Source organism: Furipterus horrens, unplaced genomic scaffold (genome assembly GCF_987537825.1).
Source record: "Furipterus horrens unplaced genomic scaffold, mFurHor1.1.pri manual_scaffold_13, whole genome shotgun sequence".
NCBI lineage: Eukaryota > Metazoa > Chordata > Mammalia > Chiroptera > Furipteridae > Furipterus > Furipterus horrens.
Window position 1 is genome coordinate 45,609,770 of NW_028327183.1, and position 60,792 is coordinate 45,670,561.

The following is a 60,792-nucleotide window of genomic DNA, read 5'->3' on the forward strand; positions in this document are numbered from 1 at the left end:
TCTAACTGCAACCTTGACATATGGGGACGATGCTCTAACCCACTGAGCCACCCGGCCAGGCTGTGGTTTCACTGTTGTAGATGCTTTGTGCCCCTCCCCCTCCGGGCCTGACACCTCACCCCCACCCAGGGCCTTAGCTGGCACCATGCACAGCTTCTCCTCTGGCTTTTTCAATCATTTGCCATGGGGCTTCGGGACTCAGTTTCCTTGTCTGCACCAGGAGGGAATGAGGCCCTCGTATTTCATGGGCCTGCTTTATTTGAGTTCAAGGGGGAGCCCCCTTCACCTTACTCTTCCCCTCCCCCCCCCCCCCGGCAAAATGCCGACCCCCTCCCCCAGCTCCGGAAGGACTTTGTCCAGAGCCTGTTAATCAAGCGCTCAGCCTGTCCCTTGTCTCGGGCTGAAGTGCAAAATCTAACGCCTCTCAGGGCTGGGCTGCCAGCCCCGCTTCTCTCAGAAAGTGGGCAAAAGGCTCTTCGGGCGTTTTGCCAGGGACCCAGCTGGCTGCACCCGGGGAAGGGAGTGACCCTGTACTCAAGGTCCTGTAGCCGCAGGGGGCCTGAGGTAGCAATGTCCCAGACTCCCACATCCTGGTGCTCCAGGCCCACGGTGTCCTGGTCGCACAGGCCCGCGGCCTCAGAGATGACGCCCACACGGTCCCATAAACGGGCTGTGTAGTCATTTACCTTTACAAGCGGCTCCTGGCAGGGCCACGTCCCTTCGGAACCCCAAGGCGGGCCTGTGTCCCCTCCGAAGCCCCAGTGTGTTGCCTGGCTCACCTCTAACCAGGTCTCTTTAAAGGGAAAAGCCACCAATTACACTAATAAAAGCCCCTCTCAATATTCTGATCTTCGGAGATTGCCCAGACCTATGCTGAGGACCTTTGCTGTGGGATTTTGTTGAATCCTTGTCACCTCAGGGATGGATACTACTTTCATCTGGTTTCAGAGGTGAGGACATGAGTCTCAGAGGTGGCATCTGTTGCCCAAGGTCAACTAAGAAGTGGGAGGGCCCATCTCTGTCCCTGCTCACCCCCCCGCCCCCACACACCTTTGACCATTATCCTATCCTGCCTCCCTGGAAGCATCAAGTATCGCCAGTCCAGGTCACCTGAGCACTGGGACACCTGTGGGATCCCGGGGCAGAGCCTGGAAACAGCTGCTCTGAACACAGTTCCCTTGGCCTTGGCTGGATCTGCAGGGAGAGGGCAAGGCAGTGCCCGACACCCCGGACCACAGACCACAGGGCCCTGCGAGCCTGCAGCTGGCGGTGGCAGGGCAGGGCAGCCCAGACAAGCCAGCTCTTAAATAAATCATTAGAACAGTTGGAAGGGATGCTCTGGGCCTGTCTCCAGTCCCCAGGCTGCAGCTTCCCGGCCCGGGCACAACACGTAAAGCTCCGTTGCTTTTTTGTCCTGATGGACCCAAGGGTTCAACCTCCTTTTTCCCTTCCTGTTTCTAAAAGAGTCACCCCACACCCCCAGAGTCCCTACTGTATGCCTGACCTGAGCAGGGCAATGCTGGGGACACAGTGGTGGTCCAGAGCGCCCCTACCCTCAGCCCAATGGAGAGGACAGACCCATCCTCAGACAGTGTCCACGCAGAGTGGACAGGGTCCAGGATGCCCGAGGAGCCTGGGGGGACACCTGACCCAGCCTGGGGGTCTGGAGGACTCCGGGGATCCTGACTCAAAAGCCAGAGGTCTTAGTGAGTGAAGAAAGAAGTGTATGAGGAGAAGCGGGGAGGAGCTGAGCCCAGGAGGGTCAGGATGAGGTAAACCACAAAGTGTTTTTCCAACTGTTTTGAATTTGAGCCACTTGATACTCAAGGGAATGTGTGTTTTACTTGCAACACATATGTGTAGGTACAAGTGTTCAGTAAATTAAATTAGCATTTCACAAAACAATCATTACTTGTAGAATGTGCTCTGATATTTAACTTTTAAAAATTAACTGCTGGATCTTTGTTAATTTATTTCATGCCTTATTCATAGGCTGACACCGGAGGTTTGAAAATATAGATGTGTACGCTGTGCTAAGAACCCCTGGTTGCCGATCAAAGAATGGAATTCTAGAAACAGCAAGTGAGATCGTCTTTAGGGCTGTTCCCCCACCCGCCCATCCTCCTCTCCTTCTGGGTGTGCGGTAGGATTTTGCTTCCCTCCCTTGTGAAGTCAGCCTGTGGAGTCCAGGAATCTGCATTTTAACACCAAAGGGAGCTGTGAGAATCATTGTTTGATTCTTGCGTGTGCCCTGACCTCGGAGATCAGACCAGCAACCTTGGTGTGCAGGGCAACACTCTAACCAGCTGGGCTACCCGGCCAGGGCCAGGAATGCTCTTAACTTTAACCTTTTTATTTTTGTCTACCTGATATGGCTCCTGCCACTGCTCCAGCCTCGTTTCTCAGTAGTTTTCACTGCCACCAAATGAAACTATTCTTGATTTCCTAAATTGCTCACCTCCAGGTCTTTGTCCTTGCTGCGTCCTCTGCCTGTACCCTTTCTTACCTCCCTTCACTGGCCAGTCCTGATATCCTTCAAAATTCAGTTCAGATGTCCCCTCCTCCAGGAAGCCCTCCCTGATCCCACTTCCCAGGCAGGGCTTCCTTCTGGGCTCCTCCATCCCAGCCCTGCTCACTGCCTCCCCCACTGGAGTATGAGCCCAAGAGGGCAGGAGCTAGGCCTGCCTCAGCTACAGGGCTGGACACACAGTAGGTGCTCAGAAAAAGTTTGCTGAATGCTTATCTGAGGGAGGAGGAGAGGCTGAATCCTTTGAAGGTGGCTGAGGTCCTCTCAGAGAAGACACCATTTGGAGCCATACTCACTTCACTGGTGGCAAACTGAGGCCAGGAAGGGGCTCCTTGCTCTGTAAGGTCCAGATTGCCCACAGTCACCCCAGCATCCTCACGACCTCTCACTTTTTTCTTGTAGTCCCCAGCCTCTGCCCTCCCCCTCAAATGATGAAATCTGAATCTGGGTAGGAGGTTTTGCTGAGTGGAAAGAAAGCTGGTTGAGACCAGTTTGGGTAGGTTTTCCCCTCCAAGCTTAGGGAGGACAGGGGGGTGGGACACTCTTGGCCAATCCGGGACCAAGCCCTCAAGCCTTCCCCTCTTGGCCCCTGGAGGACTCACCACCACCACCCCCACTCCTGGAAGGTTCTGGGATTCTGGGGTCACTGAGTCCTGGAGCCTTCTCCCTCAATCTTGCCTCCTGTCTGGAAGCCCTGTGCTTGGGGTAGGTGGGCAGCGACTGGGCTAAGCCTCGCATACCCCCATGTTGCCCAAATGGCCTTGGTAATCAGGGCAGGTACCAGAAGGTCTTCTGCCCCCAGCCTGGCCACCTACTGCTGCAGCACCTGAAACCCAGCTGCTGGTCCTCGGTCCCTGGTCCCAGGTTCCACCAGGGGCTTCTTAGGCTGCCTTTGCCCAGTGGCCCCAGGGTCTGAACAGTCCTGGGGGCAAGCACTGGTTCGTGAGTCTGTGTCTGAAGGAACACATGAAAGCGGCCTCTAAAAAAAAGATTTCATTTATTTGTTTTTAGAGAGAGGGGAAAGACGGGAGAAGGAGAAAGAGAGAAACATCGATATGCAAGAGAAATATTGATCCATTGCCTCTCCTATGCCCTGAGCCCATACTGGGACCAAACCTGCAACCCAGGGATGTGTCCTGACTGGGAAGCGAACCTGTGACCTTTTGCTTTGTAGGAGGTCGCCCAGCTATTTTTACCTTCGATATAATGTTGATGTCAAAAGTCTGTGGCTTAGAATACCATGAGGCTGTGGTTTGCCAGACAGCAACGGAAACACTTAATACACATGAACTTGGTTCACCCCTCCATGATGTCTGAGGGAGATGCTACTGTTTTCCCCATTGCATAGTGAGTAAACTGGGGCCCACACTCTCAGCGTCTAGCTCAGAACCAAGCTCACTGGAGTTTGCTGAATGGATATGATGTTAGACTAGATGGGGAAAATGGTAGACAGGAACTTTCTGAAGTAGATGGTGTCGAGGCAGGGAGGATTTGGGAATGAAGTGTGTTTGAGAGACACGGGAAGGAGGCCCAAGAGGCCACATGTGCCTGAGTGGCGGGTCCTTTAGACCCTGGGCAAATTCTCACCTCAGCCTGGCCCCAGTGCCTCACATCCTGCAGGATGTCACCACAAGTTCTTGAAGATTCTTACCAAGCAGGTTTAAGTCTAGGGACCAACAGGGACAACTCGCCACCATGGCCCAGCAGCGTCTGGAACCGGTACTGAGCTGGTCTGGGCCCAAACCATGTTCTTCAGTCATAATGACAATAGCCCTGACCAGTGTGGTTGGGCATCGTCCCTCAAAGAGAAAGGCCACCGGTTCAATTCCTGGCCAGGGCACATGCCTAGGTGTGGGTTCGGTCCCCAGTTCTGTCTGTACCAGAGGCAAAAGATCCATGGTTTCCTTCTCACATCAATGCTTCTCTCCCTCCCTTCCCCTCTCTCTAAAAATAAATTAATTAAAACATAACAACAACAATAGTAGTATAAGGCAACTTTATTAGCGTCTCACCTGTACCCTGTCTAAATGCTTTGAACATATTATCTCATTTGATCCTCGCAGCACCCAAGGAGGTATTCTCTATTATTATTCTTCCCATTGTACAGATGTGGAGTCTGAGGCTCATGGAGGTGGTGACTGCCTGAGGCCCCATAGCTGCTGCAGGAGAAAGCTTTGAAGTTATAGCTATCTTTGAGCAAGTATGAAACCCTGAAATGTTACCGGAGAACAGGGCAGGTGGGGAAGGAGTTTGGATTTCCACATGGCCAGGAGGAGCAGGGAGCCACAGCAGGTTTGTAATCGAACAAAGGGAGGTTTCGCTGCCTGCCCCAACAAAAGCCAAACTCCTGAGGCAGGAGCTGGTGCAAAAGGAAAGGGGTTTATTCGAGTGCCACAAAACCTGGGAAAAAGGTGGACTCCCATCTCAAAGACCACCCCCTTCCTGCTCAAGCTTGCAGTTCTTATAGGGATAGGGAGGGGAGGGCTTTTTTTTTTTTCCCCCTTTCTATCCAATTATCTTGCTAGCTTTTAGCATGCTGGGGACCCTATCAATTCATCTTTCTAGCTTTCTGGGGCCCCACTGAGGCTCTACCCATTCATCCTTCCAGCTTTTGGCATGTTCAGGGTAAGAACCACCCCCCTGCCTCCATCTTGGCTAATGGCGGAGCTCACTAGCACTCCACTGACTATCTATGGTAACAGGTTCACTGGAAATCACCCAAATAACCACTAAGAAGGATTTAGAGAAGTGGCAGAGCAGGTATGGTCAGGGCCTTCAGAGGTCGGCATGCAGCTCCCAGCCTCCCCAGGTGTGGCCTCAAAGGGAGTGACTTCCTCTGGCCATAAGCCCCAGTCTTGCCCTCTGGAGAATGGGCATACGTGGGACCAACCTCACCAAGCAGTTATGAGGATTCCAGGGAAGTCAGGCATATGCGTTTGTCAAAAATCAGTGGGTGTCTTAAGATTTGTTCACGTTGTTGTATATAGATTTTACCTCAAAAGGAAAAAAAAAGGACTGTGAGAAAATATTAAACGCTCATTAATAAATGCACACTGAAGGGTGTAGAGGGAAAGTGCACTGATATCTGCAACTTACCTCGTCATGCGTCAAAAAAAAAATAAAAATAAAAAAGGAACGGAACGGACGGACGGTTAGAGAGATAGATAAATGGATAGAAATGTGATATAGAAGTAAATATAGAAATAATTGTAGACTCCAGGTGCTGGGTATATGGGATTCACTGTAAAATCCTTTAAGCTTTTTGTATGTTTTAAATGTTGATAATAAAATATGGGGGGAAATATTTGGTGAAAACGTTCGTGAAAGCATTAGCACACACAGTCATTAAATTGAAATATAATTTTTAATGGATGTATTGCAAATTATGTACCTAGGAGGAAGTGGATTACAATCCTAATATATAATAACTGCCATTAATTGATAAGCATGGACTCTGAACTTGGAACATTTATTTTTAAAATTATTCACATTATTAAATAAATAACTTCATCTCGTTAAAACCTTACGCCACCTGTGTGAGGGATCTGCATCTTACATTTGAGGAATTGACGTTCCAAGAGGTGATAAAAGACTGAATTTATGGAAGGGTAGCTCATTTGGTTAGAGCATTGTCCTGATATGCCAAGGTTGTGGGTTCAATCCCCCTATCAGGGCACATAAAAGAATCAACCAATGAATAAGTGGAACAACAAACCGATGTTTCTCTCTCGCTCCCTCGCTCTCCTTTCCCCTCTCTCTAAAATCTATAAATAAGAAATTTTTAAAGATTTTATTTACTTATTTTTAGAGAGAGGGGAAGAGAGGGAGAGAAACATTCATGTGTGAGAGATACATCAATCGGTTGCCCCTCACACCCCTCCAACTGGGGACTAGGCCCGCAACCCAGGCATGTGCGCTGACTGGGAATTGAACCGGCGACCTTTCAGTTAGTGGGCCTGCATTCAATCCACTGAGCCACACCAGCCGGGGATAAAAATAAATAAATAAAAATAAAAATCTTGTTTGTATTTTTTAAAGACCGAATTTAGGGCGAAGGAGGGGTTTCAGGCGGAGTTGATTTTCAAATGAGTGACCAGCGGATCACCCACACTTACGTATTGATTGATTGATTTTAGAGCAAGACAGGAAGGGAGAGAGAGAAAGCAGCATCGACTTGTTGTTCCACTAACTTATGCATTCATTGGTTGATTCTTATATATATGCCCTGACTGGAGATCGAAACCGCCACCTCGGCACGTTGGGACAGTGCTCTAACCAACTGGGACAGTGCTCTAACCAACTGAGCTATCCCCCCAGGGCGTTATCTGTGCTTCTTAGAGATCCTCGCTCGCGCCTGCGAACTGTTGCAGCTTAACCGCCCTCAATCCCTCAGCCCAATTCCTTGCCAGGGTAAAAAGCGTTCTCCCAACGCCCCGCCCCCTTCAGGCCCCACCCCCGGATACCGACAAAGTTACAGTATTCTGCATTCTAAAGAGAGAGCGCTACACGCTTCAGCCATAAGCGCCCTCGGGTCGGTCCCCGCCTTGCCAAGCCTCGCCCAGGCGCTTAATCCTCGCAGCTTCCGCCAAGCACGCTTAGAGACCTTCCGCGCGCCAGGAAGGATGCCTCTGTGCTGACAGCTGTTACTCCAGGAACCGGGACAGCCGCCTTCCGCGCCCAGTGGCCTGGACGTCCCCTCTCGGACACCAGAACCTAGTTCCCTTCTTCGCGGAGCTCCGTTTCTGGCCCCCAGACTCAGGCTCCCGAGTCCTCCGTTTCCAGGACGCAGGCCCTCCAGCTCCCCGCCTCCCGGATCCAGGCGTCCGGGATCTGCGCGTCCAGGACCTCGTCTCTCGAAGACCTCGGCCGCGTGGGTGCCGTCCGCTTTCCGGAGCCAAGGACCCCACGTCCCAGCCTGAGAATCTCGCGCCCGACACGACCTGGAAGAGCAGAGGGGCCCCAGCGCCCAGCTTACGGATCTCAGACACTCCCGCTTCCCAGGTCCAGGAACTTGGGCGCTGTGAAGTCGCACTCCAAGGAGCCTTCAGAGTTCCAACTTCAGGCTGTTACTCAAGGAGCCCAAGCGCTCCCAGCTTCCAGGCGTTCATCATGGTGGCCGATTCCACTAAGGGCGACCCCAAGTGGCTGGGGGTAGCGGAGCCCACTGCCAACGGTGTCCCAGCGTTGGCCCCCTTAGGGGACCCAGGCGCGGCAGGGGGCGGCTGCTGCAGCTCCCGGCACAAGGTTCGTCGCTGCCTTCGCGCCAACCTGTTGGTGCTGCTGACGGTCGTGGCTGTAGTGGCGGGCGTGGCGCTGGGCCTGGGGGTGTCTGGGGTCGGTGGCGCCAGAGCGCTGGGCCCCGCGCGTCTGGCCGCCTTCGGCTTCCCGGGAGAGCTGCTGCTACGCATGCTGAGGATGATCATCTTGCCGCTGGTGGTGTGCAGCCTGATCGGCGGCGCCTCCAGCCTGGACCCGAGCGCTCTCGGCCGCCTGGGCGCCTGGGCGATGCTCTTTTTCCTGGTCACCACATTGGTAGCATCCACGCTTGGCGTGGGCTTGGCGCTGGCTCTGCAGCCCGGCGCCGCCTTCAACACCTCGGTCGGCGTCACCGGCCCTAAGGAAAACGTCCCGAGCAAGGAGGTGCTGGATTCCTTCCTGGACCTTGTGAGGTCAGGCCCCGCCCGCCGGTGGAGGGATGGGGGGAAGAGTACTCCAGCTACAGGGGAGGGGTATGGTGTTAGGAACGGCGGGAGTGGCCACGTGGCCGGGAAGCCGGGGCTTTGGGTCCTCTAGAGCCAGGACATCCCCAGGGCCTCAGGAAAACGGTAGGGGATGGTGGGGGAAACTCTGGTCCCTCAAGGGTCAGGGTACCGAGGGTGAGGACAGACTCCTGGAGAAGGAGACTTCTAAATGGGGGGGCTTGGGACACAAGGGGGGACTCTACATAAGGGTGATAAGCAAGGAAGTCTTACAGAGAGAGGAAAAGTAATGCTTGCGGGGTTTGGGAGATGTCGTAAGAGGGACTCTCCTGTCAGAGGAGGGATCCTGGGGGTTTCCAAGGGGATCTTTGGGTCGCCAAGGGCCAAGGATGGGGCTTCTGGGTAAAGGTTTGAGCCCAGGGTCTGGTTAGAAGATTTGCGACCCAAGGAGCCCATGGAGAACCTGAGGAGGGCAGAGTGACCCCCCACCCCACCCCAGGCTCTCTTCCAAGTCCCAGGGCTGCCTGTACCATGGGTCACCCAGGCAGCCAGGTTCCTTTCTCAGCCTGCCGTCCCCTCCCAGTTCAGCTGGGCCCCCGTGGCTTCCCCATACATGTTCCTGGTAAGTACTGCCACCTCCACCACCTTCAATCCCATTTCCTCCTTCTGTGCTCCCTGCACCCAACCAGGCTGCCCAGAAAGGGGACAGATTCTTTTCCTTCTGGCTTCTGCTTCCCACCCCACCCCCTCCACAAGAATGGCTCTCCCCTCTTTTAAGGGGGACAGATTGCTTGAACCACATGGCCTTGCCTTTGGGGCCTGCTGATTAAGTGTGTCCAGGTTGGTTGGGGACTTCCTGGAAGTGGAGGGAAATGATGAGTCATAGAACTGGGTTCCCCCAGCATCTTGGGGCATCACTGCAGCCTGAATTGGTAAACTTCACCCAGAATTTGCAGTGGGTGGGCACCTCCTGGCTCAGGGAGATTAGCTAGGTCAGATGAGCTGGGTCCTGGCCCAGCCCTGGCTGGCCTGGGTGGATACAGGCCAACCTGATGCCAGGCACACCCACTCGAAGGCTGTTTATGTGTGTGTGCAGGCTTCCCCTACCCGCCCCCCCCTGCCATGTAAGGTTGTTTATGTGTGTGTGCAGGCTTCCCCTACCCGCCCCCCCCTGCCATGTAAGGTTGTTTATGTGTGTATGCAGGCTTCCCCTACCCGCTCCCCCGCCATGAGCCAAAACAGATGTAACTCACACGTGGTCGGCCACTCCCAGACTTAGCTGAAGCATCTGAGCCACACAAACTTTGCAATTAACTGACAGGCACACACTCAGCCACGGCTGTGACATTGCACACTGGCAAATGGGCTTGCACCGACTGCGACACGTGCATACCCACTGGATACTAACACCTCTTTAGCACAAGCATACATATTCACCCCTACATGGCACACAGCGACAGAATCCCACATGTCTGAACACTGACCCTCACTCCAAACAGATAACAACACTCAACAAACTGGGTATAGACCCACAGCGACAGCCGCACGCCCATGTCACTGGGGAGGAGGAGGATATTAGGACTGCAGCCAGCTTGCTAGGTTCAAATCCCAGCCCTGCCACTTCCTAGCCAGGCAAGTTTCTTCATCTTTTGTGCCCCAGTTTCCTTTTCTGTAAAGTGGGATAAGAGTGCTCATCCCTGAGGGCTGTTGGGAGTTTATTTAAAGCACTTACTACAGCACCTGTAGCTACATCAGCATTATTTTTGTGTCACCCAGAGACACAGGCTGTTGTCTGACTCACCAGCACACTCTGGGCTTCACGCACACTGCTTGCTGCACACAGTCACACTTGGACACTGTCACAGAAGTAGCCGTGCGAACACAGATGCACATTCCTGACGCACACAGCCATCTGTTGTCTTCCTCCCTCCCTCCCTCCCTCCCTCCTTCTTCCCCACCCAGCAGCCAGCCCCTGGGGGCAGCCTGCCCTTTTCTCAGCCCTCCCTGGCCCCAGCCCTCTGGGAGGAAGTGGCTGATGCAAGCTGTCCAGGCTATGAAGTTTGCTTCTGGGGGTGGAGCTGGGATTCCAGGTGCCCTGCCCCAGCCTGCCTTGGGAAGCTAGCATTCCTCACTCTCATCCGCAATCTTTTCTTTTCTGTGTTTTTAAAGATTTAATATATTTATTTTTAGAGAGAGGAGAAGGGAGGGAGGAGGACAGGGAGAGAAACATTGATGTGCAACAGATACATTCACGGTTGCCTCTCGCATGCCCCCACTGGCTGGCAACCCAGGCATGTGCCCTGACTGGGAATCTCACCAGTAATCTTTTGGTTCCCAGGCTGGTGCTCAGTCCATTGAGCCACACCAGCCAGGGCTCATCTGTAATCCTTTGGGGCCAGGATGCCAACCTACTGGGGTCCTAGGAGACCAGTTCAGACTCTCCAATGCCCCGTAAATGTGTGCAGGCCAGTCCAACTCTGCTTGACTGAACCTGGCTGAGGCATGGATGGGGGCCATATCTGGGTGCAAATTGAGCCCCCATGGTTCCCCCACCCCTGGAGACACCCCCTGACCTCCCCCTGCGGTATCTAATAACCCCCCCCCCATGTCTATCTCTGCAGAAATATCGTCCCCTCCAACCTGGTGTCTGCAACTTTCCGCTCAGTGAGTCCTCAGGAACACCCCAGGGGTGGGGGTTGGGCAGGGAGGAAGGTAGCCAATGGCGGTCCCTTGGTGCCTGATTTTGGGTGGTGCCTGAAGAGACACCTGTCCACATATTTAGGATTGTCCACAGGCAGAATTATAGGGTTGTTGGGTGACCTCTGAGACCCGGCCTCGCCCACAAATGAGAATATGGGTTCCCAGCGCCTGCTGGCTTCTAATTCTAGCTGTGTGATGCTGGGCATGTGCCTTTACTTCTCTGAACCTCGGTTTCTGCCTCTAGAAAACAGGGGCATGCATAGTCCTGCCGTAGTGGGGTTGCTGGTGGGATGAAATGAGATGTGTAAAAGGATATTTAGGGCTGGCTTTGGGCATTGTGGGTGCCAATATGGGGTGGGGGGGCCTCAGTGACCATTGACACAGACTCTTCCCAACCCCCCCCCCCCCCGCAGTACAATACCATCTATGAAGAGGAGAACGTTCCCAGTGGAGCCACGGTGGAGGTGAGAGTGGGAGAAGCATAGGAGGGACCCTAGCCCTTAGCCCATTAAAAAAAAATTTTTTTTTAAATTTATTTTTAGGGAAAGGGGAATGGAGGGAAGAGAAGGAGAGAAACATCAATGTGTGGTTGCCTGTTATGCACCCCCAACTGGGGACCTGGCTCGCAACCCAGGCATGTGCCCTGATTGGGAATCAAACTGGAGACCTTTTGGTTCTTACGTGGGAACTCAGTGCACTGAGCTACAGCAGCCAGGGCCTGCTTGTCATTGTGGCTGTTCCATTTTGTCCCCCCCTACCCCTCCAGCCTTTATTTATCCACCAGATCTTCTAACCTTTGGGGTGCAACTTGTTTGAAACTTGGAGCAGCCCCTCCCAATTTCTGTCTTTTCTGCCTTTCTGGAACTTCTGTTTTGACCCCTCTTCTTCCTCCCTGTTACCGGACAGGGGCCTGGCTCTGAGATGGAACTTTTCAATGGAACCAAGGTGAAGGTGAGAGCAGGGGGGCAGCACCCCAGTCCTTGGCCCATTGCTGTGGTGGTTCCTTTGTGTTCCCGCCCCCGCCTTTGTTTACACACGGGGTCCTCTAACCTTTGGTGTGCAACTTGGTTGAAACTCTGTGCAGCGCCTCCCCCATTTCTGTCTTTTGTGTCCTTCTGGAATCTCCGTTTTGACCCCTCTTCTCCCTCCCCACTACCCTCTCTGGTCCAGGCTCCTCTTTTCCCAACACCCTATCTTACCCTGGCCTCCTCTCTGATCTGCCCCAGGCCTGGCAGCCGGAATGGTCTTTCCAAAGCACAAACCTGACCCTGCCTCTCCCCTGCTCAAAGCCCTGGCATGCTCCATAGTGTCCTCAGAAGAAAGCCCAGGGTGCCTGCCACGGTCCACGGGATCCTGCGAGGTCGGACCCCTGCCCCGCCGCCCTCCAAGTCTCATCCTTTTTTTAAAAAAGAATTTATTTATTTGTTAGAGAGAGGGGAAAGGGAAGGAGAAAGAGACAGGGAGAAACAATGTGTGAAATACATCGATCAATTGCCTCTCCCATGCCCCCAACTGGGGACCTGGCCCATGACCCAGGCATGTGCCCTGACTGGGAATTGAACCAGCGACTTTTTGGTTCGCAGGCCAGCGCTCAATCCACTGAGCCACACCAGCCAGGGCCCAGTCTCATTTTATGATTCTGCCCCACTCATTCCACCCCAGCCTCAGTGAATTTCTTTCTGCTCTTGAAATGTCCACATTGCTGTCATTTCTAGGCTATTGCAAATTATTTCCTCTCTCTAGAACCTTCTATCACCCCTCTTACCTTGTTCACCCTTCCTGTTATCCAGGTCTCAGACCCTTCCTCCAGGAAGCCCTACCTGATTACTCATACCCCTGAGCTGGCACCCCCTCCTGGGTTCCCACACTCATCTTCAACCCTCCTACTCCAGTTTCAACCCTGCCTACTCTGGGTGGTCCCTGGCCATAGTTCTGTTTCCCCTGGCCTTGGACAGTGAGCCTTGGGAAGGAGGGGCTGGAGTTGATGGGCCCCAGTGCTGCCTAGGACAGGTCCTCGGTGACCATGCACATTGACTGAGCTTTCCCCTCCTGCTTCCAACTGTTCCTCCCAAAGGTGCCTGTGGGGAGCGAGGTGGAGAGTATGAACATCCTGGGCCTGGTCGTGTTTGCCATCGTGTTCGGCTTGGCCCTGCGGAAGCTGGGGCCAGAGGGTGAGCTGCTCATCCGCTTCTTCAACTCCTTCAATGATGCCACCATGGTGCTGGTCTCCTGGATCATGTGGTAGGTGGTGGGAGAGGGGACTAGGGGTGTGGGAGGGGCAACCCTTCGTCTGCCTCTTAGAGCCACATGGCATGGATTCAAACCCAGCATCGACCATTCCCTGGCTGTGTGACTTTGGGCAAGTGACTCACCCTCTCTGTGCCTCTATTGCCTCATCTATAAGATGAGAACAGTGCTGCATTCCATGAAAGCTTAGACTGGTACTGGCATCTTCTTGACCTTCCTGGAAGATGACAAAAAGGGCCAGGCTGTAGCCACAGCCTGGCTAACACATCTCAGTTTTAGAGATTTGAAGGTAATCCCATGTTTGCCTTTGGATCAATGAACTGAAATCATACCTGCTTTATAGGGTTATCACAAAGATGAAACAAGCAGCTGGGGAAATAGGTAAAGAAAGCACCGAGAAAGCGCTTTAAATGCCTGGCACCTACCGAGCATTCACTTAACATCAGCAATGACTATTACCATTCTGAGCTCTGTTAAGTGACCTACGTTAACGAGAAAAAAACACGTGCGGAGGCCTCTGGTTCCCATGCCTGTCACCTCTCCCATCACTGATTCTCTGGCCCCAGCCTGAATCTAGAAGATCAGAGATCAGGAGGAGGGCCAGGGTTGTTGCATTTTTAGCAAATCTAACACCCTCACCCACCCCGATTCCAATGCAGCTGGCATCTAAGAAGCTGCTATGAGGGAATCAAGTGCGTTTTTTAAAAAAAGACTTTATTTATTTATATTTAGAGAGCGGGGACGGGAGGGAGACAGAGCAGAGAAACACCCATGTCAGAGAGAAACATCAATCAGTTGCTTCTCGATGCTCCCTGACCGGGGACTTGACTCCGCAACCCAGGCATGTGCCCTGACCAGGGATTGAACCTGCGACCTTTCACCTTGAGGCGTAATTCCCAACCAACTGAGTCATACCAGTCAGGGCGAAATCAGGTGCATCTTGACTAATGAAAGTGCTTTGCCTTAGGGGTAGGTGATGTGTGGGTGAGAGCAGGCTTTGCAGTTGGGTGGCCTGGGTTCCTATCTTGGCATGGCCACTTCCTAGCTGTGCCCTACGACAGGTTACTTATCCTTCCATGCCTCAGTTTCCCCATCTGGAAAATGGGGTTGATCGGACCAGGTACAAATGAGTTAATACGTGTAAAGTGCTTGGGAGAGTGCCTGGCCGATAGCAGCTTACAGAAAACAGTATTAGCTAATATTTATCAAGTTCTTCACTTGTATAACTTCCTGGCGCACCCCAGTGGCCTGAACATGGGCATTTGGCCAAACCCAGAGGCACAAGTGGCTGGGAAACAGTGCCTTTTTTACTAAAGAGGAAAAGGGTTTGTGAGACACCTGGTCACAGCGATCAGGAGTCACGAGAGCAGTCTTGGGCGGCCTCCTGGCTGGGAGGCATAAGCACCCCGGGGGTCTTTACTCCAGGAGAGAGTGCTAAAGTTTAAAGATGAATTATTAAAAAGCTTTCAGCTCATTTCAACTGGCATCTCATTTCATCCTCCCAACATTCTTATGAGGTTGGGAGCATTATATTCCCTGCTTTACAGACTATTACATTTTGTTAATTCAACAGTAGCCGTAAGAAACTCTAAATAGGAGCTCCCTTGAGATGAAGACTCAGTCACACTCAAGGACTCAGCACATCATATACATTTTTTCAAAAAATTTTAAAGGATTTTATTTTTTATTTTTAGAGAGAGGGGAAGGGAGGGAGAGAGAGGGAGAAAACATCCATGTGAGAAGCATCCATTGGCTGTCTCTTGCATGCCCCCAACTGGGACCTGGTCCGCAATCCAGGCATGTGCCCTGACTAGGAATTGAACTGGTGACCTTTTGGTTCTCAGGCCAGTGCTCAACCCACTGAGCCACACCAGCCAGGGCCCAGCACATCATAAATGCGTCATGCCTCAGAGCTTTTATTAAGACCTGAGCCGTGTCTCTATTTTTTGTGATGTGGTGAGAGAATATATTGGTTTCAGTCATAATAGCTGCTATAACAAAGGAGCCCAGAGAACGCAAATGACACATGGGTGGTGGATGTGTCTTTCTCAGTCACGTGTTAAGTCCAAACCTAGTTGGTGACTCTACTCCAAGTGGTGATGGAAACACCCTGGCTTCTTTTATTTCTGACTTCACCATCTGCAAGGGGAGAGAGCGGGAGGAGGGCAGAGGAGGTGGTGGATTTCCACACACATTGCCCTGGTGCCTCCTGGTTTCAAGGGTGGCTGCAGGCCAGCTGTGTGCGGAGCACAGTGCCTGGCCCTGGGTGAGCACGAGGTCAGGCTGCCCTCTGTCTCCTGGGTAATTAGGTATGCCCCTGTGGGCATCTTGTTCCTGGTGGCCAGCAAGATCATGGAGATGGAGGATGTGGGGATGCTCTTCGCCAGTCTCGGCAAATACATCCTGTGCTGTCTGCTGGGCCACGCCATTCACGGGCTCCTGGTGCTGCCCCTCATCTACTTCCTCTTCACTCGCAAGAACCCCTACCGCTTCCTATGGGGCATCATGACAGCGCTGGCCACCGCCTTTGGGACCTCCTCCAGGTGTGACCTTGGGGCAGACTAAGGTGGGATTTTTAAGTTATAAGGGACCTGGAGTGGGCATCCCATGTCTGAAGACCCCTGAACTTTTGTGTTTGCGGCCATTGGATCTGGGTACAGGGCCATACTTTCCTAAGTTTCTCATAAGGCCCCAGATCTACCCCCCATCCATCACCCAGACTGCCCTAAAATTAGGAAAGCTACTACTGCCTTAGAGATTTCTTCCTCACTTCTTTGGTGCCAAAGCCTGGCCCTGGGGGACTCCAGTGCTCCACCCTGGACCCACCTTTGGGAGCTCTTCCCACCTTCTTCCTGGGTATTTCACCCATGTCTGCTGACCCTGTTCCTTCAGAACGGGACCTTCCCTGTTCCGATAGCAGGAGGTGTGGGTCAGTGAGTTCTCAGACATGGTGGGATTTAGGTATGAGTTTTTGCGTGTATTTTGAGTAGCAGGCTGTCCAGGAGCCTACACGTTGGAATGATTGCAGTCTGCTGGATCCCTAGTACCTTCTGGCTCTGGGGAGAGAAGGGCATGGATTACTGGGAGGGCCGTGGGTGAAAACCTAGGGATGTTGGTGGTGGAGTCCAAGCTGGTGGGTGGAGCTTGGGCCAGGGAGGAGGGGCTATGTGGGCAAGGAGGTATGGGCGTGGCTTGGCTGGTGGGTGGGGCCAGGCCTCGGAAAGCTGCGTGAGCTAGCTCAGATCTGGGGTCCCTTGCAGCTCTGCCACATTACCGCTGATGATGAAGTGCGTGGAGGAGAAGAACGGCGTCTCCAAGCATATCAGCCGCTTCATCTTGCCCATCGGTGCCACCGTCAACATGGACGGCGCTGCCCTCTTCCAGTGTGTGGCTGCCGTGTTCCTTGCCCAGCTCCACCAGCGGTCCTTGGACTTCGTGCAGATCATCACCATCCTGTGAGTGCCGGCTGGCTGTGGCTAGGGCCCCTGACCCAGCTGACCCCTCCCCTGGGAATGGACACAGGCTGGGGGAACAGGGCTCCTGCGGTAGCTTCTCCCACTAGGCGGCCCTTCCCTGACCTCCCCTCTCCCCCACCCAGGGTCACTGCCACGGCGTCCAGCGTCGGCGCTGCAGGCATCCCTGCTGGAGGTGTCCTCACCCTGGCCATCATTCTCGAGGCAGTCAACCTCCCGGTTGACATCTCCTTGATCCTGGCTGTGGACTGGCTTGTGTGAGTGTGACTTTGGGGCTTCAGGGGGGCTCGGGGGCACTTTGGGGAAAGGGGATGAGCAAGAGGGTCACTGAGAGTCTCTGGGGAGGAGCGGAGAGGAGAGGAAGGCAGGCATTCTGGAGATAAGGGAATGGGACCTTGAGCGTTCCAGTGAAAGGTATGGAAGGAATCTGGAGGCTTCTAAGAAGAACCCCAGGGAGGTCGTGTGCCACAGTGGGGAAAAGAGTGGACTCTTCGGTCAGGCTGCTTGTGTGCAAACCCGGTGCACCATTGCTAGCTAGTGTGACCTTGGGCAAGTATTTCCTCTCTCTGTCTCAGTTTCTCCATCTGTAAAATGGACAGAATAGTCTCCTTGACATTAAATGACTTAATACATGCAACTCCTTCTAAGAGCCTCTGGTAAGTAGTACATGCTGCATACATAATTGTTAGCTATCATGATTAAGCTATTAAGATCATGAAAGATTGGAAACAGTTTGGTTTCAAGTTGAATATAGAATGACCATATGTCTTAGGGTGAGGACTTCTGGCCAAGATGGAGGCGTAGGTAGACACGCTTTGCCTCCTTGCACAACCATAAGAAGGACCACATCTACCTCAAAACAAAAATAACCAGAAGTACCAGAAAATCAAACTGCATGAAAGTCCAACAAACAAAGATATAAAGAAGTAACACTCATCCAGACAGGTGTGACAGCTCTACCTAAGACACAGAGGCAAACACAGGAGCCTGTCAAGTTGAGGAGACAGAGAAGTATGGCCCAAAAGAGGGAGCAGATCAAGGCTCCAGTGGGAGAACAAAGTGAGGAGGAGCTAGCCAACCTAACAGATGCAGAGTTCAAAACACTGGTGATAACAATGTTCACAGAAATGACTGAGTATGGCAAACACATAAGGGAAGCAGTGAAGGCTATTCTAAGTGAAATGAAGAAAAATGTACATGAACCCTTGACCCCTCCCCTCCCACTTATTTCCCCATCACTTCTTCCCTCTTCAGGGACCGGTCCTGTACCGTCCTCAATGTGGAAGGTGATGCCTTTGGGGCAGGGCTCCTCCAGCATTACGTGGATCGGACAGAGTCTCCAAGCTCAGTGCCTGAGTTGATCCAGGTGAAGAGCGAGACGCCCCTGGCCCCGCTGCCGATCCCCACTGAGGAGGGGAACCCCCTCCTCAAACGTTACCCAGGACCTGCTGGGGATGCTGACAACTTCGAGAAGGAATCAGTCATGTAAGCCCCAGTGAGGCTCTTCCCTGCCCTGATGGGGCACTTTGGACATCAGGATCACGAGGATGGATGAACGGACAAGCTGGGGCTCTGAGGGCCCTGCCCACACACTCCGGGGAGTCAGAGACTCCCCAGCTCCAGATCTGGGAAGCTTCGCTGCTGGAATGTATGTGTATATAGGTGTGAATGTCTCCCCAAATCTCCCCTGCCCCCACCCAAGGCTAGGAAACAGCAAGAATGGAGAAGTAGCGTCCCCCACATCTCATCCTGGGAGCCTGCCTGGCCTCCCTGTCTCAGGTCACCATATGGAATTCTGCCCTTTTTGAGAGAAAGGACGTTCTGACATGTGCTGCCTCCTTTGCTGGTTATTTTGTGGCAGTAGCTCTGTGTGTGTGTGTGTGTGTGTGTGTGTACTGTGACTCCATGGTACATCCCACCCTGTCCCGGGACCTCTGTGTAGGAGGAAGCTGAGGACAAACACAGCTGTCACCCCAGAGGACATTTTTTAGCGATAAAATTGTCAAAGATAGTGAATCAGGTGTGTGTAAGAATTTGACTAAGAGCCCCAGCTACACAGAAATAAACAAAAAACAAACCGGATAAATTAGATTTCAGGGAAATGTCTGTCCATCAACACCGTGGGCAGTCGCCACGGGATGCCACTGCCCCACCTACTAGAATGGTGACAAAAACAATACCACACGCTGACGGGGATGTGGAGCAGCTGGACAGAGCCCGTGCCTTCCTGGTGGCAAGGCAGCACGGTCCAGTCACTCTGGAGTCTGGCTAGGCAAGGCCCTGGCTGGGTGGCTCAGTTGGTTAGAGCATCATCCCTATATACCAAGGTCGTGGGTTCGATCCCCACATCAGGACAGATACAAGAATCAACCAGTGAGTGCATAAGTGAAATGAAAAAGCGAAGTTCCTCTCTCTCTCAAGTGAAAGAATCACCAGGTAGTCATATCACATTAAAATACACACTTTACACACCATATAGCTTAGGAGCTCCACTCGTAGGATTTATCCAAGAGAGATGAAAACTTCTGTTCACACAAAAAGCAGTACACAAATGTTTATAGCTGCTGTCTTATCTACTTGCCAAAATTCAGAAGTCCCTTGGATAAACTAGTACAATGATCATTCATGCAATCGAAGGCTACTCAGCAAGAAGAAACAAGTACTGATGTACCGTGGACCCTTGAACACTACGGGTTTGAACTGCGACGGTCCAGTTATATGTGGATGGTTTTCAAAAAGTACCTGCACTGTTTTGATCCGGCTGGGAGTCTGGAGGGTCCTGTGCATGCGCTGATCTATGCCATGTTGTCATGTATAGGGGACCTGAGCATCTGGGGTTTGAGTAGCCACAGGGGGTCCTGGAACCAGTCCACCGTGAATACTGAGAGACAAGTTTTGGGGAGGTCAAAAGTCATACATGGATTTTTGACTGTGTGTGTGTATGGGGGGGGGCGGTGTCAGGATCCCTAACTCCCTACCCCGTGTTATTCAAGGGTCAACTGTACTCAGCGTGGAGGCGTCTCACAGGTAATATTTTGAGTGAAAGAAGCCAGAAACATACTGTATAGTTAATTCCATTCATATGAAGGCCTACGTGAGGCTCGCCTGGTCTATGGTGAGAGAAATTAGAACAGGGGGTAGCCTATCAGGGTGCCTATGTCCGGTGGGGGAGGGCACGAGGGAGCCTGTGATACAGCAGGTGTTCTGTGTCTTCTTATGGGTGATGCTTACATAGATGTCAACATTTGGAAAAATTAGGTAACCCATACACTTAAGCTGTGTGCAGTTTACCCTACACATATTCCAGTTAAAAATGTATAACTTGTAGCCCTAACTGGTGCGACTCAGTGGGCTGGGCGCTGGCCTGTGATCTGAAAAGTCACTGGTTCGATTCCCGGTCAGGGCACATGCCAGGGTTGTGGGCCAGGTCCCCAGCTGGGGGCGCACGAGAGGCAACCACTCAATGTGTCTCTCACACATTGGTGCTTCTCTCCCTCTCTTCCTCCCTCCCTTCTTCTCTCTAAAAAATAAAGATAAGTAAATTCTTTAACAAAAATGTACAACTCATAGCAAGAAATCCCACTGTAACCACCTACCTAAGAATGCAGGTATCCCTTGGCTACCTGAACTCTCACTGCAAATAGTCCCCACAGCGACTTGCTGTTTTTTCCCCTTGAACCCAAAATGGGCTGTTTGAATCAGGAACCTGCTGTGCAACTATTTTAAGTCCTGTGAGAGTTCAGGATGTGGACGCGACCAGTGGCAGCTCACACGTTCTGATAGGATCCTGTCTCGTGCGTGACAGGAGTGTGTTCTACATTCCTGATGTTATCTCCCTAGGTCCCTGCGTAGATGTCTGCCAGGCGCCGGGAGGCACCTCCAGTCTGGGTGCAATAGAGAGTATTTTGATTACCTTTAGCCTCGTTTCTTTTCTGTTGTTTAGTTACTCTCATGACTATTGTACTGTGGATATATAAGTCCTATCTGATTCTGTGCAAACTTGCACATTGCATACAAACAGTCAACCGATGGGATCATTAAGTGTTGAACAGTTAAGTAATTGTTTTTATTCAATGCTTTCTATTATGCCAGAATCCTTGGTGGGTTGTTACAGGAGTGTTTTAATGATATTTGGAGAAATCGGTGGAGTTTTTGTAGGGAGCTGGGAGTGAATGCATTATTATCTCTGCTTAAAATCATTGTTTATCCACAAATTTTCTAATGAATGCTTTTTGGGGGGTGGATTAAATTTATTTACTAGATTAGATTTATCCATTTTACGAGGGATACCTGTTTAAAGAGGTACATACCTGCCCTGGCTGGTGTGGCTCAGTGGATTGAGCACTCGCCTGTGAACTAAAGAGTCTCTGCCAGTTCAATTCCCAGGCAGGGCACATGCCTGGGTTGTGGGCCAGGTCCCCAGTTGGGGGCGCGTGAGAAGCAAGCACACATTGATGTTTCTCTCCCTCTCTTTCTCCGTCCCTTCTCCTCTAAAAATAAATAAATAAAATCTTTTAAAAAATCAAATAAAGAGGTACATACCTGCATATGTAATATATTGAATATACTACCTTCATAGGTGTACACAAAGAGAATACGGAACTGAGCCACGTTCCACCAAACAGCACTTTAGCCACTTTTTTCTGTCCCTTTTTTTTTTTTTTTTTTTTTTTTTTTATCACTGATTTGCCTAAAACACAGATCTAGGTCATATAGAAAGACTGGAACCATCTCAAGCCTACATGGTGTGGACACGGTCTTAGGTGACCCCCAGACCTGGTCGCCACTAGGGCGTGTGCTGCGCGAGGGAGCAGCCTCAGTCCCCTTCACTGCCATATGCCCAGAGCACAACACAGGACCTGGCACATAGTAGGCACTCAATGCATTGCACGCCAGCCTACAGAGCTGCCGGGTTGTAACAGACTGGTTCAGACCCCTCTTCTGCTACTTGCCAGCTCTGTGACCTTGGACAAGCGCTGCTGAGTTTCACCCTCCGGGAACAAGCGCTGTTCCGCCTCACCCAGAGGAGAAGGTTACATAAGAAAAGAAAAAGCACCCGGATGGCCACTCCCTGGGCCAGGCTCCCATTTCCCTCTCCTTTTCGCCATTGCCCTACCCTCTCATTATTGGGACAGCCCCCCGGTTCCTTCCAAGGAACCTGGCTTTGGAGGGAGGGCTCAGGCTGGCCCTGGATTGAGCTTGGGCCTGGGTTCTAGGCTCGGAGTGGCAGTTCGGGGCGGGGGGCAAGCAAGCACAGGGAAATGACTCAGCTTTGTCTCTCCTGGTGACAGTGAATGTTTCTAGGCCTGTTGGGCTCCCCCAGCACCTGCTTTTTGCAGGTCAACCTTATTGAGGTATACATTACAATAAACAGCATCCATTAAAGTAGACGGTTGGGTGTGTTTTGACAGATGCATACACACATGAAAATCCACCACCACCAAGATACACGATATCCCCATGGCCCCTAATTTCCTGGGGCTCCTTTGCAGGCTTTCCTCCCTCCACCCACAGGCCCAGGCAACCACTGCTCTGTTCTAGCTCACTAAGGATTGCGATTTCACATTAGTGGAATCGTAGTATGTAGCCTTTTGCATCTGTCTTCTCAGCGTGATGCGTTTGGGAGTTAGTTGTTTTTGCATGGGATCAGCAGTTCCTTCCTTTTTTTCCCCTTTGATTGCTGAGGCATGTTCCATGGGCTGGATGTACCCAGCTGTTCATGGTGGTTTCCAGTTGGGGGCTGCTGTGCATGAGGTGCATTTGAACACGGGTCTTTGTGCGCCACTGACTCTATTGTGTAATGCCCCGGGGGTAATGCACACCATATTTACCACTTGGTAAATGCACTGTCCCATCCAGCGGCATCTGGGACATGGGCCCCCATCCCTCCCACTGTGTCCAGTGTTAATCCTGCAGCTACTGGGTCAGGGGAAGGTCCAGGGGCTCCAGGGAGAGCCAGGGGGGCAGCAATAGGGGGCCTGTGGCAGTGACCATCTGCCGATGGGTTAATTATCCACACTTCAGTGTTTTGGAGTTTAAACCACCTGCACGGCCATACCAGTGCATGTACTGGCTTGAATGTCAGCTCTGGGAAAGTCCTCTGGGCTCTCCTGAAATAAACTTCATAGATAATATAACCTAACAATTGCTACATTGTTCTAACTGTAATAAGGAGAAGTAAAAGGACAGTAGTTTGTAATGTGCATTTCATATGGGGATGCATGGAGCCATCTCCCCAGACCCGGAGGAGGTAGCCAATGTTTATACCTGTAACACAGGCAGTTCCCAACACGGCCGGGAACACGCGGTGTGGGTGTCTAATTACCAAGAGCCGTGTGGAACGTGATTTTCTGAACTTGTTGACAATCTTTGGCCAAGTTTGGAACATGGCACGATACAAGCTTCCCTCACTTTACATGGAAATTTCACTTCCTGGAAAATTCAGAACCTATTAAAACCTTACAAAAAGGACTTTGTGTTTGCACGAAAACAGAGGGAGGTTCTGGCCTTAGATAATTCTTAACCAGGTTTTTCCAAGTAAGACTAAAATGTACTTAGTATGTGCTGGTTAAAATATTGAAATACTTATGTTCTGCCTGATTCATAGTATGAGAACAATTGAGAAAGCAGTAAAACTTAATAACACAAATTGTAATATAAACTTGTTAGTTCAAGTCCATCGTTGTGATGGATTTTCTATCACATCTTTACTTAGTTGATAATAAAGATATTGACGACAAAACTATCAGATGATACAAGGGCTAGGAAAGTTTTTCTTTATTTTTGGTTTTTATTTTTAGGGCTAGAAAAGTTTTTAATGTAATTGCTGTTAGGTCAGAAACAGTGAAGAGAGGAGGAAACACCAAAATGCTATGGTTGATTCTAAGAAATTCTTTATCTACTGAAATCTTAAGTCACCTAATAATTCACAATTTTATGGGAAGCTGCTAGAAGCATTTGATGTAGTTCCCTTATCAAATCACAGCTAAGGCAAGATATATATATATGAAATGTTATTTTATGTGTATAGATATATACAGCTGTGTCAATTAAGAAATCACACCAATTTCTAAATGAAATAATTAAATAATTTAATGAGTTGAGCTTCAACTGACATTCTTGGCAAATAACTTAAATATGAATCTATAGATAGATAATTTTGATTATTCTGAGAATTAAAAAGAAACATTAAAATTTTTTGATACAGATATTGATTTATATATTACTTCACATTACCATACCAGTTGCAAATGTTTGGAACATCACCTGTACTTCATTAATGACCTAGGGGACATTTGAAAATGGTATGTGACAAGGGACACTCTTTGTGCATAATGCCCTGTATATATTATGACATGCTCCATCCATGGGCCGTGCCTTCCAAGAACCAAGAGCACCGCCCAACCACAAGTGATGGCCCAGATCATCACCATGTTTCCAGAATGCTCCATGGATGGGACCCCAACAGCCTCTTTGCGAGGTGTTTGTGCATTCTGAGATTAAAACCATAGGCTGCATTATAAGAAGTCAGGCCTCGGGAGATGGGGCCAAATTTGCATTTGTCTTTGCTTGCTGGCCCTTCTGTAAGGGCTTCACACATCAATTCCCCATCTAATCTATAGGGTCAGAGGGGCAGGGACTTGCCTGAGGTCACAAATAAAGTAGATGGCCAGCCCTGGCTGGTGTGGCTCAGTGGATTGAGCACCAGCCTGTGAACCAAAAGGTTCCTGGTTTGATTCCAGGCAGGACACGTGCCTGGGTTGTGGACCAGGTACCCAGGTGGGGGCACACAGGAGGCAACCAATTGATGTATCTCATACATCGATGTTTCTCTCTCTCTCTCTACCTTCCCTTCTCTCTCAAAATAAATAAAATCTTAAAAAAAAAACCAAAAAAACAAAGTAGGTGGCCAAGCCAGGATCCAAACGCCGCGCCAGTTCCCACCTTTCACCACTGCAGTGCCTCCCAGCACGCCCTGGGGTGAGCACTCCCACTGCCCCTATTTCCCAGGTGCTGAGCAGAGCTACAGAGAGGCAGTGACCATGGCTTGGTTCACTGTGGGAGGAAGGGGCAGCACTGGGATGTGAACCTGGGTCTCCTACTTCAGAGCCTGTGGTTTGAAAAACCATGTGCATGCTCCCAGAGGGTGTGCGTGACAAGTTGTTGGGATAAGGCAAGTACACAAAAGCTTCTATATTGATTTTTAATTTAAAAATGAAATAATTTAAGCCTTATTACTGATATACAGAATTTTAGTAGTACACATATTGGGGTACTGTCCAAACAGTGTTTACTCTTAGGTGCATGATCACAAAAAAAAAAGAAAAAGAAAAACAAAGGCAGCCATCGCTTCCCCTGTGGTGACAACAGGCCCTCTTGGGCACTAGAAAGGCACCCTGGACCTTGCCAGGGTGGGCTCCAGACTGACAGCCTGGGTTCAAGTCCCCACTCTGCCACTTCCTAAGCCGTCTGGCCTTGGGCAAGCAGCTTTACCATTGTGGCCTCATTTTCCTCATCTGTAAAATGGAAATAATAGCAGCTCTCACCTGGGAGGGTTGAGGAGAGGGATGAATCAGTTCATCTGCATGAAACACTGGGAACAAGGCCTGGTACAGAGTAAGTGCTCAGTAAACGTGAGCTGTGATTATTGCTGACCCCACCGCGCAAGGAGGGAAACAGGTGCAGAGGGCTAAAACAATGCGGTGACAGTGAAAAGGGAGCGGGGCCTGGGTCCAGAGCCCCACTCCTAACCGCAGCGGCACCGCGGAGCTCAGAGCCTGCTTCCTCCTCTGCAAGATGGGGCCAAGAGCAGCATGCACCTCACAGGGCTCTCCCAGGAGGGAAGGAAGTCGCGTTCTGGAAGAAGGGAAGATAGTTATCCTGTCCCACCAGGAACAGGGCCTTAAAGAGAACACCAAAGGCTCAAGAGATACCCCCCCCACCACCACCACCCCCCAAAAAAGCTGTGGAACAGAAGTCCTGGGCTTACTGTCCCCTTGGCCCCATAGTAGAGCAAATGCACCCTCTAGTGGTAGAAGCAACCCCAGCAGCCAAGTGTCCTGGGGGCTCTTGCTGTCCAGAAACGAGGGTACCCACGGAGTCCTGGAGGGAACTGAGGAACAGAGAAACTGGGGCACTCGCCCAGGGCCACTTAACTAGCTAAGCGGTAGAGCCGGGGTTTGAATCATGACAGTTTGGCCTCAGAACATACACTCTTTCTCCCTCTCTTTCCAAAACTCCGCCCCAGCCCTGGAGCCCAGGGTTCCTGGGAATCTTGGGCAGGGCATGACTTGGGTGTCCTGGACTGTACTGGGCCCTGCGGGGCAGCTTGGCATCCCTGGCCTGTTTGCCAGACGCCAATGACACCAAATCAAAGGACAGTTCCCCTGATCCCAGGCGCAGGAGTCAGGGCTTCAGCCACTTCCTGCCAAACTCAGGAGAGCCGGGTTGGGGTACTCGGGGTTCTCGATGACCCCTGGGCCAAACTTGAGCTCCAGAAAGCGGCGGTAGTTGTTAGGCGCCTGTGCCATGAAGCCGGCAAAGGGCAGGGGCACGAGAGGCTGCAGGAAGTGTTCCGGGAACTCAACATCCTGCCGGTGGTCCAGCCACGTGTCCTTGGTCATGACCCCGTTGCGGGGGTAGAAGGGCCACAGGTCCACGTGCAGGTGGTTGTGCTCGCTGTACTGCACACGGAAGAAGTCGCCCTCGATGGCCTTCTCCCACATGAAGCCGCGCTCGTCCACCACTGAGCCGGCCTCGGCCCCCCGCAGCTGCTCACAATTGCCCACGTCCTCCAGGTAGATGCCGAGATCCACGTCGTAGTCCCACGGGATGATGTCCCCGTGGCGGGCAGCCCCCAGCAGGGAGCCGCCCTCCAGCCAGTAGCGCACTCCGGCTGCCTCCAGCACGCCCACCACATAGCGGGCCGTCTCCCGCAGGGCACGCAGGCAGCACGGGGGTGTCCAGCGCCCCTCGTACAGGTAGGCGGGTGTGTCACCCACCACAGTCCCGAAGCAGCGCGGTGTCTCTTTGTTGCAACCAAACCACTCGAGGTGTCCGCCTTCCCTGCTCACCAGGCGGATGCCCAGTGCCCGCAGCAGCGCAGCCTGCCGCGCGCGCCCCTCGCGCTCCGCCTTCCAGCGCGCGTGGGCCGTGGTCAGTGGGGGCTGGCGTGCCGCGGGAAAGGTCAAGTCCAGAAGTTGCACTGTCCAGCCACGCAGGGCCGTCTGCAGGAAGAGGCTGGTGCCCACCGGACGGGCCAGGGGAGCTGAGAGGTTGAAGAGGTCTCTCGCGCGCAGAAGCACCACAGCGTCCCCTTCCAAGGCATCGCAGCGAGGTGCGGAGGGGGCCGGGCCATAGTGCGCTGTCCACTCCCGCAGGCTGACGTTCAGGGCCAGGCACCGTGCAGGGCTGGCTGAGGCAACCCGAGCGGCCACCAGGCGTGCGCCTCCTGTCCGGAGCACGTCCACCATGCGCTCCAGCTGGCCTGGTGTCTCAGCCCTCGCCCCGTCGGGCACCAGGGCCACGTACTCGGTGGCTACGTAGGTTTCGGGCCGCGAGGCCGCAGCGGGCTGGTCCAGGGCGGGCTGGAGCAGTGCCAGGCGAACATTGGGGACGTGGGGCAGGGCCAGGGGAGGGTAGGGGAGTGTGTCGGCTGCCACTACCACCGGCTGGGCTGGGTCTTGCTGCAGGAAAGAATCCACCAACTCTGGTACCGCGTTGTCAAAGACCTCAAACTCCCGCACCAGGATGGTGACATGAGGGCCAGCGGCAGATCCGCGGCGGGAACCCCGGGCCCGGGAGTTCTTGGGCTGTTGCTGCAGCCACGAGACATAGAAGAAGACCAGGAGGTTGACGATAATGGCGGCCGCCAGGGCAGCTTGGCAGCGGGTGAGCCGCATGTGGCCGAGGTCTGGCCCTAGCTGGGCTTCCGGGACATCCTGGTGAGGTGGGAATGAAAGGTGAGGGAGGCTGGAAGGGTTGTCAGCAACCCCTCCAACCCATCCTCAGCCTTGCCCTTTTCTCCCAGCCTTTTCCCTATTTGGTTTCAGCCTGACTTTCCCTCCTTCAGGAAGCCCTCCCTGATATCCCAGCCTGGGTCATGTACCTCATTCGGGACTCCTCCAGTGCCCCCATTTCCCCACCCTAGCCCCACCATCCAAAGTTATTACTGTGTAGGGATCTGTCTTGTCTTTCCATTTGTGAGACTCACGAGAAACCTATCTTGGTCACTGCTGGGTCCCCAAGGCCACTCAGCAGTCAGGTACACAGGAGGTACTCAGTAAATTTTTATCAGATAAGTCACCTTCCCTTCTTCCTTGTTCAATCCTGTCCTTCTATTCATTGTCAACATCTTATTCAGTTATAAACGCCCTGGAACCCATTCCAAGCCCAACTCGCACCTTCTGCTCTACGGTGCCTTCCTCCAGGAAGCCACCCCTGATCTTTCTCTCCCATCCCTTCCACACCTACCTGACTTGGCCCCCAAACCCTTCCCCTGCTGCTCCCTCCTCACTTCCTCATACCCTGTGCCATCTGGTCATCTCTCTCCTGATGGTCAGCCAGACTGGTTTGATTTTACAAGTTAGAAATGTTTTCTTAAGTCAGAATAATCCCAATGTTTGTGTTGGCCCCTAGTTTTTGTTTTGTTTTGTTTTGTAAATAGAAACAGGAAGTAGAATGGTGGCTGCCAGGGGCTGCGAGGAGGGGGAAACGGGGAGTTGTTTCGTGGGTCTAGAGTTGCAATTTTTTGAGATGAAAAAGTTCTGGAGACTGTTTGCATAAAATGTGAATAATTCTTAATACTACTAAATTATGCACTTAAACTTGTTAAGATGATCAATTTTGTTACATGTTTTATCACAATACAAAATTTCAAAATTTTGTTGGTGTTGTTTTAAATGGAAGGGGCTGCATTGAAAGAGGCTGCTAGCCCTGGCTGGTGCGGCTCAGTGAACTGAGTGCCGGAAGGTCGCTCGTTCAGTTCCCAGAGGGGGCACATGCCTGGGTTGTGTGAGAGTCAACTGATTGTTTCTCTCCCTCTCTTTCTCCTTCCTTTCCCCTCCCTCTAAAAATAAATAAGTAAAATCTTTCAAAAAAGAAAAGAAACAAAGAAAGAGGCTATCTTTGGACTCCCTCCCCGGATTCGTTGGCTACACTCCTAAGCAACCACCAGCAACCTCCAGATGGCGCTGTCTCCCTGTCCCCAGTACAGCTTGAAGCTTTGGCTGGTCTCCAGCCCAGGAGGTGTAACTAACTGTCTGGGTTCTTAGCAGAAACTCAAAAGTTCCCCATGGATTTTCATAGGTTTCTGCTCCTCCCAGGGAGCGGGACATCAGAGACCCAGCTAATCTTCCTAGCTCCTAAATACTTCTGACCCTTCCTCCCCTTTCCCACAGCTCCCCCCTCCCACGTGGGTCCATCCAGATTGCCACCCAGCCTCCCCTAGTCCCCTAATCAAGTCCCCTCCTCGAGGCAGCCAGAGGGACCTTCATAAAGCACAGATATGACCGCTCCGTCCCTGCTCAGAGGCTCCTCAGTGCCCTGGGGAGAAAGTTCAAGTTTCTTACAACATCCCACGAGGCCTTGTCTGCCCTGTGCTTGGCCCACCCACCATTCCAGCCCCACCTCTGGCCATGCCACCTCAAAACCTATGCCTGAGCCACCTTGGGCTTTTCTTCAACTAGATCTTATTTCTAATCCTTTTTCATATCCTATTCCTTCTGCCTAAAAGTGTCTCGTCTCAAATACCTCTTTCCTCATGCCTGTTTTGTGCTGGAGAACTCCTATTTATGCTTCAGGGCACAGCTCAGATGGCCATTTCCTCCAGGAAGCCCTCCCTAATCCCCAGCCTGGGTTAGTGGTCCCTTCTGGGCTCCCCCATCTCAGCCCTGCCCATTCTGTTTCATCACTGTCTAGGGATGGGTCTGTCTGCCCCACTGAACCCAGGAAGGTAGAGCCAGGGTTGTCTCCATTAGCACCGTGTTCTAGCACACAGCTAGGCACTGAAAACACACTTGGGGAAAAAATGATGGCCATGTTCAGGGTTTCTGTGTGCTCCCGGAGCCAAACTCTGCACTGTGGCCCGGTGCCTGCGGCCCTGCGCTGGTCTGTCTGTCTCCCCTCTCTTCTACCAGGAACACCTTCCCACCCCTCTCCACCTGGCCCAGTCCTGCTTGCCCTCCTTTTTGACCCAGCTTGGACATCACTTAAGATGCTGAGTTACACTTTAAGAATTTCTCAATCTTTACAATCTTGGAATTACCTCTGGACTTTAGGGGATCCCTCCCTCCTTCAATTCTTCAACATCTACTTGCTGAACTCCTGTAACATGTCAGGAACTGTTTTAAGTACTGGGGACACAGCAGCAGACACACAGCACACAAAGACACACAACACCTATGATCTCATGGAACTATATTATTGTGGGTGGAGGAAACCTTTGGAACCACAGAATCTTTGGAGTCTTAAACATCTTAGAATCTTAAAGCTTAGAGACACAGAAGCAAAGGAGATGCTTTTAGAATCTTCTAAAGAGGTCATCCTCACTCCACCTGTGTCCCCTACCATATGTTCCCTACTCAGAGCCCAGAGGGATCCTGTTAGAACTTGAATTAGATCCTGTCCTGCATCTGCTCAAACGCTTCTGTGGTGCCATGTCTGGTGTGGCTCAGTAGGCTGAATGCCAGCCTGTGAACCAAAAGGTCACTGGCTTGATTCCCGGTCAGGGCACATGCCTGAGTTGTGGGCCAGGTCCCCCAAGTGGGGGTGTGGGAGAGGCAACCAACTGATGTTTCTCTCACACATGGATGTTCTTCTCCCACCCTCCTCCTCTCTCTGAAAATAAATAAAATAAAATCTTAAAAACAAAACAAAACCCTTCCATGGCTTGAAATCACTCAAAGGAAAGGCCTTCGCTGTGGCCCATAAAGCCCCATGGGATCTCCTGCCCTCTTCCACTTGCTCACTCAGCTCCAGCCACACCGGCCACCAAGTGCCACTCTTCAAATAAACGCTGGCCACTCCTGCCCCAGCACTGGCTGTTCCCTCTGCCCGGATGCTCGCCCCGCCGCATATCCCCATGGCCTTTAGGTCTTTGCTCAGATGTCGCCTCTCCAGTGAGCCCTTCCTTTGGCCACCTTATTGAAAAATGCATCTCCCTATCACCCACATACTTCTTCTGCCCTATCCCTGAGTTATTTTTCTTCCCTGGTAGTTATCACATAGATTTTACTTACCTTGTTCATTGTTTTGTCTGTTTCCTGGCACATAGCAAGTGTGAATAAACATGTGTGAATGAAAAGGCGACTCCAAATGTTCAGATAAGGAACCCGTGGCTCAGAGGCTTAAAAGGACGTGGGGACCAGAACCCAGGTCTCCATCCTCTGGACCCTGGCTGTTACCACGCTCTGTCTGGCTGTTTTTCGGCCAGGAGGTACCCAACAGGACAGAGGACAGAAACTGGGTCCTCAGAGACCAGAGGGTATGATGGCTCAATGAGGAGATGCCACCTACTGACTGAGGGGACCAAAGAAGAAGGAGAAAGGAATCATCTATGACCCTGACAAAGTCAGTCTTGGCTTCCTTAACTGTAAGGGTTCAAAACCCCTTCAGTGAGGCAAGGTGCAGGACATAATGATTTTTTAAGTTCTGAATATTCTATCTGCTCACGATGTGCCAGACCCTGTTCTAAGCACTTTACACGTATTAACTTGTTTAATCTTCAAGCTAGGATTACATTTAAAGATGAAAAAACTGAGGCACAGAGAGGTGAAGTCTCTTGCTCAATGTCACACAGTTGGAAAGGGATGGACCCTGGATTTGACCCAAGAAGCTATCTGCAGAGCTCTGTTCTGATCCAATCTACCACTTTCTGCTGTCTGTCTTGGGCCTACTTCCCATGAGCCTTCCGGGCTCTAATCCGACCGGTGTTTCAAAGCTGAATATGACACATTAATGAATTCAACTCACTAACTCAGCAAAGCTATTTATTGAATGTCCTCTGTGCCAGGCCTGTGTTCCAGGGACGGGGATGAACCAGGCAGTCCCCGAGCAGGACCTCCAGGGGCAGGAAAACAATATACAGATGGGAAGAAACAGCAGCATGGGCGTGGCAGACAGAAACAAGGACTTGCTTTAGAAAAGGTGGTCAGGGAAGGAGAAGACAGGACGGGACTTTGTCTCTCCATTCCCCACAGAAAAGTGTGAGTGGATGCAGACTCACGTCAGGCCTGGCTCACCTGGTCTGAGCTCTGATCAGGCCTGAGCCTCAGTTGCTGCATCCGTAGAATAGGAATGTGATGGGTAGAGAAAATGAGACATGTGGGAAAGCCTTTAGGGACAAGGAAAGGGCAGTGTGTCCACATGAATGCTGGTGACACTGAGAGACTTCTTACCTCCTATGTTGCAGGCTCGGGGAGCACCAGGGGGGCGGTTTCTGTCCAGCTCAGCTGCACTGCTGAGGAAAGGAGAATGAAAACACCCCAAATCAGCTAATTTTGCATAGTAGAACATTTCATCTTACCTACAGAAGTGGCAATGGGGCCAAGGAGTCATTTCTCTCGATGTCCCATAAGTTCAGACACTACCTGGAGCATCTCAGGAATGGGTGGGAAGGATGTCAGTTATCATAGCAACCTATAACTATCCCTCTCTCATGACTGTGTCCAGAAAGGTAGGGCTAGAAGTGACAAGCTATTACCATGACAACCACTTCCCTAGACACACTCCATTCTGAGGGATGATAATCCTAAACCGTCCCCTACCTTTATGGATCTCTTTCCTAGGGTCACTGGAAGGGGGACTGCTGCTGTTACCACAGTAACCAGGGACTGGCCTTGCCTGTGTCTCTTTCCTGGGGAGGGTCAGGTCCTGTAACCATAGCAACTACTCCTTAGCAGAGCATCTTTTCCTCTAAAGAAAAATACCTGGTTGGTTTGGTCCATGGACCTCCCAACCATTGGAATGGAGGGGAGATGGTTACCATGGTAATGCCAACTGGGTGGCTGGGGGGATGGGTTGAGAAGGAGATGTTTCCCTCAATAATCAGTGTCCTTGGGGCTGGGGTCCCTTCTACCTGAGTGCTAGGTGGGGTTGCCATAGTAATCAATGAGGGTAGGGGCAGAAGGACTACCAGGGACTTAGGTTGCCTTAGTAACCTCCTCCTGGTGCAGGGACAGAGGGGGTTTGGAGCTCCATAACCATAGAAGTGGAGGGGAGGGGAGCCTGGGGGTGTTGCTGGCCCGGGAGGGGTTACCATGACAACCGACATGGGCCAGGAATCAGTGAGGATGGGGCCACGGCTGAAACCACCCCTGGTGGTCGCCCTTTATCTCAAGAGTGACAGTAATGATTGAGGTCAGTGGTATTGGGTCTAGAGAGGGTTAGAATCTTTCTTTCCGGGGCAAACTGGGAGGAGAGCAGAAAGCAGCCCCTCTCCAAAGTCCCGCTCTCCCTCTTCGGGGAGCGCGCCCCCTTCCCGCCCCTTCCCACCCCTTCCCACCAGCCCGCGCGCGCGCCTCCGGGGTCGACTCGGGTGGGCGAGGCGCGCGCCCGATCCCGTTCCCGTCACCACCGCCCCCTGCCCCCCCCACGGGCCCCCGCCGAGCGCGCGCGCGGGGGGGGGCGTTGGCGCGGCCGCGCAGGCGCGCGAGGCACAGCGGGCGCGCGGGCCGGCCCGGGGCCTCCATGATGGAGGAGCGAGCGGCCGCCGCCGTCGCCGCCGCCGCCTCCTCCTGCCGCCCGCTCGGCTCGGGCGCGGGCCCGGGCCCGACGGGGGCGGTCCCTGTCTCTGCCCCCGCCCCCGGGCCCGGCCCGGCTGCTAAGGGAGGCGGTGGCGGCGGGGGCAGCCCCGGGCCCACAGCGGGGCCAGAGCCCCTGAGCCTGCCCGGGATCCTGCATTTTATCCAGCACGAGTGGGCGCGCTTCGAGGCGGAGAAGGCCCGCTGGGAGGCCGAGCGCGCCGAGTTGCAGGTGAGCGCCGCCTCGAACCCCTGACCCCCCACCCGGCCCGACCCGGCCTCACCCGCCGCCGCCGCCGCCGCCGCCGCCATCTTGGAGCAATGGCCGCCGGGACGGCCGGGGGGGCGGGAGGGAGCCGCGACCGGTCCGGAGCTAGAGTAAGGGGTCGTTCGAGGAGGGTTTTGCGGACACCGGGGCGCCTCGAGGCGGGCGGGGGGCCCAGGGGAGGGAGGTCCGCCCGCGGCCGGCCGAGAGAAGGGGCGCAGGGGACCAGAACCCGTTGGAAGTGGCAAGAGTGAGCGGACTGGAATGGGGGTCCCTGAGAGTGGGCTCGGGGTCTGCAGGGGGCCCAGGAGGACTCAGCCAAGGGCGCTGAGAGAAGTTGTTGGAGGGGCTCGTGTGGGACTGAGCAAAGGCTCGGCGGGTGCGAGTGACGCGCACCCCCGTCCGACCGGGCGCGCGTGGGAGGTGGAGGCCGACGGGCTGCGGGGGCTTGGGACCCCCGACGGCGGAGCGTTCCGGCCGGGACCGGACCTGAGTTCGGGGAGGAAGTCACGGCGCCTGGGGCACGGGGTGTGCTTCGCAGTGTTTGGACTGAGGGAACGGAAAGATGGGTCTGTGAGGACTCCGGGGGTAACGGGAGGGTCTCCAGGGGTTCCGGGGTGCTGGTGTGTGCCCTCTCCGCTAAGGAGGAAACTTTGGGGAGCCCTGCTATGTGCGGCTACCAAGTTGCAGGGGAGGGGTCCCAAGGACGTGCCCTAGGAGCCTGTGTGGAAGAACTTGAGAGCAAAAACTCCAGTCTGGGGGTGTGGAGAAGAGGAGCGATGGCCCTGAGGAGGGGGATATGTGCAGGGAAGCAGGTGGAGACCCCTGAACTGGAGTGGGCGGGGGGGGCGGGTCCAAGGAGGAGACCAGGGGACCTAGGGTGGGGACAGTGAGGAGGAATCCGGGGGCACCTGGGGCATGGCAGGGAGAGCATTTTGTGGAACAGGAAGGCGTCGGGAGGACGCATCTTAGAAGGACGTCGAGGGGAGGCGTGTGTGTGCGAGTTTCTGGGATGGAAGGACCCCGCGGTTCGTGGAGCAGCGTGGGAGAGGGGTGTGCCCTGCGGTGACGTTTGGAAGAGCATGTGGAGCCGGGCTGGGCTTTGTGACCTGGCGAAGTGTGCGTCCGTTTGCAGAGTGGCCCGAGGGGCCAGGACGTCAGAGCTGCGAGGGCTTGGAGGGCCCTGGGGGTGGGGGCCGGTATTCTTAGCAGAAGTCCGTGTCCGCTTCTGTGGGCCCATCTCTGTCCTTCTGACGTGCTGTTTCCTACCGAGCTGAGGTGGGGACCCGAATGAATGACTGATGAGAACTTTGTCCGTGGGAGGAATCAGGACAGCAGCCCGCCATACTTCCACCCCAGTAGGGATCTTAGCTGCTCGGTAGCTGAGGCTTGGGGTTGGGTGGGAGGGAAGCCTTACGTAAGTGCCCCGGCATACAGCTCATTAGGTTTTCTCAGTACCCCCATTACGTAGGCAGAGCCAGTGTTGCTGCCTCACTCAGCAGTGATACGGCAGCTGCCCTTCATTGAGCGCATGTTATGTACCAGGCCCTGTATTAAGCACTCTGGATACAGGGCATCATTTAAACCCTACAACATTCTGGGAGAGTAAGTAATATTATTTCCTCCGCCCCTTTAAAAAAATAAAAGGAAACAGAGGCTTTGAGAGGGTCAGTGGTTGATCTAGGATCGCAGCCCGGGGGTGGCCGGCCTGGTCTGGTCTGTGGACGTTCAAGCCCATGTCCTGTTCCTCTCTGCCATCCAGTACCAATGAGAGAACTGTCCGAGGGAGCTCCGTGGCCTCCCAGGGCCATCCAAGCGGTCCTGGCAGAGCCGGGACTGACTGAGCCTCGGCCTCCGGGACTTCATGCCGGTGCGCCTTCCGCACCACCGTCTCGTCTCTGAGACTCGAGGAAAGGTGTGTGTGTTCCCTTAGTCGGGGGCCTTCCTGGGGCCTTCGAGGAGCCTGTGGGTAGCACCCAGCTTGGCTGTCCTTGTCTTGGCTCCAGCATCACTTGCTTTGTACTTTTATTCTGTTCCATTAGTAAAAATTCAAAGATCTTAGAAGTGTATGAACATATATGGGTAAGTGAAAGGGGCAAGTCCCCCCGGTCCCTCTTCTACTCTCCTCCCCAACTGTTACTGCTATAAAAGGAGTTCAGCTCTATGTGTGCAGGACACGGGATCATATTATCTGTGTCATTTTGTGACTTTTTTCCACATACTCCTGTGTCTTGGTGTTCCTTTCATACCAACACAGAGAGCTCTTTATTATTTGTGATAACTGCGGTCCATTGGATGTGTCATCAGAGCTCATTTAGTTTGACCCCTGTTGACGGACTTTGGCTTGTTTCCGGTTTTTCTCCATCAGAAATGGCTGCAGTGAATGTCCATATAGTTCTGTGCGACTCCAAGCACAATAGACCGGTGGAATAGTGGAAGGGATTTGTTTATAAAATGGTGGTGGGTTCTGCCAAGTTGCCCCACGATTCCACTCCCATCAGCAGCACCTCTTTTTATACCTCTGGCTGGGGCACGTGTCACTTACAGAGGTGTGACTTTGTGAGATCCTCTAAGGCCCAGACTGTGTCTGATTCTTATGGTGAACTGAATACCTTTTCTCCAAATAACAGCACAGCTGCTCTAGTCCGGGCTCAGTAAGCGTGCGTGGAAAGGCAGAAGAGGCAGACCATCGTGAGGTCCTACCAGAAGGCACCCAAAGACTGGAACGGGGAGGTGGTGGAGATGTGGTCTGATATTAAGCAGGACTGTGCCAGGTGGGGGGATTCCAAGAAGTAGGTGGATTCCAGGCTAACAGAGGCTGGTTTGCACAGGAGGCCACAGAACTCTGCGCGCTGTGGTTGCACCCATGATCATGGCACTTCAGGAAGGGGAGCTTCATGAGGACGGGGGACCCTCCTGGGGGGATCTGACTTGGACACTCACGTAGGAGCAGCGATAGAGATACGGTGAGAGCGGTGGCAGCAAAGGAGGCGGAGGCGTGAGGTTGACCCGCCCCACTTCCGGCCTCATGGGGGGCTGGGAGGGGTCCAGCGGGACTCATCCCGGAGCTTGGGAAAGAGGAGCGTCGGAGATGTGGGGCCAGATGGGCCATCCGGGAAACCTGCCTGTGGGCTGGGACAGAAAGGTCGGCAGCGGGCCACGGGGAGGCACCAGCTCCTGGGAGGACAGGGCTCCTTGGGAAGCCTTGCGGATGCTGCCGGCTGGAGAGGGAACAGCCGGAGGGGGGCGGCAGCCATGGCTCCGCGGTTCTGGGCTCCGTGTGTTCTAACCGTCCGGCCAGAGGACGTGGCAGTGGGTGGATCTGGTGAGGAGAGAACTTCCAGATCCCAGACGTACCTGCCGGCCGCCGCGGCGGGCGCTCGCAGATCGGGCAGTGGTGGCTGCTGGCCTCTTGATGCGTAGGAGGGACAGGCCACCCACACTTCCCCTTTGTATGGGTTCCACCGCCTTGGGACACTTCAGCCACATGCTTCTGGTTCTCTTCTCCCTTCTTTGCCAGAGGAACTGGGGAGGGGACAACAGAGCAGAGTGGGCCACTGGGGCTCCCTTTCTTCCCCCACAGACAAAAGTGACGGGGTGTTATCAGTCCCTCCTCATTGCCTCAGATTCCCTCATGCCCTCCCTGCCCGGCCGATCCTGGTCTGGCCACTGGGATTTCTGGGACGGCCTCCTGGGACTGCATCCTACCCACCCACCCACCCCCTGCCCCAGCCACCAGGTCTCCACATTAGAGCTGAAATTATGATATTTTTGTAACATTCTGATGTGGCCATACTGGCCTTTTCATTTTTTAGTTTTCTTTATGTTTTATTCTATGTGCCCTTAAAAAAATTTTTTTTTAAATTTATTGGAGTGACATTGGTTAATAAAATGATAAAGGTTGTGTGCTCACCACCCCAAGTCCAGTCTCCCTCCATCACCATTTATCCCTCTTTATCTTCTACCTCTCCACCCCCTTTCCCTTTGGTAATCACCACACTGTCCTCTGTGCCCATGAGTTTCTTTACTTTTGCTTAATCCTTTCACCATTTTCACCCGACCCCACACCCCCTCCCTCTGACAGCTGTCAGTCTGATCTCTGCCTAGGAGTCTGTTTCTGTTTTGTTTGTGAGTTTGTTTTGTTCATTAGATTCTGTATGTAAGTGACATCAGATGGTATTTGTCTTTCTCTGACTGGCTTATTTCACTTCGCGTAATGTTCTCCAGGTCCATTCGTGCTGTCGCAAAAGGTAAGGTTCCCTCTTTTTTATGGCCAAGTAGTACCCCATTGCGGAAATGTACCACAGCTTTTTTATCCACCCATCTACGGACGGGCCCTCGGCAGCTGTAAAGAGCGCTGCAGCGAACACAGGGGCACACGCACTGGCCTTTCGGGACTTCCTGGAGCCCGCTGTGCTGCTCTGTCTGTCCTCCACCAGCAGCCCCCCACCCCTGGCTAACTTCTCATCAGCCTTCAAGTCTCAGCCCAACTGTCGCATCTCAAGTCCAACACTGGGTTAGGTGTCCCTCTTCCCATAACACCTTTTGCTCCCTCACGGTGGCCCTGGTCACGTGGTGTGTTGGTTGTCGCTGCTTGTGCCTGTCTCCCACGTTGCACAGAGAGCTCTGTGGGGACAGGAACCACTGGGCTCCTCCGTCACTCCTCCAGTGCTGCACTCAGCCCGGGCCTGGCACGGGCAGGCCCTGGTGCCGGGCAGCAGAGGGCTCCCTCACAAGCCCAGGGGAGCAGGAGGATGGTGAGGAGGTACCTTGGGGCATTTTCTTCCTCACATCGTGCCACCCCCCTTCTAAAATGACTCGTGGACAGGGTAGACTTGGGTGACTGAGAACATACACAATGGACAGAAATTCAAACTTGGGAGATGTTGGTCACAGTGAGTCCACCTGTCTGGCCTTAGATCTTTACATATGTGCGTGTTGGTTTGAAGTGCAGAGAGGAAAGTGTTAGGGAGGGGGAAAGAAGTCCCATTCTCTCAGTGGACAGATGTGGCTGCTTTTCGCTGGTGCACCTGGTAACATGTATTAATTTGTTCATTGTTTGTCCCACACCCCCCTCTAGAATGTCAGCCACGTCTCTTTCAGTGCTGTATCTTCTATCACAGCTGTACGTGATGCATAGCTGGGGCTCAGTAAACATTTGGGGGTGAATGAATGAATGAAGGATGCTTTTTTCATGCATTACTGCATGTGCATGTATCCCTTTTTATTTTTTCAAATGGAAGCCTACCATTGCCATTATGCCTGCAGGAGAAATTTCTACGAGTAGGATAAATTCCCATAATTCCTAGAGGTAGAACTGCTAGGACAAAAGGAACGTGTGTTTAGTATTTTTATAGATCTGGCCAGATTGCCCTCCAGCAAGAGTGCATTGATTTATGACCCCAGCAAAGGCGTACGTATGAGTGTGCCTGGCTCCCAGTCAGAGCCCGGCAGCACTTAGCGTGTGCTTGGTTCTCTGCTAATCCGAGGGAGAGACCTGGGAGACGCCTGTCCTGGAGCAGGACAGAGGTGATGGCAGGGCTGGGCTGCACTCTCCGTGCACGGGGCACATAGGCCAGATCTCTCCGAGCCCAAGGGAGAGGGAGAGCTGTGGTGGGCTTTGAGAGGCTGCCTAGAACCGGCAGTCCTAGCTAGAGCCAGGCTTTGGAAACGGGCAACGCCTGGCAAAGGTGTCTGTGGCCAGACTGGGGGTTCCTGGTGGCGCCGCTGCAGCCCTTTTCGGTGAGCACGTCATGTGCGGGGACTGGCTCCCTCAGATGCGGCTGCCCACAGCGGCAGGAGGCCTGTAAGCCGCCCGCAGGCGTCCCTGCTGGTGGGGCTGGGGTCTCAGGGACCCTGGCTTCCGCAAGGAACGGCCCACGCAACACTGTGGAAGGACAGACAGGGAGAATATAGGTAATAAGAGGCAGGAGCCGGCATTTATTAGCCCTTCTTCTGTGCTAGGTCTTGGACCGAGAAGAACTTAACACATGAGGGGCAGGCACTCTTGTGAGCCCCATTTTCTAGAAGGGGAAATGGAGGCTCAGAGAAGGCCGATGACCTGCCTAAGATCATGCCGCAAGTGAGTGGCCGAGCCAGGCCTGGGGCTCAGGCTGTCGCAGCCTAGAACAGTGGAGCACTTGGGGCGAAGCCAGGGACGGGCCCACACTCGGGGCTTTGGCACCGGGCTTCCAGAACGTGGTCGGGGGCCAGGATCCTGCCTCGCAGGCTGTTGGCCCGGTGTCTGCAGAAGACGTGTTGACAGACCAGAGCAGACTGGGGCAGCGCATGCCAGCAGACGGTGTGAAGTGGTTGGCAGGGGCCCTGGGTCATGTCTGTGGCACGTCTCCTTCATTCTGGGCGGACTCCAGTGGGACGGTTGGTCCCTGTGGTGGGAGTCAGGTGGTGAAGCTTCTGCACTGGAGCGGGAGCTGAGCCGAGTCGCCCACTCCTGTCCCTAGACTCCAGAAGTAACTTCCTCCTCCTCCCGGAGACAGATGCCCTGGTGGGAATAGCGAGGCGCCATACCCACCAGCAGCCCAAGGGACACCTGCTCGGCGGGGGAGGAAGAGGCCCGGCTGTTAATGCCTGCCTCCCGCCTTCATTCCCCAGCCGGCTTCTCCCCGGAAGGCACGGGAGGTTAGGCCCAAGCTGGCCCCCTTTTCATTTTAGGGCTGAAGGACTCCTCCCGGCTCTCCCGTTGTGGGTACCATGGCAGGGACTCTGGGGGCAGACCCAGCATGCCCTCTCATGCTCCATTGAGCCCTGGCTCAGGGTCTTCACGCCCGAAGAAGTGGCTGCTGCATGTCATGTCGGGGAAGGGGCTGGCGCTGATTGTCCCTGAATGAGTGGGGGACACACAGTCATCCTAAGCCCTGCTGTCTTCTGTTCCCTGTGCCCCAGGCTCAGGTGGCTTTCCTCCAGGGAGAACGGAAAGGGCAGGAGAATCTCAAGACAGACCTGGTGCGGCGGATCAAGATGTTAGAGTACGCGCTGAAGCAGGAGAGGTGAGCCTGCGGGCCCTGGTCCTGCCTCCCAAGAAGCCGTCCCCAGCGGGGGCGTCGGGCGGGTCAGGACGCCGGCTGCTCCCCTCCACCGAGGGAGATCTGGGGCCAGGGGCCCTCCCGGCATCAGTACTCTGCAGTTCTAGGAGAGGGAACAGAATAAGACATAGGAGATGGATTCGGGTCAGACACTGGTGACAGTATTCGTAATCACGGTGGCCCATTGTGTGCCAGGCGCTGTATTTTCACATTGTCTCACCCTTTCCAATAGCCTTCTAGGTACAGTGGGCTCCCAGGGGGTGAGGGCTTCTTTAAGGACTCCTGTGCTGGGATAACGACCCAGTCTGCCGGGCTACAAAGAGTGGGTTCTCCACAGCGCCACATGTGGTGCCCGCCCCCCCCAGAAGGCCACTTCATAATGTGGGAAGGTGCGGGGGGCTCCACTTCAGAGGTAGGAGAGTTGGGGGCTGGGAATTGGGGATCCCTGAGGTGAGTGCTCTCCTGTCTAGTTTTCTTGTCTCATTTGTTACACGTTTACTCTTTTAGGGCCAAATATCATAAATTGAAGTTTGGGACAGACCCGAGCCAGGGGGAGAAGAAACCAGAACTGTCAGAACAAGGTACCCACCGTCTATTCCTCTCCACTTGCCTCTCCCAACAAAACTGAATGTGGTGGAGGCTGCCTCTTGCTTTCTTTGCTCCATAGAACGCAGAGTTGGCCAGGGCCCGGGGAGGGGCAGCTCCCTCCCCACAGGCTGCTCTGCCGGGTGCTGGGCACTGTGCTGGACTCCTGAGGGAAGAGAGTGGGGCGGACAGTGGTGAGGAAGGCCAGTCCCGCCTGCTGTCTCTCTGTGGGACGGAGACAGGCGCACAAGATCCCTTACAGTGCAGACTCCTTCAAAGAGGGACCAGTTCACCAGCAGAGCAGTAGGAAGGTGCTCCAGGTGGACGGCAGAGTGTGGGATGATAGAGAACAAGGAGTTACTGGTTGTGGCTGGAAGCAATGGGGTGGGGCTGCGGGGTGGGAGGTTGGGGGGGTGACCTGTCAAGGCCTTCGCTGCTATGCTAATAGTGTGGCTGTTCCTCATGTCAGACTCCTTCTACCAGAATGTGAGTTTCACAAGGGCAGTGGGCTTTGTTTACTGATGTAGCTCAGGCATCTAGCCAGGCACATGGTAGATGTGCAGTACATATTTGATGAATAAAATAAACATGATCTCACTTAATCCACACAACAATCTCAAGAGGTGTGTGTGCTGCTGTCATTAACTTAATTTCTCAGAAGAGGAAACTGAGGCTCAGATAGATAAACTAACCAGCTCAAGGTCAAAGCTGGGAAGAGGCAGAGCCAGACTCGAACCCAGTTGAGTGGCTGTTCTCAGAACTGAGCAAGCTTCCTGCGTAGGAAAAGAACGTAACTAGAGCTGAGTCTGGAGATAGTTTGGGGAATGGCCAGTCAGGGGACTAGAGATGAGGAGGAAGTCAATGAATTTGGGTTTGAAGGTGAGGAAGATGGGGGAGGTGATGGGTATGTGGCAGTGCCCTGGCGAAGACAGCCTGCCACCTTTCTCTCTGCCATCCAGTCTCCAATGGCCCTGTGGAGTCGGTCACCCTGGAGAACAGCCCACTGGTGTGGAAGGAGGGGCGACAGCTTCTTCGACAGTGAGTGTGCCAAGGGATGCCCAGAGGGGTGAGGGGGGCAAGGGACATGCCTGTCTTGGGAGATAAGCCTGAAGACTCCACAGCCCTTCCTGCCCCCACTGGGGACACCCAAACTATCAGGATCCCTGCTGGCCACAACTGAAATGGGCTGTCACCATGTGGGTGGAGACCCCCCACTTTTAGAAAGCAACCCCAGATGCCTGTTGGTTTTCTTTTTCAAGAGTAATGTTAAATTATTTTTTTACTATCAAAGAGATTTGTGTGTGTTAGAAAATTTGGGAATATAGGAAAACATACACAAAATAGAATAGAAATCAGCCCTTGCTGGTGTGGCCCAGTGGACTGAGTGCTGGCCTGCAAACTGAAAGGTTGCAAATTTGAGTCCTGGTCAGGGCACATTCCTGGGTTGCAGGCCAGGTCAGCCTTCTCTCATACATTGTTGTTTTTCTTCCTCTCTTTCTGCCCTCCTTCCCTCCTCTCTAAAAAAATAAATAAAATTCTAAAGGAAAAAAAAAAGAATAGAAATAATTCATAATTCTACGTGGCAGTCTGTCCCCAGAGCCCAACTTTTTCATCCCCACGCTTCCCTCTCCCTCCTCTGGTGGGGAAGGGGAGCCTCAGACACATGCAGCCCACGAGACGAGGCAGCAGTGAAGGCAAGTCCTGCCTAATGTGCAAGGGGCAGGGGCCCCAAAGGGCCAGGTCAGGGTAAATGGGAAGCTTTCAAGGAGCCTCCTGAGGACCAGCAGGGGACTCTTGTCTCCAGTGTTTTGAAGCCACTGATACCCATACTTGATTCCCCTCCATTTTTTTTGCTTTTAGACCAGTCCCAGTGGGCTTCAACTTCTTACTTGTTTTTATCTTATTTTATTTTATTAAGGTTTTATTTATTTACTTTTAGAGAGGGAAAGGAAGGGAGAAGGAGAGGGAGAGAAACATCAATGTGCGAGAGATACATAGATCTCTTCAGTGCCCCTAGCTGGGGACCTGGCCCGCAACCCAGGCCTGTGCCCTGACTGGTGACCTTTTGGCTCTCAGGCAGGTGCTTAATCCACTGAGCCACACTAGCCAGGGCTAGCTTCAATTTTTTAAATTGCAGTAGTAATAAATGCTCATTTGTAGAAGTGAATAGAGTAAGTTGCAAAAGTTCTTAGCCTGGCCAGGTAGCTCAGTTGGTTGGAGTGTCGTCCCCATAGGCCAAGGTTGTGGCTTGATCCCCAGTCAGGGCACATGCAAGTATCAAGCAAGGGACGCACCAGTGAGTGGACAACAAATCGATGTTTCTCTCTCTCCTTTCTCTCTCTCTCTCTTTTTCCCCTTCCTTTTCCTCTCTCAAATCAATCAATAATTATTTTTTAAGAAACAGTTTCTCTTTAGTTCCTAATTCTGTTCTCCAGATATCACTAACTGATCATAAGTTTAGTGTGTATCTGTCTCGGCCTTGGGGGGGCATTCTACAGGGGGGTGTGTGTGTGTGCGCGCACGCACGCATTCTATACTTACATACTCGTTAACACTTTTTAAACACTTGAATTGTACTTAACACGTAACTTGCAGTCTTTGTGAAGCCATTTATCGTGGCCATCTTTCCTGGGCGGTCTCCCTCATGTAGCGTCTGCCTAGTGTCCCCATGAGGACCCTGCTTCCCATCCTTGTCAGTGGACGTGTAGGGTGGCCCCTCACGGCATGGCGGCAAGCATCTGCCATGGCGCTGTGTGAGCCGCCTGCCGCTTAGAAGGAAAGCAGTGGGGTCAGGGGCGTGTACGGCCTTCAGCTGCTCCTCCAAGGAGGCAGTCCAACGTGCTGTGCTTTATATAAGCCCGCAGTATATAAAGAAGCCCCGCACACCTGACCCTCGCTGGCTCCGCCTCCCTGCAGGTACCTAGAAGAGGTGGGCTACACGGACACCATCCTGGACATGCGGTCCAAACGCGTGCGATCCCTCCTGGGGCGCTCGTTGGAGCTCAATGGGGCCACGGAGCCCAGCGAAGGGGGCCCCAGGGCCACGCTGGGCCCCGGCGGGCTCAGCGGTGGGGAGTCGCTGCTGGTGAAACAGATCGAGGAGCAGATCAAGAGGTGAGCCTTGGGCCTGGCGCGCCCGCCCCTCTGTGCCTCCTCCCGGCCGACTAAGGGCCGTGTCGGGACAGGCAGCAGTGCTTTGGGGCTCTGCTGGCCGCTTCCTTCCCAGAGCATGTCGTGGGCTCATCTGTCCAGAACCTTCTGTGCCTTCGTGGCAGGATCCCTGATTCTGTTCCTGGTCCTCTGTACACACTCTCCCGTGGCCTTGCCTTGGTGCCGGTAACGCACCACAGTTCGTCTCCCGCCAGGCCCCTCCTGAGGCTCAGCCTGTACCCCCTCAGCAGACATGGGGCACCTGCTGGAAGCAGACCCCGGGCCACGTGCCAGGACCCAGCGGGAGCAAAACACACGCTCACCGCGCTTGGGGAGCTCTTGCTTGTTCATTCTCTCATCAGCAACTGTTATCCATCAGAATGAGTCATGTGGTGTTTGGTGGTGGTGGGAGGAAGAGGTGGGCAGGCGGGACCCCTGGTGGTGGTGGGGGGCGGTTGGGCAGAGCAGTGTGGAAAATGGACGGTGAGCCACACAGTAGCTGGAGAGTGAATGTTCTGGGCGGAGGGAACAGCAAGGGTAAAGGTTCTGAGGCAGCGGAAAGGCCAGCGAGGCTGCCGTGGGCGGGGCACATGGGGCCTGTGGTCTGTGGTGAGGCCGAAATTTCAGGGGTCAGATCAAACCGGGCTTCACGGGCTGTGATAAGGAGTTTGGGATTCTCCTCTAGGGTTGTGGGAAGCCCGTGGTTTCCAGCAGGGCTGCGATGTAATCTGACCCCCGAGGTCTGCTTGGAGAAGGCAGTTGGGAGGCGAGAGGGAGGGGTGAGAAGTGGTCAGCTTCTCCATGGGTTTTGGGGTCAGTGGGCACGATTTAAAGGATTGGATGGGGACGGAGAGGAAAGAAACTAGGGCTGACCCCAGGGCTGGTCTGCGGAGCTGGGAGCAGCATTGACTGGGATGGGGAGAATGAGGTGCGGGCACATCAAGGAGCTGTTTAGGGGGCATGGGGCTCGAGGTGCCTGGTGACCCCCAGAGCAGGTGCTGAGCAGCCAGCCTGGAGCTGGGCCTGGGGCACTTGATTCCCAAACTTACCTCTAGTTCAGCAGCACATGGGTGGTTTTTGAGTCACAGGATTGGGCAGTTTCTGAGGGGACAGTGTGGGAAGGCAGGCACCGAGGTCTGAGGACCAAGCCCTGGGGCCCCGCCCTGTCTAGAGGCTGGAAAGGGAAGCGGAGGGAGGCAGCAGCCAGTGTCCTGGGCGGAAACCCCGAAGCCTGAGCACAGAGGTGCAGAGACCAGGGGAGCGAGCAGTGGACTTGGCTGCCTGGAAGAAACTCACTCCCAGGCAGTAACCATATACTGGGCAGTTGACAGGAACTCTCTAGAGCATCAGTCTAGTGGCAAAAAAGGCGGATGTTTGCATTTATCTGAATTGCACCCGCTTTCTACTCTGGAGTCAAGTTTGGCAAATCCCTCCTTTGTTACAGCTTGGCACTCAGTTGGAGGCACTACCAGAAGGTGGAGCCGGGAGCGCCACCTGTGCGCGAGGACAGGGCCCCGCTGGCTGAGGGGCCTGAGCCTTGGTAGTGGCCAGTTCTTCTCTCCCCTGGGGGCACCTCTGTCGCCCACCTGACCTGCCCGGGCAGTGGGAACAGGGCTGCTGAGTCAGTGGCATTTTCTCATCCAGCTCTTGTGACGCAGCTCCCGGGGATACGTGGTCAGGATTAGGGTCTAGTCCTCTGGAGCTCAGGACGAGAGCTCAGTGAGAAGCTGAGCGCAGTCTGGGGCCCATGTAGGGCTTCGAGCTGGGGTCAGCATCTGCGAGGCACACGCTGGGACAGAAGCCTGTGTGTGATCACAGGCCAGACTCCTCTGGGGTCAGGGTGGGCTCAGCCGCTGGCCTCGATGCCCTTCCATCAGGGCTTTGTCACGCGGTGGGACTAACACCCCCTTCGCTCCCGGCTGCGGGCAGGAATGCAGCAGGCAAAGATGGGAAGGAGCGGCTGGGCGGCGCGGTGCTGGAGCAGATCCCCTTCCTGCAGAGCTGCGAGGATGAAGACAGCGACGAGGACGACGAGCTGGACAGCGTGCAGCACAAGAAGCAGCGTGTGAAGGTGAGCGTGTGAGCCACGGGGAGCGTTACCCCCCCCCAGGAGGGCCCCTGGTCTGTGTGTGGCCTGAGCACATCCCAGAGTCCCTGTGTCCTTGCCTCAGTGACCTTGAGAGGTGCCAGGTCTTTATCATCAGGGCCCACCCCGCCCCACCCGCGCACCTATGGGTCTGTCTCTTCTTCCTCTTTCAGCTTGGGTGCCCAGGAGGTCTTCCTGAGCTCTCCGGGCTGGGCTGGCCCAGGGCCCCGGGGCCCCTGCCGGTGCCCCCTGCATCGGGCTCGCTTGGTCGCAGTCATGCTCAGACACTTCTTTGCTACGACGGCATCCGTCTGTCTCCCCCAGTAGGCTGCGGGCTCCATGAGTCAGGGGCTCTGGGCCTTTTCACTGTTCTCTCCCCAGTACCCTGAGTGAATGTGGCTGGGCCCAGGGTTCAGCCTGGAGCCAGGTCGGGATGCTCTGTGGGGCGCTTTGGAGGATTTCACCCTGGCGACAGCGCTGTCTGTAAGGCGTGGCATAGTCTCACCTGTCAGTTCCGCTGCGAGGAGATGGGCACGGGGAGGCGCAAGACCCCCGCGCAGTGAGCCGCCCTACGTGGGGGAAGGCGTCCGTGTGCCGCCGCCTGGTCCTCTCGCACAGGCCAGAGGCTGGCCCCTCAGGGTGCCTGAAAGGTGTTGCCTCCGTGCTTGCACCCTCCAAGCCCAGCTTGGGGTGCCAAGCCTGGGGGGGGTGTCAGCCACGCCCCTGAGGAGTTCCCAGGCTGAGTGAGGCTGGCCCTGTGGGTGCCCAGGACACCATCCAGGCAGGGACCACTTAGGAGGGAGAAGGGTCCCTGGAAGAGGTGGCGATGGAGTCCGGTGGTTGCCAGAATCCCTGTGCTGGGTGGGGTGTGTTCTTAAGGCAGCACTTGGAGCAGAGCTCAGCTCCCAGAACTGCCTCTGAGAACTCTGAGGCTGCCCTCAAGCCTTAGGTGCAGTGTTGGAGGTTCTTGTGCCCAGGCCTTGCGATGAGAGGGTAGAGGATCCCATGCAAGATGTCATTTTTTAAAACTACGTTTTATTGATTATGCTATTATAGTTGTTCTGATTTTTCCCCCTTTGTTCCCCTCTGCCCAGCATCACCCACTCCATCAGGCAATCCCCCACCATTGTTCATGTCCATGGGTCATGCATATAAGCTCTTTGGCTACTCTATTTCCTATATACACTTTATGTCCCCATGGCTATTCCATAACTACCTATTTGTACTTCTTTTTTCTTTTTTTTAAAGGAAATTTAGTTTCAGAGAAGGGAGAGAAACATCAGTGTGTGGTTGCCTTTCACATGCCCCCGGCTGGGGACCTGGCCCACAACCCAGGCATGTGCCCTGGCATGGAATCGAACCAGCGACCTTTGGGTCACAGGCCAGCGCTGAGGTCACTGAACCCCACCAGCCAGGGCCCTGTTTGTACTACCTAATCCCCTCACTTCTTCACCCATTCTTCCACACCCACTTCTTGTCTGTCAACGATTAAAACTCTGTATCCATGACTCTGTCTCTGTTCTTCTTGTTTGCTTCATTTGTTTTAGATTCAGTTATTGATAGATTTGTATTTTTTGCCATTGTTCATAATTTTGACCTTCTTTTTCTTAAATAAGTCACTTTAACATTTCATATAATAATGGCTTGGTGGTGATGAACTCCTTTAGCTCTACCTTGTCTGGGAAGCATTTCATCTGCCCTTCCATTCTAAATGATAGCTTTGCTGAATAGAGTAATCGTGGTTGTAGGTCCTTGCTTTTCATCACATTGAATACTTCTTGCCAGTCCCTTCTTGCCTGCAAAGGTTCTTTTGAGAAATCAGCTGATAATCTTATAGGCACCCCTTTGTAGGTAACTCTGCTTTTCTCTTGCTGCTTTTAAGATTCTCTCTTTATCTTTAACCTTTGGTATTTTAATTATGATGTGTCTTGGTGTGGTCCTCTTTGCATCCATCTTGCTTGGGACTCTCTGTGCTTCCTGGACTTGCATGTCCATTTCTCTCACCAAATTAGGGAAATTTTCTTCCATTATTTTTTCAAATAGATTTCCAATTTCTTGGTCTTTCTGTTCTCCTTCTGGCACCCCTATGATGTGAATGTTGGACTGCTTGAAGTTGTCCCAGAGGCTGCTTTTACTGTCCTCCTTTTTTTGGATTCTTTATTCTTGTTGTTCTGATTGGTTGTTTTTTGGTTCCTATCTTCCAAATCATTGATTTGATTCTCAGCTTCATGCACTCTACTGTTGTTTCCCTATAAATAGTTCTTTATTTTAATTAGTGTATTTTTCATTTCTGGCTGGATCTTTTTTACGCTGTTGAAGTCCTTGCTAAGTTCCTTGAGCATCCTATACCCAGTTGCTTTGAACTCTGCATCTGATAGATTGCTTATCTCCATTTCTTTTAGCTCTTTTTCTGGAGTTTTGGTCTGTTTTTCATTTGGGCCGTGTTTCTTTGTCTCTTGGTTTTGGCAGCCTCCCTGTGCTTGTTTCTGTGTAGTAGGTAGAGCTGCTTTGACTCTGTGTCTTGGTCGTGCGGCCTAAGGTACTAGGTGTCCTGTAGGGTCCAGTGGCACAGCCTCCCCTATCACCCAAGCTGGGTACTCGAGGTGCGCCCTCCATGTGGGCTGAGTGCACCCTCCTCTTGTAGTTGAGCCTTGGTTGCTATTGGCAGATCAATGGGAGGGACCTACCCAGGCCAGTCAGCTGCAGGGACTGGCTGTGACCACTGACCACCAACCTCCACCCTCCATGGAGGGTCAGCTGTGCAGGGGCAGGGGGGTGGTGCTCCAGTGTGGTCTGTAGCTGTCCACTGGCTGCGCTGGCCCTGGGGTTTCCCCAGTGGTGCAGGCCAAGGTCAGCCCACACCTGTGTTTTTCCCGGGGCCGCCCTGCCTGAGCTGTACAGCAATCTGAGGTGGCTGCTAACTGTGCTGGGCTTGGAGATTCCCAGGTGAAGCCAGGCTGTGAATCTAGGCTGGCTGCTGCTAGTGCGGGGCCTGGGGCTCCCTGAGGCCAGCTGTGGCTTGTTTGGGAGGATTTAGTACGTTGTGAAGCCTGAGCCAATACCAGCCACTCATATGGAAAAGCAGCTTGGGTGGGCCCATAAGTTGGGTGGGGCAGAGTCTCGGGATCTCCAAGGCAGGTCAGAGTTAGCCAGACTGACGGAGTCTCAGATGTGGCACCAGCTTCCCAGTTCTGTGGGGGGAGGTTTAGGAAAGGGACAGTGGCCTCTGCTCGCCTTGATGTCAGACACTGCAGTTCCTCCCTGTGTGCCACTGGTGCCTTTCAAGCTGCTACCCCGGTGCTGGAGCTCAGAGGGGGTAGGTGAGTCTGTGTGGGGCTCCAGCAGTTTCTTTCACCGCCTCAGTCCCCCCTGTGTTTTTGCAGCCAGACTTATCTTCCTGGCACTGGAACCATGGAATGGGGTGGGGCCTGGTGTGGGGCTGGGACCCCTCGCTCCCAAGATACCCCTCCCGAATTGTTATCCACCACACACAGGTGAGGGACCAGCCCTTCCCGCGTCTGCTCCCCTCCTACCCGTCTGGATGGAGGTGGTTTCTTTAATTCTGTAGTTGTCAGACTTCCCTTCAACTTGATTTCTGACGGTTCTGAGCAATAATTGTTCTGTACTTCAGTTGTAATTCTGAGGTGGTTGTGCAAAGAGGTGAGCTGTGTCTGTCCATGCCGCCATGTTGACCGGAAGTCTTGCAAGGTGTCACTTCATAAGGCTGCATATAAAGTGTCCGTGTACGGGGTTGGGACAGGACACGAGCTGGTGCCGGGCTGCTCTTGAATTCACAAGTCTGGGATGGGATCCAGGCTTGTAAATTGAGGGAAACAGACAATTTGGTTCGTGCCCCTGGTTCAGACCAACTTTGGGAAATTTGGGACACTCAGTGTTCACTAGCCCAGCGTTCTGCTCTCAGAGAGGAGGAACTGAGTTGTTTTCTCTCATTCTAAAAGTAGTGTGTGCTGGTTATATAAGAAAACATAATTTCAGCCAATCTAGAAAGTTCTCAGGCAGCCTTGGAGAACCCCAGGGAAGCTCACAGCCCAGAGCTGTCTTGGTGTGCAAGGCTTAGGCCTGGCGACCTGGGGCAAGTGGAGACTTCACTCAGCCTGGTTTTCTTCGAGTGTGATAATGAAATAACAATTACTGTAATAACTCTTCGCGTTAAGGCTTGGGGAGTCATAGATGTATTATTCAGTGCACTGAATACAGCGGAGAGGACGGCACAGTTTTTGATAAGGGTTTGTTGTATTCATGGGTGTGTTGTCACTTAATTGTTCAACTCCATACACTCAGACACAAACATATCTGCCCTCTCGCTAAAGCGGGTTCTCGTGCGGACTTTTCTTCATGAGAAATGCTGTGCCGGGGGGTTAGGGGAGCAGCAACATCCCGAGCCCTGATCTGAAAGCCAGGAGGAGGGCTGTTCCGGAGGGGTTGCAGCTGGAGGTGGAGGAGGGAGGGTTCTCCAAAGCTGGGCTAGGGCACTGACAGCACCCCCACCTCCCCGCTCTAGTAGGGAGCAGCCTCCGGGGACTCCCGGCAGGGAGAACACTGCCTCCAGAGTGGGGCTGGCTGGAGGGAGCCCGTGGCTGGCACAGGATGGTTCCAGATAGGGAACCCTGGCTTCTCTGCTTCTGGGAACTCAGTGGGCTGGGGCTCTGGGCACACGTCCCCTCACGCATCTGTTTTCTCCGCTCCCCAGCTGCCCACCAAGGCCCTGGTGCCCGAAATGGAGGATGAGGATGAGGAGGATGACTCAGAGGATGCCATCAACGAGTTTGATTTCCTGGGCTCCGGAGAGGATGGGGAGGGCTCCCCGGACCCTCGGCGATGCGCTGGAGAGGGGCCCCACCATGAGCTGGGTGAGTGCAGGGTTTCTGCCAGCGCTCCTCAGCAAGGGTGGTTGGGGTACATACGGCCACCTGCTTCCTGCCCAGGGTCTCCGCCGGATGAACGTACTTCCTGAGAGGAGGCCTGTGCCCCTTCCCTGGAAAATCCCCGTGGGGATGCAGGCAGGCCTGGCTCTTCCTGAAGCTGGGCCACCAGCCTTCTGTGCACATGTGTGCAGCTCTTGGTGGACCTCAGGGAGGAAACAGGATGGGAGCCAGTGGGAGAGAGGCAGTTGGGCCCATGGGGCGGTGCTGTGTCTTCCTCCCTCCTGTGAATCTGAGCTGTGGGCCCTCGAGGCCACGGAGCATCCTGGAGACTGAGGCCCTGCCAGGGCAGCCCACTGAGGGTCCCAGCTCAGTATCTGTCCTCTGTCCATCCCCCACCCCACCCAGAGCCCCAGTGCGCCCTGGGGCCAGGGCCCCCCAGCCTCCCCACCCAGGAGCGTCTTCCGCTGCTGTGGCAGGGGAGAGTCACCTGTGCGTGGCTGGGTTGAAATGGTGGGTGACTCCTGCCCGGTGCCTCATCCCTGCAGAAAGCCGGCGGGTCAAACTCCAGGGAATTTTGGCCGACCTCCGGGATGTGGATGGGCTGCCCCCCAAAGTGACTGGCCCACCTCCTGGCACACCCCAGCCCCGGCCACACGAAGGTAAGAGGCCCCTCCACCCTGGCCCCCCCATGGTGGAGGGAGGCTGCAGAGCTAAGCCCAGGGCTTCTGTGCCCTCAGGGTCGAGGCCGGCCCTTAGCCTGCAGCCTCCCTGCCCCAAAAGTTCGTCTGTCTGTCTCTGTCTCCCCCCCTTTTGTCTGTCCCGCCCTGTCTCTCCCTGCCTCTTTCTTTCCAGCTGTGATTCTTGATCTTGTCCTCTCCCTCTCTCTTTCTCACACCTCATCTCTCTCTCTGCCTCTCTCTCTCTCTCTGTTTCCCGGACCCTCTCTACCCCCTCCCTCCCCTCCCCCCACCAGGTTCCTTTGGCTTCTCCTCAGACGTTTTCATCATGGACACTATCGGGGGCGGGGAGGTGAGCCTGGGGGACTTGGCAGATCTCACCGTCACCAATGACAACGACCTCAGCTGTGATGTAAGTTCTTGGGTGCTCACCCCCGCAGCCCTCACTGGGCGTCCTGCATGGTGCCCACACCTGCTGAGCGCTGCCTGTGTGCTCGGCTTGTGCTCAGCCCCTTCCATGGGAGCCCACTCAGCAGCTCGCGCTGTTTGACTGAGGGGCGCCAGTGCAGGCAGGTCGGGTAGCCTGATGGGCCCACCAGCTGCAGAGCCTGGAAGACTCTGGAGCCTGTTTCTGTGCTAGGCTCCTTCTCCAGGGGACGCTCCCTCCCACCCTGGCTTACTTAGGTGTGCCTCAAGTCCAGGAGCCCCCACTGCTGGGGGCAGGGCGGGCGGGGGCACTGAACCTAAGTACAGCATCAGAGGAGGAAGGGGGCTCTGGGCTGGCAGCAGCGTGGGCAGGACAGGCTGCAGAAAGTCGGACTTGAGCTGACCTTTGAAAGGAAGATGGCCTCTAGCCAGCGACCCACAAAGCAGGCCAGCCTGCGCCTCGGGGCGCGTGGAGGGCTGGGCTGCAGTGAAAGGAAACCTTGGGGCCAGTGTTCTTAGCCTGAGGGCTGCGCGCGCCTCTGGCCTTCTGGGAGTGCTGGGTTAGGTGTGCGTTATGTTCCCGCACAGGGGGCAGAACGCTTCCCGGGGATTTTAGCAGGACCTCAGGTAGTTGGTGCCAAGGCCCAGTGACGTCAGGGGCGCTGCTGTGGGAGGCTGGGAAGGGAGGCCAGAGCTGTACTTCGAGTGGGGGACCCGGTCCAAGCATGACAGCCCACCCCACCCCCGCTCCTGGGGCGTGTGCGAGTTGAGGCGGTCACCACACAAGGCAGATCATGTGGCCCCTAAAGAGTGGCAGCTGGGGCAGGGACCAGAGCCTAGGTGAAAGGGTTCATCAGGTGTGGGCCTTGTCTGCAGGCAGGGCATTGAGGCTTGCTGACAGTTTGCTTTTTGTCCCCATGGTCCCCCATTCAGAGGGCAGCACCACCGTCCCCCAGGGCATGCACCGTGTCTGGGATTTGGCACCCCAGCCTCTCCCCACTGTGTGTGCTTGTTCCCATTTCCACACCTCAGGCCCCCTCCCCCCCCAGCTCTCTGCATGCAGGCCTTGTTGCCTCCTGCCTCGGGGACTTTGCACATGCAGGTGTCCTCCTCAGTCCCTTACCCTCGCCTAGTGAAGTCCTGCTTGCTTTGTTGCTCGCTCAGGAAAGCCTGGGGGCCCCACAGGGGTTGTTGGGTGGCCAGGCGCCTCTTCCCACTGAGTTTTTAATTCATAGCCCTGCCTGTGCACAGGTGGGATGACCTGAACGTCCCCTCCAGGCCCTCTGAGCTGGGCAGAGGCTGTGGGGTGGGTGGGGGCTGCCGCCAGGCCAGGAGAACAAGGGGAGCCTCTGGGACTGGAGGCCCGTCTCTGGAGGCGGTTCCTGTGGGTCTGGATAGCGGGGGACGAGTTGGAGTCCTGGACGTCAGTGTCTGCTGGGCTGCCAGGGAGGCAGGGGGGCACTGAGGCACTCCCTTCCCCGACCCCAGCTGTCTGACAGCAAAGACGCCTTTAAGAAGACGTGGAACCCCAGGTTCACCCTCCGCTCACACTACGACGGTGTCCGCGCCCTGGCTTTCCACCACAGCCAGTCGGCCGTGCTCACCGCCTCCGAGGACGGCACGCTCAAGCTCTGGAGCCTGCAGAAGGCCGCCACAGCCAAGAAGTGAGGGCACGGGCCCAGGGGTGGCGGCTGGGGGCGGGGGCGGGCGACAAGGGGCCCTCAGTGACTGCCGTCTCCCCACAGGAATGCTGCACTAGATGTGGAACCTATCCATGCCTTCCGGGCTCACAGGTAGGGAGGGAGGCGCCCCCAAAGGCAGGCTGACTGCTGGCCCGCTCATCGCCCTCCGAGGCGCCGATGACGGGTGGCAGGGCGGCGGGGGCTCTGAGGCCTGGGCCCCTGTGCACGCGCCCCTTGCTCCTGGTGCTCTGAAGACCATTCACTGCCCCCCCAGCCGGCTCTCAGCACAGCCTCCAGAGGCGGAAACAGACACGGGGGTGGGGGGAGGCAGAGGACAGGCAACCTCCCGCGGGGCACAACCAGGTCCCCGGAAGCTGAATTCCTCTTGGCCACCCTTGAAAAATGCTAGTAGAGAAGGAACTTGAAGGTCTGGGGAGAGGGATCGGGAAGGAGGGAGCGCTGAGGTTTCTGTCTGGCCCTCCCCACCCCCTGCCTTGTGTCGCCCAGGGGCCCCGTGTTGGCAGTAGCCGTGGGCAGCAACAGCGAATACTGTTACAGTGGTGGGTCAGACGCCCGCATCCACAGCTGGAAGATTCCAGACCTCAACGTGGACCCCTACGATGGTTATGGTGAGCCGCTCCCTTGCCCCGCCTTCCTGCCCCCACCCATCGTCCACCAGGGTCCCTTGGTTCCCCCGGCACACATAGCCGTGTTCGCCATGCCTCGCACTGCGGGCACTGGGGCGGGGCGGAGAACGGGCGCCCAGCCTGGTGCTGCGTGGAACGGCGAGGCTCAGCATGTGACCGAGGGCCAGGCACAGTGGTCGCGCTGACTCGGAACCAGTCTGGGGGCCGGGGGCCAGCCCCCGGGGAGGCTCTTGGGGCTCTGCCAGTGTCCCCGTGTGACTCAGCCGGGGGCGCTGGGGAGGGGAAAGCCGGGCAGGCGAGAAAGGAGAATTTAGCTGGGCCAGTGTGCAGGGAGCGTGGGCTTCCTCCTTGGGGCACCTCTGCACTTAAAGTGAAGCGACCTCTGTTCACTGTCTGTCCCTGCTCTCTGACACCTCTTCTGATCACACAGTTGGCTCTGCAGCATCCTGTCGTGGCAAAGTGCAGAGGTCTGTGTGTTCCTCAGGGAACATGCACCATTTTCCCAAGAGTGGTCTCACCCTGCCGCAGGTCAGGGGTCAGTCCCCAGCAGTATGTACTCTGGGCCAAACGAGCTGCCACCCACTGGGCCCCAGCAGGGCCCAATCAGAGCCTTCCATGTGGACTGGGGAGACCAGAGAGGCAGTAGTGGGGGTGACTAGAGGGCTTTGCAGGGTTTGGGCAAGGTCAGTGCACAGGGCAGGAAGGACTGCAAGGCCCAGGCTGTGAAGAAGAGTCTCAGGCCAGTCACCATTGTTCCTTCTCCCCTTAACGAAGCTTTAAAAAGCATGTGTTGAGTGCCCACTTTGTTTCAGTCACTGTTGTGCACCCCCGGGGGACAGCAGGGGACAGGGAGACATCCCCGTCCTCTGGAGCTTCCATGCTGGGCTGCCTCTAGAGCCCTAAAGTCTTCCCAGAAAAGCTGGTGGTCATAGTGTGAGCAGCCGCCGGGTGTGTCACAGAGGTGACAGATCTGTGGGCGTGACAGCTGTGGGTGACTGTGCGGCAGAGCTAGTGCTCCGGGCTGTCCACAGTGGTGCTAGCTGCCCTGACCCAGTCCGTCTCCTCCTTTCGGTGGATCCAGACCCAAGCGTGCTGAGCCACGTCCTGGAGGGCCACGGGGACGCTGTGTGGAGCCTGGCCTTCAGCCCCGCCTCCCAGCGCCTGGCCTCCTGCTCCGCCGATGGCACCATCCGAATCTGGGACCCCAGCAGCAGCAGCCCGACCTGCCTCTGCACCTTCCCCACAGCCAGCGGTGAGTAGGGGGACATGGGGACAGTTGGGGCCCTGACACCTCACTGAGCCATGCAGAGCTGGGGGCCCCATGAGGAGGTGACTCCTGCACCTCAGTCCTGGGCAGGACTGGCCTGTTAAGCATCCTTCCCTCGTCCCCACCCGCAGATCACAGGATCCCCACCTCAGTGGCCTTCACCAGCACCGAGCCTGCGCACATCGTGGCCTCCTTCCACTCTGGCGACACCGTCCTTTATGACATGGAGGCTGGCAGTGCCCTCCTCACGCTGGAGTCCCAGGGGAGCAGCGGTACGAGGGCCCCGGGGCTGGGGTCCGAATGCATGCCTCCAAGGCCCCGGTCTCCTGTGGCTTTGGTGACTGGAGGCTCAGCCAGTTGCAGGTGGCTCCTCAGCCCGTCGGGGGCGCTGAGACGAGGCCCCGGCCACTGCTGTAGCCATCAGCCCAGCGTGTTGGAGGGCCGAGGAGGCGGAATGTCCGGGACTTGCCGGTTGGCCCACGAGGTGGCGTGGAGAGGCCATCTCAGTCTCCGTCACCCTCCTGCCCACCCAGGACGGGCCTGAGTGCCCGCTGTACAGATGGGACACTGGCCCAGAGAAGGGCGTGGCCCGGTGTCCGCCTAGGCAGGGGCAGAGAAGTGGCGGCATGGTCCTCCGCTTGCCTTTGTCCTGGTCTGATTCCCCCGACGACCCTGCTTTTCCTTGTAGGCCCCACCCAGATCAACCAGGTGGTGAGTCACCCGAACCAGCCCCTCACCATCACCGCCCATGACGACAGAGGCATCCGCTTCCTGGACAACCGGACAGGTGAGGCCCTGCCTTCCTGGCGCCCCAGCTCTCCGTGCTGTGGGAGGCAGGGGTGGACCAGGCTCACCACGGGGGAGGCTTGGTCCCCTCCAGCCCTTTCACCTTCCCAGGCCAGGCACAGAGGGGGACGGACAGTAAGCCGTGCCCCTCTCCCCTCAGGGAAATGCGTGCACTCCATGGTTGCCCACCTGGACGCAGTTACCTGCCTAGCCGTGGACCCCAACGGTGTATTCTTGATGTCGGGAAGTAAGTTGGGATGCCCCTGGCCTGTGCACTGGCCCCGAGGCAGTGCTCTGGGGCCTCCCTGAGGCAGGGAGCTGGGCGGGGCACTTCTCCGTGGCAGGAAGAAAGGCGGTCACGGGTGACAGCAGAGCACTGTGCACTCGGAGCCCACCGGAGGCGCTTTCCCGCGTCAGCTCACTTACTCTGGGTAACCCTATTGTATGGACGGGAAGTCTTACGTGACCTGCACAGCCCGGCGGGCTGCAGGCACTGAAGTGTGGGTCTTTTGACTCGGTCCCCACAAGCTTTTTTAGTTATTTGTTGCCGCCCTGCCCTCTGTGGTTAAGGGCACCGAGGCCCAGCGGCCGTGCCTTGAAGGGGTGGGGTGGGACTTGGGCAGATGAAGAAGGGGCTGAAGCTCCCCAGGGGGTGATGGGTGTGTGCTGGTGGGAGCTGAGCCTGCCAGGGGGAAAGGACTGCCACTGGCCTCTGCTGCCCAGCGTGGGATCCATGTGGGGTGTGAGCAGTGGGGGGAGGGAGGGTGTGGACGGCCCTGGGCCCATCCTGTGCTGCCTTGACGGTGGCAGCTGTGTCTGAGGAGAGGGGTGAGGGCCTGTCAGTGAGAGGTGTCGCCCGGGTGAAGGGATTCCGTATAGGGCCAGGTCCCCCCAGAAGGGGGCAGAGAGAGAGCTAGCCTCCGCTACAGCCAGCCTGATCTTCTACTGCCCAAATCTGGCCGCCTCCCACCAGTGACTCATGGCCAAGGCCTGGCCCCTTCTGTTCCTAGCTCTCTGGCCTCCTCCTCCTCCTCCTGTCCCCCCACCGCTGCTCAGGCTGATGCAGCCACCCTGCCCCCTCTGGGTCCTCAGGGCCTTACCTACTGTCCCCACTGCTTGGAAGGCTCTTCTCCCTGATTCTCCCCTTGGCCACCCTGTCCTCACACTAACCGACTCCTGCCCACAGCACTTGTGACCACCTGGCATTGTTTATTCTGTTGTCTTGTTTACTGTCTCTCCCACACTGGAATGTCACCACCACAGGGTAGGGAGATTTGCCTGTTTTGTTCACTGCACCCCCAGGGCCCAGTACACAGTCGTTGTTCCGTAAATACTTGGTGACAAGAGGGATGGATGGCCGGAAGGGATGTCAGGAGATGACTGGGCAGAGGTGGGAGGGAGGAAGACTGAGCCCCCACCAGGCTCTGAGGCCTTCGGAGAGGCCAGCTGAGGGGCTGCATGGGGTCTGAGTGAGGAGCCGTGGCGCTTTGGGCGACAGGTGCCGCTCTGCTCCCACCCTGCACAGGCCACGACTGCTCCCTGCGCCTGTGGAGCCTGGACAACAAAACGTGTGTGCAGGAGATCACGGCCCACCGCAAGAAACATGAGGAGGCCATCCACGCTGTCGCCTGCCACCCCAGCAAGGCCCTCATCGCCAGTGCAGGCGCTGATGCCCTGGCCAAGGTCTTTGTATGATGCCCACCTGGCCCCGCCCTGGCCGGGGAGCGGGGCTGGGCAGGCGGGACTGAGGTGAGGAGCTGGGCTAAGAGGGAGGCTTGGCCCTTCCTAGGGTGGCATTTCCTGCAGTCACACTCGGGGCGCCCTGTGTAGTCCTTGGCATTCAGAGGGACCCAGAGCTGCCTTACCTCTTGTACCATGGAGGTCGTGGTTCAGTCTCCCCTCCCTTCTGTCTCCCATAGGTGACTCAGCCTCAGTCTGGAGGCCCTGAGGCCCAGCCTCGTCCTGCCTGCCTCAAGCCTGGTGGTGCTAAAGACCCTTTCCCCAAGTGGCCCTCCCCTGTGGCCTGCCCTTCCCCCAGCCTCCAACCTGGGGAGTCGCTTCCTTCAGGAATCATCCTCCAAGATGGCCTCTGGGAGTTTCATCTCTGCCGTGACACCTGCTCCTGGTCTCCTGGCTGCCTTCTCGGGGCAGCACAACCAGGGCTGGGTGTCCTTGGGGATCAGCTTTTCCAAGATGCCAGAAGGTGCCAGGTTCTCTCTTTGAACCCCCATGCCTCCTCTCCATCCTTCCAGACCTGGGTGGGAGCTGCGCTGGGAGGAACCCCAGATGCCCCTGCTGTGAGTCCACTGGTGGCCACGGAGCCAGCTGGACCCAGGCTATCCTCAGTGGGAGTGCTGGGCCTGGCCCACCCCAGAAGCACACCCAGTCCACTGCCCTCCCCTCCAGTTCCCTCAACACAGCTTTCCAGACACTACCCACCGCCTCCAGGGCCAGTAACTGCCTGGGGAGCAGGCAATGCCCTCTGGGGAGGCACCCGCCCCTACCTCCCTCAGCAGTCCTCCAAGTCACCCATGGGGAGAGATGGTCTGCTTTTGCCCCTCCCTGGGGCATGGAGAATGGAGTGGGGTCCCCAGGGTCCCCCATAACTTCCTGTATATCTGTATAAATAAGTGGGATTTTAATGACCCCCCCCCCATGTTGTTATCACTGTGTGATAGTCTGTCAGTCTCCTCTCCTGGTCCTCCGCTCTCTCCCTCTATTTATTTCACACTTTTTTTGGGTCCCACCCTGAGCCCTCGGGCCTCCCTCCAGATTCCTGTTTATAAGCCCCTTCCCTTCTGTCCTGGACTTGTATGTGAAACTTGCCTCAATAAACCCTTTGGAGTAAGATGGGTGGCAGTGCTGACCGTTGAGGGGACCAGGGACTTTGGGGGAGGAGCTTGGAGAGAGGGGATATGATGATGGGTTTGGGTTTTGTGGTGGGGCAGGAGGGGTGGGGGGCAGAGAGGGGCCCAGAGCCTGGGTAGAGTGTGGGTGGAGGGACGGAAGTCGGGGCACAGGACCGAATCTCCCTATGCCCCTCCTTTTTGTCCCTAAGTGCTCCCTCCCCAGGGGCCGCAACAGCAGCGGCCTCAGTCTCAGAAGCAGATGCTTTGAATGTAGCTCAAGACTCCTCACGCCCTCACGCCACCTGCCTTCCCCACGTGTGGACTAACCCCCTTTCCTCCTTATCCCACACCTGGGCTGCCTTGGAGCAGGAAGGCCGAGCCTGGGAGCTGCCCACACAGCACCTCCACCTGCTGGGAGATGTGGGGGTCTGGATGAGTCCCTTTGAGGTGGTTGAATTGCAGTGGTCATCTGTATACTTAGCAGGAACCAGACCCGTGGTAACACCTGCCATCTCACTGGGTCCTCACAACCTCAAGACGTGGGGAACGTTATGCATGCCTTACAGAGAAAGGGGGGTGGGGGGTAGGTCTCAAAGGGCTTGTTCAAGGCCCCCAGCAGGTCATCAGAATTTGTCCTGTCTCTTATCACTGCCTCTGCTTGCTCAGTCCACTACCTACCAGCAAAGTGTGCTCAGGCAAGTCCCAGCACCTCCTGGGTTGTCAGGGGCTGCACCCTGGGGCCCAGAACAGGGCCTAGCCCCCTGAGCACTTGAGGATGAAGTCCTGCAAACTGCACACTGGGGCCATGTTAGCAGGTGGGCAGCTGGCCATCAGGTGACTGTGACAGGAGCCCTGCTGTGGGCTCCATGTGGCCTCCCCCTTCATCCCTCTGGGCTCTAAACAGCTTCCCCAGGTGGTGGTTTGGGTTTTCGCTCCAGCCTCAGACTTCCTTCCCCAGCCCCAGCCAGGCCCCCGGATGTGGTGACAGAATCGGTACTGTACCTACCTCAGCTGCCCCCAACAAGCCTTTACCAGGAAGGGGGTGTGTCTCACGGCCC

The 60,792-nt window shown here is 54.9% G+C and overlaps 3 protein-coding genes across 3 annotated transcripts; 2 read left to right on the forward strand and 1 right to left on the reverse strand.

Annotated features, from left to right (window-relative positions):
• Window positions 1–7,019: 7,019 nt before the first annotated feature.
• Window positions 7,020–18,473, forward strand: SLC1A5 (solute carrier family 1 member 5). The gene is made up of 9 exons (XM_090261395.1): window positions 7,020–8,196; window positions 10,848–10,890; window positions 11,340–11,390; window positions 11,833–11,877; window positions 13,001–13,167; window positions 15,483–15,716; window positions 16,434–16,628; window positions 16,772–16,903; window positions 17,901–18,473. Exons 1-9 carry the CDS (start codon window positions 7,637–7,639, stop codon window positions 18,133–18,135), a joined length of 1,662 nt encoding a protein of 553 aa, XP_090117521.1. The 5' UTR covers window positions 7,020–7,636; the 3' UTR covers window positions 18,136–18,473.
• Window positions 18,474–25,608: 7,135 nt separating this feature from the next.
• FKRP (fukutin related protein) lies at window positions 25,609–33,695 on the reverse strand. Its single transcript, XM_090260768.1, has 3 exons — window positions 33,670–33,695; window positions 32,042–32,103; window positions 25,609–27,586 (listed from the first exon to the last, which is right to left on the reverse strand). The coding sequence occupies exon 3, from the start codon at window positions 27,545–27,547 to the stop codon at window positions 26,060–26,062; it is 1,488 nt and encodes a 495-aa protein (XP_090116894.1). The 5' UTR covers window positions 27,548–27,586; window positions 32,042–32,103; window positions 33,670–33,695; the 3' UTR covers window positions 25,609–26,059.
• Window positions 33,329–59,735, forward strand: STRN4 (striatin 4). The gene is made up of 18 exons (XM_090260769.1): window positions 33,329–33,617; window positions 40,554–40,657; window positions 41,201–41,274; window positions 42,238–42,316; window positions 44,195–44,392; window positions 46,358–46,499; window positions 51,226–51,385; window positions 51,946–52,059; window positions 52,374–52,489; window positions 53,992–54,167; window positions 54,249–54,296; window positions 54,693–54,814; window positions 55,914–56,084; window positions 56,231–56,371; window positions 56,788–56,886; window positions 57,046–57,132; window positions 58,411–58,634; window positions 58,805–59,735. Exons 1-17 carry the CDS (start codon window positions 33,333–33,335, stop codon window positions 58,578–58,580), a joined length of 2,286 nt encoding a protein of 761 aa, XP_090116895.1. The 5' UTR covers window positions 33,329–33,332; the 3' UTR covers window positions 58,581–58,634; window positions 58,805–59,735.
• Window positions 59,736–60,792: the final 1,057 nt, after the last annotated feature.

What these genes read in the sequence shown, in the direction of transcription:
- FKRP (XM_090260768.1), bottom strand. Translation starts at nt 27,547, where the DNA reads ATGCGGCTCACCCGCTGCCAAGCTGCCCTGGCGGCCGCCATTATCGTC.
- STRN4 (XM_090260769.1), top strand. Translation starts at nt 33,333, where the DNA reads ATGATGGAGGAGCGAGCGGCCGCCGCCGTCGCCGCCGCCGCCTCCTCC. An exon ending in ACCAGAACTGTCAGAACAAG is followed by an intron (nt 41,275 to 42,237) that starts GTACCCACCGTC and finishes TCTGCCATCCAG; the next exon opens with TCTCCAATGGCCCTGTGGAG. An exon ending in GGACCCCTACGATGGTTATG is followed by an intron (nt 54,815 to 55,913) that starts GTGAGCCGCTCC and finishes CGGTGGATCCAG; the next exon opens with ACCCAAGCGTGCTGAGCCAC.
- SLC1A5 (XM_090261395.1), top strand. Translation starts at nt 7,637, where the DNA reads ATGGTGGCCGATTCCACTAAGGGCGACCCCAAGTGGCTGGGGGTAGCG. An exon ending in GTGCAGATCATCACCATCCT is followed by an intron (nt 16,629 to 16,771) that starts GTGAGTGCCGGC and finishes TCCCCCACCCAG; the next exon opens with GGTCACTGCCACGGCGTCCA. An exon ending in CTGGCTGTGGACTGGCTTGT is followed by an intron (nt 16,904 to 17,900) that starts GTGAGTGTGACT and finishes TTCCCTCTTCAG; the next exon opens with GGACCGGTCCTGTACCGTCC.